Source organism: Clytia hemisphaerica, unplaced genomic scaffold, assembly GCF_902728285.1.
Source record: "Clytia hemisphaerica strain Z4C2 unplaced genomic scaffold, Clytia hemisphaerica genome assembly, whole genome shotgun sequence".
Lineage (NCBI taxonomy): Eukaryota > Metazoa > Cnidaria > Hydrozoa > Leptothecata > Clytiidae > Clytia > Clytia hemisphaerica.
Genome location: NW_027104122.1, coordinates 601,975 through 674,063, shown reverse-complemented (window position 1 = coordinate 674,063; position 72,089 = coordinate 601,975). Strand labels below are relative to the sequence as shown.

Sequence of the window (72,089 nt, the reverse complement as noted above, 5' to 3'; positions counted from 1 at the left end):
ATTAGAGGTTGGCGTTTAGTGTATTCTTCTTGGGAAAAATGTTTCAGTCAAATTCAATAAGGCTTTGGACACCGTTGCGTATGTTATACTAAGTGTTTTTCAAACATTTTATTTTTAAATCCTTTTTTTGTATTTCTAGCTCAAATCTTAATTTTTGTTTATATATTGTTTTTCTCTGAATTAATAAATATAAATCTCTCTCGGTGCACTACAAGTTGTAAATTTGTCCCTTCCTTACCGAAATCCATCTTTTTACAAATAGGATGTTTTATGGAAATAAATTAACAGACTCTAATAGCCAAACAACTCTTACCAACCAACTGTTACTCCTTCTCTCGAACATGAATAGTGTTGGTAGTGGCAAATTTGCAAATAATTTGCCCGATGGACCATTCTAAACAGCCTTGTCGTTAAGGTTTTCAATAATTGTACCGATTTCTTTCACGAACCCGACTGTCTTATTTGACCCTTACGTGACTTAAAGCTTCTGAGTTGTCATAGTGAATTGTTATATTTTATTTTCTCGTTTTAGATGTATACAAGAAAAGCTTATTAACAAGCAAACTAAATATTACGATTTTCTTATTGCATCAATTGGTCGATCACCATGGACAAGCACTTACGTCCAAATCGTTTTGATGCTGAAAACAATGGAAACACTGGTACAGAACATTTGAAAACTTTATAAAGTCTATAACTTTCCCGGACGGAACAACTGATCAAACATGTCAAGAACAAAAACTCAGTACTCTTATCAAATACGTTTCACCATCACTGTATAAATTTATTGCTGAAGCAGAAAACTACACAGAGCGATTCTTCGTCAACTTTACGTTAAGCCGGTCAATGTTATGTATAATCGTCATTACTGTTCTTATCACCCATCGCCAAAATGATACAGAAACAGTCGACCAGTACCTTCCAGAACTGGAGAGACTTAGTAAGAACTGTAAATTTGCTGCTGTAACAGCAGAGAATTACCGTCAAGAATACGTCAGAGACGCCTTCATAAATGGTTCTCATGTTTTTCGGCAGCATTTACTGGAAAGTCCTATAGTAACAACAGCAAGCCTTCCACAAGCACGTACATTAGAGCTCGCACAAAAACATTCTAATAATTTTCAATTTTTACCAAACATTGTTGCTGCTGTCGCTGGCAGCTCAATGGATATTCAACCTGATGCTACAATATGCTGGGAAAGGGAGCACTTCAGGAACTGAGAAACAAAAGTGCTATTTCTGTGGTAATGACCGTTATCCTGGCAGCAAATGCCCTGCAAAAGAAAGTACGTGCAATATGTGTTCGAAAATTGGACATGATTGGGAGAGAGTCTGTTGTTCAACCAAGACTAGTGCCAACCTAGGAGCCGCATCATTGCCATCTTTTGAAAACCCATCACTTTGTGCTACTCAACAAAACAAAGCCTCAAATAGTATTGATTCAACCATGACCATTACCTATGTCAATAATCGATCTTTGAATACGCTTGTTGGTTCAGAAAGCGATCTAACTTTTATCAGTGAAAAAGTGGCAAAGAAGTTGAAACTTTTTATACTTCCAGCACCTGCAAAAACCGATACACTTGCAGACCGTTCTCAGTCATGCCCAGTCATTGGTTATCATTAGTTATTGACGACGTTTTTGTTAATGGGACGCTTTACACCGGACAAGTTTTTTTAGTACTGAAAAACTTGTTCGTCGAAATGGTTATCGGTAAAGCCTTTATGAAAAAGCACAAATCAGTCACTCTGTATTTTTATTTGGAGGTTCTGAATCAGCTCTTCAGCTTCCTTCCAAAGACACGGTCAGTTGTTATGAACATTGAACCACCAACTCTCTTCGCCAACATGCCAGCTAACGCTAAGCCAATCGCATGCAAGTCCAGAAAGTATACAATGCTCAAGAAACCGAACGTTTGCTATAGGAAGGTATAATAGAACCAAGTACTTCACCTTGGAGAGCCCAAAAAGTGGATAAAATCAAAATAACAAACCTGAAATCAAGATCGAAAGAGAAAGAAAAATGGACAATGACGGATACATCTTTTCATCCAAACGCCGAGGTCAAGATGTCCTTATCAGAGGCGTGTACTGAAACGGACGGAGGACAAGTCAAGAGGAGAATGTTCGGAACGGAAATGAAAGTGACATTTCTTATCGACCGAGTAATGATTCTAATTAATTGTTTGGTCAATTTCTTCCTCCTCAGATACCTATGGTTTTTCAGGCTCAAAATCGTAAGGTTTTAAAGAAGTCAGGGAGGCTATATTCACTGTCGCTTGACTCCCCATTTCAATCATTGAAATCATGGTTATTCGAAAACTTACTCGATTCACTTTCATTTTCAGATGATGCGCATGGGCTTGAATAGCTTGAAGGATATTCTAGCTCTTGGGTTAGAAAAACATTTTCAAAAACTTTTTGATTTTCCATTTTTCAAAAAAAATGAAAGGGTCTCGTTGGAGCATCAAAGTAAGTTAGAAAGAGGTTGAGTTCCCCTTGAAACTAAGCACTTTTATGAATAAAAAGAGGGTAATAGAACATTTTAATAACGTCTTTTTAAAGTTCATAACGTCATTTTTGTAATTAGATTTTTAATTACTCTTGACAGAAAAATCTTCAGAGCCATTTGAAATTCTTCAGTATTATCACATCCCTGTCTCATTGTGACCGGCCTGGAGAAAATCTTTTAGCCAATATTTGAATGAAATGTAGATATGTAAATAAGAATTGATAATTAGTGGGTTTACGGTATGTGCAGCAAAAAATCGCTTTTAGAATCGCACTCTTACAGTGCAGAAAAAAATCAGTGAAATTCATACCCTTACAGTTTCTAGATTTGCTGAAATTTCCACCCATACAGTGCATTTATCAAAAGTCCCCCCTTACACTACATTTTTTTCAAATTTTAAACTCTTTTAGAGCAAAAAAATCAAGATTTTTGCGCAAAGATTTGCAATTTTTCCTATATTTGCTGAAATTTCCACCCTTACAGTGCATTTCTGATATAATTCTGAAAAATGTACCCTTAACCGCCGCACATACCCGTCGTTTAATGTGCCTGACTGCCCCCCCCCCTCTCCGGGAGAATGACAATACCGTTTGAGAGTAACATCTTATAAGTGCCTATATTTCAGAACATCAAACATAGAACGACTTAAAAACTCAAAGATTTATTGGTAATTCGTAAAATCACTCGAGAAAATCAATATAATAACAAACCAGTATTTCAGGGGGCCTCTGAGCTGTGATCAAACACGGAAATATTACAGTTTTGAATTAAACTTTCAATTAACTCTTGTCATCATATGTTTCAAACCATCGGCAGAAGCTTTCTTTCCGCATTGTGATCTGAGAACGGAATTACAAATTGTTCTTTGTTTCAAACTGATTTTTTCCTATTTTCCGCTTGGTCTACAGTATCACTTTTACTTTTGTCCTTGCAAAGAAGGAATATTTCATTTTCCTTCCGCTTTCGTTATTTGTTTTCCATTTTATTCCGCTCTTTCTCTTTAACCTTGGAATTGCTTTCTTTTAATCGCTGTAGAATGTTTTTTGCGGTGCATTGATCCATCGACGAATATTATCCTTTGGTTTTCTGACTTTTAGGGTTTATTTTATCGTACGAAAACACGGCTGGAGCTTCATGGGATAAAGTGACGTGCTTTCCAGTTGTTTTCATCGTCTCTTCAGCTTGCTCAAATTTGTATTCATAGTATGCAGTATCTCGAGAGGGGAATTTATAGCTGATGATGAACTGGAGGATGGCCCAGGTATTTAGAGATGTTGATGGTGTGTTTAGGATTGCCTCATCTCGTTTAAGGGCTCTGGTTATAGTGAAAATCAATTTAGGAATTTGAAGATAAAACCTTATGTTTTCGCTTCTTTGACATGTTTAAGAACAAACTGCTTTTGAAAAAAATGAATTTAAGTAATTAATTCATGAGTAATTAAGGCATGAGAACTTAATAAAACGTCAAAACGACGCTATTCATATACTTTTCACAAAAAAGCCTACTCTCTTTGGGGGGAATCTTTTTAGGACATAGGACAGGACATATAAAAAAAGTTGTACATTAATCTTTTTAAAATGCAGAAATTGCCATTTAAGTTGGTGTAAAATCGAAAAATTGGGTATGTCCAGAGCCCTTAAACTTTGTCTGATTCATCCAGTCCACATCCAAGCTATTTTTTGCTATACCAACTTTTTTCCCTACTTTTTTTAATCGACTCTGGTTTTGCCCACTCGTTCCATATTTCTGATAGGAGGTCCATGAAGTCTTCTCGAAAAGGTTTTTGACTTTGTACTTCTCATGAAGCTTTCCATCAAGCTGGTCATGCCTCTGATTAACCCTTTAAGTACCAGGTGGAAGAATATCCTGATTTCCTCATCCTCACTAACAAAGACATGAACTTCTCATCAAAGCAAAACCCGTGACCATAAGTAATGAGTACAATAAACGTTTTTTTAAAAGAACATCCAAAATTTTTGAAACTTTCGGATGTTCTTAACTTTTTCTATTTTCTAAGAAACCGACGGTTTTAGAGTCGACAAAGCACAACTCCGTCCCCGTGTATCCCAGGCTTTATTTACGTTACTTTATGGACGCCAGAGATATTATCTGGTGCTATCAGTAAGCATCAAAAAGCTGATAATACGCAGGAAACGAGGTTGGGCAAAGCCTTAAAATGTTCTTAACGTTTCGGTCATCGAAGCTTTATTCTAATATACCTTGTCAGCCCTTTTTACGCCGGCCCTTATTACGCCACAGTCTAATTTTGGGCTTACGCCAATTAGGGCCATTAATAACGCAAAAATTTGTAAAATGGCTACTTATGTTTCAAATTAGTAATAATAATGTTTAAAATTTACATTGAAATGTCATGTCTTCGGTAGTAAATGATGTCACGCTTTACTAAATGCTTTGGGCAAGTCCTAGCAAATGGAAAAACCCTAACCGCAAATTGCGTTACACGAAATTCTTAAAAACAATACGTGCGAGACAAGGCAACGTCGGAGCAACGTTCTTCATCAAACAAAAGAAACCGTGGGAAAAACAAGAAGAAGGAGTGGCGCTCCACCACCTCAACAACAGTATAAATACAGGAGTCGAAATCAAGGAACTCAGTCAAGGGAAGCGCACGAATAGAGAAGAAATAAAGCGAAAGAAGATAGGCCATCAGCCTAAGAAACAAATAGCGAGGCCATCAGCCTGCACTAAACGTACTCTTTTATTATAATTACGAATTTGAATTTAAAGGAAGAAGAAAAGAATCTAAGGGAAATTAATTAATAGTGAACCCCTTAAATATATCGTGTCAAATCATTATTTGGAAGCATTCGAAAATAAGACTTACGGAAAAAACTTTAGTAACAACAAAAAGGTGATTGTTACAATGATTAAAAATTCCATTCAAAGTGACTGATTTTCCTGAGGTCTTAGATATGGAGTATAATTACTGGAGGATAATTTTTGTTCTTCAAATCATCCTAAAATCCTTTAAATTGAGAAATAATGATCGGAAATTAACGCCACTTTTAGGTAAAGATTACAAAATCTTTGCCCTTTTTACGCCGGCCCTTTTAACGCCAGCCCTTATTACGCCACGTAGCCAAAAATAACGCCAATAAGGGCCGTCGTATAAAGGGCCGATAAGGTAGTTTGTTCTTATAAAAGAAATGTGTAAGGCATTTCTTAATGTCAGGACATCATCCAGGTTTTCTTACGTGCCTGTGTTTAGCTTCGATTCTATCGTCATGAACAGTGGAGTGGCTTGTATTCTGTTTTGTCTTTTTGAACTGAATTTAAAACTCGGTTTCATTTTGAATCTCGATACTGAAATAACGACAACTGTGAAAACTTTTTTTCTGAAGAATTACGCACGTGCAGTACTGAAAAACTGAACAATTTCTAAGCCCGCTCAAATCTTACCTAAGACACAGGTGGAACATATTTGAATAAATAAGAATTTGACATTCTGTATTGGTCAGCCAAAGCTGAGCATTCATTTACGCATTTTCAGGGGAAGACGAAAAAAAGTCTTAACCCTATTTCATTAGCGATTTCTTCCACGGATTATCGTCCGTTTTCCTTGTGGTATACAAAGTTTATTCATTTTCCTTAACAAATACAGAGGTTATCAATTTCCCTTGAGGAAAACAGGGTCCATTCTTTTACCTTGAGGAACACAGGGTTCATCTATTTGCTTCAGGAATACAGGATTAATACATTTTTTTAGGAATACGGGTTCATTTAAAAAAAGAGAGAGAATCTAAGCTATCCAACGAGCTATCAACGAGCTTCTAACTCTTTCTCGATCTGGAGATATTACCCTTTAAAGTTTGAATTAGCGGTTTTCTTAAAACAACTTAGAAAAACAGAACCATGGCACTTAAAGGGCCAAACAGGGAGAAATGAAAAGCTCTAAGGCAGCCCTCTGTTTCATTGGTTTTATTTGAGAAATACATGATTCATTCATTTTCTGGGTACATTCATTTTCCCTAGCAAATACAGAGTTCGTTCATTTTCCTTTATGGATACATGGTTCATCCGTTTTCCTTGAGAAATACAGGGTTCCTCCGTTTTCCTTGAGAAATACAGGGTTCACCCGTTTTCCTTGAGAAATACAGGGTTCGTCCGTTTTCCTTTAGGAATACAGGAGTCATCCGTTTTCTATTAGGAATACAGGGCTCACCCATTTTCCTTTAGGAATACAGGCTTCATCCGTTTTCCTTGAGGAATATGTTAATGTTAATGTTAATGTATATATTCTTTAAAGTCGAAAAAAGTGTACAAATCTGTACTAGCTTTAAAGCTAATAGAGTTCGACTGCCTATTTACAAAATGAATCATCCATCACCATTTGTGGACGAATAGTCTACATCATCTGTTGATGCCCAGTCGCTGATGATTTTTTCTGTAGAGTATTTTGGTTTATAATTTGAAGATATTTTTGTTTGGTTTTGTAATTTTTTTAACGATGCGTGGTTTTGTTCTTGGGCTTCCTCTTACGCGCCAGTTGAATCCTTTATTGTTAATGTCTTTGTTAAGCTTCTTTGTTTGTTCGTGCATCTCCTTTATCTTTTTCCGTTCGTTGATTGTGAAATCTTCCGTGATACTTACCTGAAAGAAACAAGTTTCTTTCAGCATGTGTAAATTCTTCATGATAAGATCTTTGTCATGCAGACTTTGCAGGGTGACTTTAAGAGGACGACCATTCTTTGTTTTTTTTGTTTCGTAATCTGTGGTGTTCAACATTTATTTCTGGAACATTGATGTCCTCCAGGAGTTCTCGGAATCGAAATATATCATATTTTACTCCATTTTCTTTTTCTTCCTTATCTGGGCCTGAGTATTCGAGAAACCCATGAACGATGATATTTAGTTTTCTAGAGTCTATGTCTCTCTTTTCGTTTTCTTCCTTCCGTTTTTGGTTTTCGGCAGATCTTAAGTCTTCTTTGTGCTTCTTAGTAATTTTGGCGTATGTTTTCTTTGATGTTTCCGTTGTTATTTCTGTTGTGTGCTTGATTTCTTCCTTTATCATGCTTCTTGTCTTTTCCATTTCTTGTAGTTTTCCTGCCAGAAAAGTTTTGAGATCATTTTTGATGGAATCACGAGTTTTGGTGTTAGTGTTGACCTCGTTGTTCAGTTTTTGTATGACGACGTCTTTCTTTTTAAGTTCATTTTGCATCATATGTTGAGTGTTTTTTCCCACTTTATTTCTTAGGTTCTTCGTTATTCGGACGCAGTTTGAACATAAATAATGATCGTTATAGGATGTCACGAATATTTGTAGTTGATACAAAGGTAGCTGTGTGCACTCATAATGAACTGATCTTTTACATTTTTTGCATGTTAAGCGATCCAGGTCTTCGTCTTCAGTACATCTTGACGGCGTGCAAGCTTGAGGTGGTGAGGCTGCTTCGAAAGGCTGATCTTTATCCATTTTGATGTTATTTTCATGAATTTTGATGTTTTTCTTTGTTTTCAGCCATTTTTTCGAAGAACGTTGCAAAAGCGTCTTATCTAATTGACGTCAAGTAAAAACTGATACAGGGCGGGCTCGTCCGTTTTTCTTAAGGAATACAGGGTCAATTCGTTTTCCTTGAAAAATACAGGATTCAATCATTTTCCTTAGCAAATACAGAGTTCATCCAGAGAAATGGAAAGGAGTATAATTGTGGTACACGGATGAAATTGTCGATCAGTCTTCCGTGTCCAACCGTTCTTGTACCTTGCCAACCTAAACACGATGATTATTAAAGAAAGAACATGTAAGATTTGAACACTCAAGCGATTTAATCACCTTGGTAATAGTTTCAAAACGAGGCAGCCATTGCACTCAAAATAATTTATGAAAAGGTCTATATTTTCGGTCGATTTTTTAAATACTTCAAGTCATCTCAGGAAAAATCTTGATTGAATGAAATTTTTGGTCCACTTACTCAGCTCAAGTTACGAAAACTGATATTTTTCGAATGTTTTAATTTTCGTATAAGTCTAGCGCAAAACGATTCGTCGACTGGCACAAACATATTTTACCGCCCATGAGAGTTTCCTAAGCTTTTTCCGTTCGACTGGTCCCAAATTTCGACTTTCGATTAAAGAGGTCCGTGGATTACAAGATAAGAACTTCAAAGTTTGACCGACACCCAAGTTCTTGATGTGTTTTCGGTTGAAGTATTAATATTGGCCAGTGTGACTGGGGTAATTTGCGTGGTCAAAATGGAGGCACTATCGAGAAAAAAGTTTGAAGTTGGAGTTACTGTCTATTTTTCAATTGAAACCCCATGAGGAATAATCGAAAACTTTTTTGAGAATGTTTTAAAATCCGGTTTTAACTTATGGAGCGTTCAATAAGTATAGCATATACCTGGGCGGAAGGGATTTGGGTAGGGTATGAAAAAATCTTGAGGGCTTTGGGTCCCGGCTTTGGGTAGGGTACGAAAATAATTTGAGCTAAATTTTATTTTAACAAAAATTTCAATTTTGTCAATTTTAAAACTTCATTATTCTTGCAAACCCTGAAATCTGAGAAATTTTAAAGTGCCATAAAAATGGCTTAAGTATACCATTTACCCTTAAACTTTGCATGGTGATTTATTTTCATGTATAGATCAGAACTCCTTAAAAAGATTTGCAAAAACAATGTTCTTTCTGGAATTCGATTTATCAGATGGGGCCGATAGAGGATAGAGTTTTTATGATTTTAACAATTAAAAATTTTCTTTTACTAGGCCCCACTTTGATTCATGAACAAAGAAAACCTTCTTCAAAAATCTTATGAAGTTTCCATCTTCTCAAAATAATACCAATGGTTAATGATGGTTCCCCGGGGGGTACTACCCTTGTCGACGGACGGGGGTGCTCTGCTGAGGTTCGAAAAATGGACCCTACGTGGGACTCGAAATTTGCAAAAAAAGTGACCCTGAATGAGACTGAAATTCCAAAATGTTCTCAAATTTTCTACTTATCCCCAAATTTTCCAAAAATAGGCACATGACAGGTAGATAGAAATATAATTATCTGTTGGAACATTGTCTCTGATCGTATTACCACATTTAATTTTCTTTGATTTTCAAAATAATTGTATCTAGCATCATTATTGATCAAACTTTTGCTTTTTAGTGATGTATAATAATAGTTTCACATAACCTTTTAGATTCGGAACAAAGCGAAAGTGATAATGACAGTGTTATTGATTTTATAAAGTTATTACTTAAGCTGTCATCTGGTATCCAATTTTTGGTAGGGTATGAAATTTATTTGAGAACTTTTGGTAGGGTATGAAAATAAGAAGTCTGCCAAAAAAATCCCTTCCACTGTATAACCTAGTTAATCCTACCTTATCGTCAGGTCCGAGTTCTTTCAGGATATTTATACCAGTATGAAAAAGACATAGGAAAGTTTGCGAGAGTATCTTCAATTTGGTTCATTTTCCGGGACTTCTCTGATTCCTAAGCTTTCCCGGTTGAGTTTGCTTCAAATCATAAGAAACATGTTATCTTTGCGAAATTCTCAGAACACTTTTAAGATATTCAAAGTTTTTTCAAAAAATACTTTTTAGGGATAAAATCCTCAAGACATTATTGTTAGACCGTTACCTTTTAGAGAAGCCCGAGAGAAACCAACTTTCTTAACAAAAGAAAGGCTAACTCAGACAGGAAAATTAAAGATTTTAGATCAAATTTATTTCTACAAAAACTATCTTCGCTTGTTTGTTGTCCTCTCCGCAATGTCCTTTTATTCGTTATCATTAGTGATTCATCCAATGCTGTTGATTTCCTCCAATCTAAAGCTATGATTTAGACAAAAAAAAATGTTAAAAAATATTTATTGAAATCGTTCAAAGTTAGCATATAAAATTGCTTTTACAGAAAGTGCTTTATGTTGTGCAATCCTATCACAACAAAGATTACTAGCAATATTATTAAAATAAACTCAAAATTTATAAGGTTTAATTAATTTTCATTAATCATTAAACCCCTGTGTCACGGAACCGCTGGGATCCCAGCCCCACTGGAATATTTGGCAAAAATTTCGTCCCCGGTAGAAAAACTACCGGGAATTTCAGCCCCACTGAGAAATTGACTATGATTTCATCCCCATCCGAAAATCAGTGTTTAAAAACTGCACTCCAAAACCACCCCGAATGGAGTTTTTAACCTTGGAACTTCAAACAATAAAATTTTTATTCCCACTTGAATTTCGACAGGAAATTTTATTCCCACTGAGGAAAAAAGTTCCACCGGGGCTGTGAGACAGGGGTGTATTATTTGCAAATTCGAATAGTTAGCAATGTCCTACACCGGTCCCTTATGCAGCAAATGTGAAGGTGAAATATGAATCATAAAATCATAGTGCGTACCATCACATTCCAGGTCATTTGAATACAATTTTGCTGCTTTGCACAAAAAGTAATGTCCCATAAGTCTTTATTAAGCAAATGTAAAATTACAGTAGGAAATCTTTACGACTTTCTCCTCGTTCGAATAATCCCTAAAGAAGAAAAATATGAATACAAGTTGAAAGCTCACCTAATCAATATATCTTCTATTTTCAAGACATTTAAGTAACTTACAAATTCAACTTATCCAAAGATAAAAAAGGGTATATTAAAATTTGAAATAAAACCTCCTTAACCGAGCAATTTTATTAGAACGTGAGGTTTGATTTGAGCCAAAACCTTAGAAATAATTAAAAAACAAACTCGGCCTCAGATTTCAGAAATGTCTAAGAAATCAGCATGAAAATGTTGGCATAAATGAATATACCAAACTAAAAAACAACGCTCCAAACTGTAATAATATTCTGTGAAATGCTCTAAGAGCGAATTCTGAAATCCCTGTCTGTTGTGACTTAAAGATTGGCTCAATTTTAGCTAGAAAGGAATGTAAATTTTTCAAGACTTTTTAAAGATTAATATAGAAGTTTCACTTACTGCTTGTTTAAATGTTCCTTAATACATCAACTGTTTTCTTTCCCCACACTCAAGTCAACAAAAAAATCTATTTAAAAAAATCTCTGATTTCCAAAGCGTGCGCAGCACTTTTGTAATTATTACCTTATATGGTAATGTTTGGATTGGTGTCTTGACGTCTAGTTTTAATAGCCAATCATTGACGCGTATTTCGTCCAATCACAAAAGAGTAATAAAACATATCATTTTTCGCACGTGCAATTCAAATTTCTTTTATTCCATTCAGGACGATTCGACCGAACGCACACGCAGTAAATAAAAGGAAAATAACATACACGTAATGCTTTTTTCAAAACAGAAAGAAAGAGAGATGTGTCAAGATATCAAAGCTGCAGTAAGAAGTCTGGTTGTGTGAGGTTGTTGTTTTTATATTTACGTTTTCTAAAGTCTGGTCAAATCTCTTGCTCAAAACATGACAAAATTCACTTTTTCTGTCATAGGAGTATAGGAGCACAAATTTTTTGGCTGTCTGATTTCTTCTGGTTGAAAGTCTGGTTAAATCTCCTTCTCAAAATATGATAAAATTCACTTTTTTTGTCATTGAGGATTAGGAGACACAAAATTTTTGGTTCTATGATTTCTTCTGGTTAAAAGTCTGGTTAAATCTCCTTCTCAAAATATGATAAAATTCACTTTTTTTGTCATTGAGGATTAGGAGACACAAAATTTCTGGATCTCTGATTTCTTTCTTTCCTGACTTGAAATCTCATTTTATCATATTAAGAATTTCTTAGGGGAAAGTTTAGGGGGAGTCTCTGAAATGAATAACTTTATAACAAAAGGTTTTCAAGCTGGTTTTTTACTTCTGTCTGAAAGTCTGACTGATTCTCCTGCTTAAAATATAATAATTTTAACTTTTGTTGTCATTTAAGAGATAGGAGACACAAAATTTCTAATTCTCTGTTTTCTTATCTAATTTGAAATATTTATATCTCAGAATTATATCAAGAATTTCTAAGGAACAAGTTCTAGTAACCAATGTAATGACATTATATATTACAAATTCCTTAGCTGGCTTTTTACTCTTCTTTTTGTTTTGTTTACTTGTGTTTGGAAGTCTGGTCAGCTCTCCTTCTCAAAATATGACAAGATTTATTTTTCATGTCAACGAAGATTAGGAGACACAAAGTTCTGGCTATCTGGGGCTATTTGTTTTCTTCTTTGATAATGAAATTTTAAATCTCATTCTCAAAAGGAAAAGTCCATAACTTTAACAACAAGTTTCAAATCTGTACCCTCCCTTCTGGTTGAAAGTTCTTCTCAGAAAATGATAAAATAATTCATAAAATTGATAAATTTTCAGTTGTTAACTTGTTATGAATGAAAGTTCTCTTTTTCCTTGCAGTTTTCTAAAAAATAAAATGGATTTATTTCTAATTAACACCTTTATCAAGTTTTTTGTAATTGATGTCAAAAATAATTTTTTGAGTGGTGCATTGGCAAGAAACAAAAATGGATATAATTATAAGTAACACTTTATCAGAGTTCGCAAAATTTGTTTCAAAACTATTTTTTGACGGTTATATTGGCATAAAATGAATTTTAACTTAAAATACATTGGATCAAACACTTGGCAAATTTTATCTGAATCAGCTCATCGTGTACACAAAAATTAATCTCTTATTTCTCATTTCTAGACCAGTAGCATATTGTAATACGTAACTAAACTAAACTCTCTTTACAATATATTTTTCATTTCGAGCAAAATTAATTGAGATTTTCATTTATAGTTCGACTTTTCAGTTGTTAACCTGTTATGAATGAAAGTTCTCTTTTACCTTGAAGTTTTCTTTTAAAAATAGATATTATATTTCAAAATGCATTGGATCAAGCACTGGGCAAAGTTTATGTGATTCAGCTCATCATGTACACAAAAAATAATCTCTTATTTCTCATTTCTAGACCAGTAGCATATTGTAATACGTAACTAAACTAAACTCTCTTTACAATATATTTTTCATTTCGAGCAAAATTAATTGAGATTTTCATTTATAGTTCGACTTTTCAGTTGTTAACCTGTTATGAATGAAAGTTCTCTTTTACCTTGAAGTTTTTCTTTTTAAAATATATATTATATTTCAAAATGCATTGGATCAAGCACTGGGCAAAGTTTATGTGATTCAGCTCATCATGTACACAAAAAATAATCTCTTATTTCTCATTTCTAGACCAGTAGCATATTGTAATACGTAACTAAACTAAACTCTCTTTACAATATATTTTTCATTTCGAGCAAAATTAATTGAGATTTTCATTTATAGTTCGACTTTTCAGTTGTTAACCTGTTATGAATGAAAGTTCTCTTTTACCTTGAAGTTTTTCTTTTAAAAGTATATATTATATTCAAAATGCATTGGATCAAGCACTGGGCAAATTTTATGTGATTCAGCTCATCATGTACACAAAAAATAATCTCTTATTTCTCATTTCTAGACCAGTAGCATATTGTAATACGTAACTAAACTAAACTCTCTTTACAATATATTTTTCATTTCGAGCAAAATTAATTGAGATTTTCATTTATAGTTCGACTTTTCAGTTGTTAACCTGTTATGAATGAAAGTTCTCTTTTACCTTGAAGTTTTTCTTTTAAAAATATATATTATATTCAAAATGCATTGGATCAAGCACTGGGCAAAGTTTATGTGATTCAGCTCATCATGTACACAAAAAATAATCTCTTATTTCTCATTTCTAGACCAGTAGCATATTGTAATACGTAACTAAACTAAACTCTCTTTACAATATATTTTTCATTTCGAGCAAAATTAATTGAGATTTTCATTTATAGTTCGACTTTTCAGTTGTTAACCTGTTATGAATGAAAGTTCTCTTTTACCTTGAAGTTTTTCTTTTAAAAATAGATATTATATTTCAAAATGCATTGGATCAAGCACTGGGCAAAGTTTATGTGATTCAGCTCATCATGTACACAAAAAATAATCTCTTATTTCTCATTTCTAGACCAGTAGCATATTGTAATACGTAACTAAACTAAACTCTCTTTACAATATATTTTTCATTTCGAGCAAAATTAATTGAGATTTTCATTTATAGTTCGACTTTTCAGTTGTTAACCTGTTATGAATGAAAGTTCTCTTTTACCTTGAAGTTTTTCTTTTAAAAGTAGATATTATATTTCAAAATGCATTGGATCAAGCACTGGGCAAAAACTATGTGATTCAGCTCATCATGTACACAAAAAATAATCTCTTATTTCTCATTTCTAGACCAGTAGCATATTGTAATACGTAACTAAACTAAACTCTCTTTACAATATATTTTTCATTTCGAGCAAAATTAATTGAAATTTTCATTTATAGTTCGACTTTTCAGTTGTTAACCTGTTATGAATAAAAGTTCTCTTTTACCTTGAAGTTTTTCTTTTAAAAATAGATATTATATTTCAAAATGCATTGGATCAAGCACTGGGCAAAGTTTATGTGATTCAGCTCATCATGTACACAAAAAATAATCTCTTATTTCTCATTTCTAGACCAGTAGCATATTGTAATACGTAACTAAACTAAACTCTCTTTACAATATATTTTTCATTTCGAGCAAAATTAATTGAGATTTTCATTTATAGTTCGACTTTTCAGTTGTTAACCTGTTATGAATGAAAGTTCTCAATTACCTTGAAGTTTTTCTTTTAAAAGTATATATCATATTCAAAATGCAATGGATCAAGCACTGGGCAAATTTTATGTGATTCAGCTCATCATGTACACAAAAAATAATCTCTTATTTCTCATTTCTAGACCAGTAGCATATTGTAATACGTAACTAAACTAAACTCTCTTTACAATATAGTTTTCATTTCGAGCAAAATTAATTGAGATTTTCATTTATAGTTCCACTTTTCAGTTGTTAACCTCTTATGAATGAAAGTTCTCTTTTACCTTAAAGTTTTTCTTTTTAAAAATAGATATTATATTTCAAAATGCAATGGATCAAGCACTGGGCAAAGTTTACGTGATTCAGCTCATCATGTACACAAAAAATAATCTCTTATTTCTCATTTCTAGACCAGTAGTATATTGTAATAAGTAACTAAACTAAACTCACTTTACAATATATTTTTCATTTCGAGCAAAATTAATTGAGATTTTCATTTATAGTTCGACTTTTCAGTTGTTAACCTGTTATGAATGAAAGTTCTCTTTTACCTTGAAGTTTTCTTTTAAAAGTAGATATTATATTTAAAAATGCATTGGATCAAGCACTGGGCAAAAACTATGTTATTCAGCTCATCATGTACAAAAAAAATAATCTCTTATTTCTCATTACTAGACCAGTAGCATATTGTAATACGTAACTAAACTAAACTCTCTTTACAATATATTTTTCATTTCGAGCAAAATTAATTGAGATTTTCATTTATAGTTCGACTTTTCAGTTGTTAACCTGTTATGAATAAAAGTTCTCGTTTACCTTGAAGTTTTTCTTTTAAAAATAGATATTATATTTCAAAATGCATTGGATCAAGCACTGGGCAAAGTTTATGTGATTTAGCTCATCATGTACACAAAGAATAATCTCTTATTTCTCATTTCTAGACCAGTAGCATATTGTAATACGTAACTAAACTAAATTCTCTTTACAATATATTTTTCATTTCGAGCAAAATTAATTGAGATTTTCATTTATAGTTCGACTTTTCAGTTGTTAACCTGTTATGAATAAAAATTCTCTTTTACCTTGAAGTTTTTCTTTTAAAAGTAGATATTATATTTCAAAATGCATTGGATCAAGCACTGGGCAAAAACTATGTTATTCAGTTCATCATGTACACAAAAAAAATCTCTTATTTCTCATTTCTAGACCAGTAGCATATTGTAATACGTAACTAAACTAAACTCTCTTTACAATATATTTTTCATTTCGATCAAAATTAATTGAGATTTTCATTTATAGTTCCACTTTTCAGTTGTTAACCTGTTATGAATGAAAGTTCCCTTATACCTTGAAGTTTTTCTTTTAAAAGTATATATTATATTCAAAATGCATTGGATCAAGCACTGGGCAAATTTTATGTGATTCAGCTCATCATGTACACAAAAAATAATCTCTTATTTCTCATTTCTAGACTAGTAGCATATTGTAATACGTAACTAAACTAAACTCTCTTTACAATATATTTTTCATTTCGAGCAAAATTAATTGAGATTTTCATTTATAGTTCGACTTTTCAGTTGTTAACCTGTTATGAATGAAAGTTCTCTTTTACCTTGAAGTTTTTCTTTTAAAAGTAGATATTATAATTCAAAATGCATTGGATCAAGCACTGGGCAAAGTTTATGTGATTCAGCTAATCATGTACACAAAAAATAATCTCTTATTTCTCATTTCTAGACCAGTAGCATATTGTAATACGTAACTAAACTAAACTCTCTTTACAATATATTTTTCATTTCGAGCAAAATTAATTGAGATTTTCATTTATAGTTCCACTTTTCAGTTGTTAACCTCTTATGAATGAAAGTTCTTTTTTACCTTGAAGTTTTTCTTTTTGAAAATAGATATTATATTTCAAAATGCAATGGATCAAGCACTGGGCAAAGTTTATGTGATTCAGCTCATCATGTACACAAAAAATAATCTCTTATTTCTCATTTCTAGACCAGTAGCATATTGTAATACGTAACTAAACTAAACTCTCTTTACAATATATTTTTCATTTCGAGCAAAATTAATTGAGATTTTCATTTATAGTTCCACTTTTCAGTTGTTAACCTCTTATGAATGAAAGTTCTCTTTTACCTTGAAGTTTTTCTTTTTAAAAATAGATATTATATTTCAAAATGCAATGGATCAAGCACTGGGCAAAGTTTATGTGATTCAGCTCATCATGTACACAAAAAATAATCTCTTATTTCTCATTTCTAGACCAGTAGCATATTGTAATACGTAACTAAACTAAACTCTCTTTACAATATATTTTTCATTTCGAGCAAAATTAATTGAGATTTTCATTTATAGTTCGACTTTTCAGTTGTTAACCTGTTATGAATGAAAGTTCTCTTTTACCTTGAAGTTTTTCTTTTTAAAAATACATATCATATTTCAAAATGCAATGGATCAAGCACTGGGCAAAGTTTATGTGATTCAGCTCATCATGTACACAAAAAATAATCTCTTACTTCTCATTTCTAGACCAGTAGCATATTGTAATACGTAACTAAATTAAAATCTCTTTACAATATATTTTTCATTTCGAGCAAAATTAAATGAGATTTTCATTTATAGTTCGACTTTTCAGTTGTTAACCTGTTATGAATGAAAATTCTCGTTTACCTTGAAGTTTTTCTTTTAAAAGTAGATATTAAATTTCATAATGCATTGGATCAAGCACTGGGCAAAAACTATGTGATTTAGCTCATCATGTACACAAAAAAAAAATCTCTTATTTCTCATTTCTAGACCAGTAGCATATTGTAATACGTAACTAAACTAAACTCTCTTTACAATATATTTTTCATTTTGCGTATTTTCGCGCAGTCGAAGATAGAGCGAAAATTAGTTTCTCCGCGATCTCGCACTCAAATAGTAGGGCGTCAGGGCGTGATCGTGAATGGGCGGACGGGCGTCCGAGAGACATGGGTTCGAGTACGCATGCTCAGATGAGACATGTATGGGTTTAAAAATGGTAGCCCTTTTTCAAAACAACATCTCGGGTCGAGGGCTCTGGACAGCTCACAGTTGACAATCAGCAGAGACGTACTTCACAAACAAAACACCATGCCAGAAGGAGACGCCCCTCAAGAGGGAAATCAACAAATTACGAAAAATGATCTTCAAAACATGCTTGCAAACCTACTCGAAAAAGCAAACGAGAATACCAAAAGAATGCTGGACGATAGAATCCCAGAAGAAAAATCAGAGAAGCGCAGAAAGCTTGAGAAAGTAAAACTGACCTCAAAAGCAAATCAGCAACAGTTCGACTATCAAGGACAAGTTGTGGACATATTTGAGAAAGCCGAAAACTCCCTCCGAAAGCAAAAATATGACGAAGTATCAGACCTATTGACCAAAGGTAAGGACATTTGTTATGCCAGAATGAAAGTCTTAATGATTGCTGATAGAGACGGGTGGGGCACAGCCAATGCCTACCAAAGTGATGATCTCGCCTCGGACGAGGATGACGAAAAGCGAATTCAAAAAGCCATAAGGGAGGCAGCCCGGAAAAGAAGGCTAAAGGAGAGCAATTCGGCACACAACTCGAATAGTAGCCAGTCCAATTTCAGTAGTCACCATATGGATAGTAGACCAAGACAAAAACCAAAAATCCCCATTGAGGAATTAGAATGTTGGAGGTGTGGAAAGAAAGGACATTTTTTTGCCACATGCACAAACCCACCTAAACCAACGACAATACTTCTAATTAACATTTTTTTTCTTTTTTCAAAAGAAACTTGTCTTTTTATTTTCAAAAATAATTTTTTTTTTTTTTTTGCACACCTGACACAATTTTTTCGCATAAGTTCCTTCTGTAAGCAAAAAAAAAAAAAAAAAAAAACCAATCATTTTTCTTTCCAGCAACAACAAAAACATCAAAAACAGTGGTTGGAAAAATCCTTAAAGCGGCAGAGTTTTGGAAGAATGATTTACAAGCTTCACCTTTCGTTCTTAGCATCATTGAAAATGGATACAGAATACCATTTAAAAACAAGCCCACAAGTTTTTTCTACAAAAACAACTTATCAAGTTTCAAAAACTATTCATTTACAACCAAAGCTATTATTGATTTGATTGATAATGACTGCATTTCAGAAATCCGTGAACCAGCTTATTGTTGCAATCCTTTAACAGTTGCAGAAAAGAATGGGAAATTAAGACTTGTACTTGATTGCAGAGGAATCAATGAACTTTTGATCGAAAGAAAATTCAAATATGAAGGCATTAGCACAGTATCTCAAATAATGGAGCCTGAGTTTTATTTTGCCACTTTCGACCTAAAATCAGGGTATCATCACATTTCTATCGCACCAGAAGATCAAAAATTTCTCGGTTTTTCTTGGGTTTTCCCTAATGGGGTCCAGAGATACTTCAAATTCAAAGTTTTACCATTTGGCTTAGCTTCAGCATGTTATGTTTTTACCAAACTAATGAGACCATTGATCAAAAAATGGAGAGGTTTAGGAATCCGTTCTGTTGTTTACTTAGACGATGGTATATTGGGAGATAAAAACAAAGATTGCTTAGAAAAGAGCATATCAATTGTCAAAAATGATCTAGATCAGGCAGGGCTCACTATAAACGAAGAGAAATCACACTTAAACCCCTCAAAATCTTGTGCATGGCTTGGGTTTATTATCAGTTCTGAAACTTTCAAATTTTTTGTACCTGAGAAGAAAATATCTGCTCTGAAAAAACTGCTATCCAGTTTGATCTTACGTCAAAGAGGCTCTGCTAGGGAAATATCAAGAGTTGCAGGCATGATTATTAGCATGAAACCCGCCATTGGTTCGATATCCCAGATTTTGACGAGGCACTTGTTCTTTTTCATAAACGAAAAACCAACTTGGGATCGCCAGCATTACTTGAATAATGAAGTATGCGAAGAGCTTTTATTTTGGTTCAATAACCTTGATTTTTACAATGGACACAAAATCAGAACAAACAATAGTATTACTAAGGTAGTTTTTTCAGATGCCAGCGAAAAGGGTTATGGCAGTTTCATTATCGAAAAACTCGGCAATATCGTGGCAAGGGACAATTTCAATTATTCTGAAAAAGGAACAAGTTCAACTTACAGAGAGCTGTTGGCAGTCAAATACTCATTAGAAAGCTTTTACTCACTTTTAACCAACCAAAAAATCCTGTGGCATTCAGACAATACAAACGTAGCAAGAATAATTCAAATAGGCAGCAGAAAGCCTCATCTTCAAAACATTGCTTTAGACATTTTTAAACTTTGCTTAAAATTTGACATAGAAATTACAACACAGTGGATATCTAGGGAGTACAATCAAATTGCAGACCAAATTTCCAAATACATAGACTATGATGATTGGAGCATCGATTATGAATCATTTAGTTACATCCAAGAAAAATTTGGAAAATTCACATTTGATCGATTTGCCTCATATACAAACAGAAAGGTTGACTCATTTAATTCAAAATTCTATTGTCCAGGCACCCTAGGAGTAGATAGTTTTACATGTGATTGGAGTAACCATTTCAATTGGCTTTGTCCACCAATATCTTTAATAGGTGACACATTACGACATTTGAAAAGTTGCAAAGGCAAAGGTGTATTGTTTGTTCCGCTCTGGAGATCAGCATATTATTGGCCCTTGATAACTAAAAAGGAGGGGACTTTCGAGAGTTTTGTGTCAGGATATCTAATTTTGCAACCATATTTTCTATCAAATTGTAGTTCATTATTTAAAGGATTCACAAATTTCAATTCGATTGCTTTGTATCTAGATTTTTCATCTCTAGAGAAGACATCCAAATAATTTCATTTTCAAATGATGCTAGAATGATTTTTTTCTATTGCCATATGTGACCAATTTTATGTTAATGATGGGATTGAGACTAAAAATTTGCCATTTATCTTTCCCTGTACCAGCAGTGGCTGGGTAGTACAGAATGGATTTGGATTTTATCTGTACCAGTAGTGGCTGGGTAGTACAGATGGTAGTAACTGTTTTCTCATGTACCAGGAGTGACTGGGTAGTACATGGTTTAAATCTACTGTTCCTGTACCAGCTGTGGCTGGGTAGTACAGGGCTAAATTTTGTTTTTCCTTTACCAGTAGTGGCTGGGTAGTACAGGTGCATTGATTAGTATGCTAGAGAAAAGTCAAGTGAGATTTTACTTTGATTGCTTGTAGGCACAGAAGAACAAAGTCTGGAGGAGAGATTGGAAACTATCCAAAATAAAGAGCTCCGTGAGAAAGGAAATAACTTGTATGAATTAATCGATGCCAACTGGGCAAGGAGCACAGCTAGAAAGTATTCTTATGGATGGAACGCGTGGGTAAAATGGAGTGACCAATATGATGAAGTTTTAGCCATACCTGCAGATCCTTTTCACATTTGTTTGTATTTGAACGATCTATCAAAAGAGAAAAAACAGCCAGGCACAATAACTAACGCCTTAACAGGAATACGGTGGGGTCACTTGAGAAAAGGGTACCAGTCTCCTACAGATGATTGTCTTGTACAGTTAACTTTTAAAGGTGCATTACGTATAGCTTCAGAGCATAAAGTGTCAAATCAAAAAGAGCCATTACCACCTGAATTAGTAAAAAAGGTCTGTGAAGAGTATGGGCACAGTGACAACCTTATGCATAAACGTTTTTTGTTAACAGTTTTAATCGGCTACTTCGGTTTTCTTCGCATAGACGAAATCTTAGGGTTACAAGTTAAACATTTTGTTTTCAGCACAGATCACATTGACATTATGTTAGAAAAATCAAAAACTGATCAAAACAGACATGGTAATAAAGTTACTATTTCAGACATAGACAGCAATTGTTCGGTCAAAGAAGTTCTTGATGATTACCTCACAAAGGCTAAACTGAAAGACGATTCAGAAGCATACATCTTATGTAAAATGGTCAAGACGAAGGAAGGACATAAGGCAATAGGACATCATAAAATCAGTTATACCACGGCAAGGAAAGAGTTCCTTAGTTTGTTAAGTTCAGTCATGCCAATAACAGAAGATGTTAGGCAATTTTGTACACATTCCATGAGGTCAGGTGGAGCTACAGCAGCGATTAATAACGGAGTGTCTGAAAGAGAGATTGATTTGCACGGGCGTTGGAAATCGGAAAAATCACGAAATAAATACTTAAAGGACAGTTTGAAGAGAAGACTTAAAATTACCCGTTCTTTGGGAATTTAGACTCAATTTCATATCAACTGTACAATCCTTTGCTCTTTGTATTCTCAGTGCTTGCAAAGACCCGTCCACCAAATTATAAAGAAAACACTGTGTCTTTTCTTCTGTGGGTATGGGAGTCGGGAGTTTAGGGTGTGGGAAGTTACTATGGTTTAGAGTTAGAGGAGAAGCGTATTTTCGCGCAGTCGAAGATAGAGCGAAAATTAGTTTCTCCGCGATCTCGCACTCAAATAGTAGGGCGTCAGGGCGTGATCGTGAATGGGCGGACGGGCGTCCGAGAGACATGGGTTCGAGTACGCATGCTCAGATGAGACATGTATGGGTTTAAAAATGGTAGCCCTTTTTCAAAACAACATCTCGGGTCGAGGGCTCTGGACATTAACCTTACTTACATAAATCTTATATTTTATTTTCATGTGATGCATCGACGATGACCGGAGACAACGAACCGAACTCGAAAGACGAAACGATATGATACGATATCCTAACATTGGTCGATGTTATCATATATTTCCATCGAAAGAACTGACGAAATATACGTAATTACAAACGAATTAACGAGAGGCGGTAATTATGAACGATTTAATGAGAGATCGTATTTGCGAGAGACTCAAGAGTAGTGCCTTAACCCTCGAGGACGCGACCGTGCATTGGGACGAGGAATATGTATTTTCCTCTCACGAAGGGGTTTGTGGCGCATCCGGCCGGTTCGCAATCACTACTTTCTACGAAATATTACCACGTTCAAATTTACAACAATGACACTCGAGCCAAGAATTTATTATACAGTACTCAACGAATAAACTTCTTGTATTTATCCACTGTCCAGAGTATCCTCAGTGCTTGCAAAGACCCGTCCACCAAATTATAAAGAAAGCACTGTGTCTTTTCTTCTGTGGGTATGGGAGTCGGGAGTTTAGGGTGTGGGAAGTTACTATGGTTTAGAGTTAGAGGAGAAGAGCAAAATTAATTGAGATTTTCATTTATAGTTCCACTTTTCAGTTGTTAACCTGTTATGAATGAAAGTTCTCTTTTACCTTGAAGTTTTTCTTTTAAAAATAGATATTATATTTCAAAATGCATTGGATCAAGCACTTGGCAAAGTTTATGTGATTTAGTTCATCATCTACACAAAAAATAATCTCTTATTTCTCAGTTCTAGACCAGTAGCATATTGTAATACGTAACTAAACTAAACTCTCTTTACAATATATTTGTCATTTCGAGCAAAATTAATTGAGATTTTCATTTATAGTTCGACTTTTCAGTTGTTAACCTGTTATGAAGGAAAGTTCTCTTTTACCTTGAAGTTTTTCTTTTAAAAATAGATATTATATTTCAAAATGCATTGGATCAAGCACTGGGCAAAGTTTATGTGATTTAGCTCATCATGTACACAAAAAATAATCTCTTATTTCTCATTTCTAGACCAGTATCATATTGTAATACGTAACTAAACTAAACTCTCTTTACAATATATTTTTCATTTCGAGCAAAATTGATTGAGATTTTCATTTATAGTTCGACTTTTCAGTTGTTAACCTGTTATGAATGAAAGTTATTTTTTAGTAGCTCATCATGTACACAAAAAATAATCTCTTATTTCTCATTTCTAGACCAGTAGCATATTGTAATACGTAACTAAACTAAACTTTCTTTACAATATATTTTTCATTTTGAGCAAAATTAATTGAGGATTTCATTTATAGTTCGACTTTTCAGTTGTTAACCTGTTATGAATGAAAGTTCTCTTTTAGTAGCTCATCATGTACACAAAAAATAATATGGATATAATATTTCAAAATGCATTGGATCAAAATCTATGTGATTCAGCTCATCATGTACACAAAATCTAATCTCTTATTTCTCATTTCTAGACCAGTAGCCTATCTTTTTCATTTCGAACAAAATTAATTGATTTTCATTTAAAGTTCGACTTTTCAGTTATTAACCTGTTATGAATGAAAGTTCCCTTTTACATTGAAGTTTTTTTTTTAAAAATAGATATCATATTTCAAAATGCGTTGGATCAAGCACTGGGCAAAGTTTATGTGATTCAGCTCATCATGTACACAAAAAATAATCTCTTATTTCTCATTTCTAGACCAGTAGCCTATCTTTTTAATTTCGAACAAAATTAATTGAGATTTTCATTTAAAGTTCGACTTTTCAGTTCGACTTTTCAGTTCCCTTTTACCTTGAAGTTTTTCTTTTAAAAATAGATATCATATTTCAAAATTCATTGGATCAAGCACTGGACAAAGTTTATGTGATTCAGCTCATCATGTACACAAAAAATAATCTCTTATTTCTCATTTCTAGATCAGTATTATATTGTAATACGTAACTAAACTAAACTCTCTTTACAATATGTTTTTCATTTCGAGCAATAAATTAATTGAGATTTTCATTTATAGTTCGACTTTTCAGTTGTTAACCTGTTATGAATGAAAAATCTCTTTTACCTTGAAGTTTTTCTTTTAAAAATAGATATTATATTTCAAAATGCATTGGATCAAGCACTGGGCAAATTTTATGTGATTCAGCTCATCATGTAAACAAATAATAATCTCTTATTTCTCATTTTAAGACCAGTAGTATATTGTAATACGTAACTAAACTAAACTCTCTTTACAATACATTTTTCATTTTGAGCAAAATTAATTGAGATTTTTCATTTATAGTTCGAATTTTCAGTTGTTAACCTGTTATGAATGAAAGTTCTCTTTTACCTTAAAGTTTTTCTTTTAAAAATAGATATTATATTTCAAAATGCATTGGATCAAGCACTGGGCAAAGTTTATGTGATTCAGCTCATCATGTACACAAAAAATAATCTCTTATTTCTCATTTCTAGACCAGTAGCATATTGTAATACGTAACTAAAATAAACTCTCTTTACAATATAATTTTCATTTCGAGCAAAATTAATTGAGATTTTCATTTATAGTTCGACTTTTCAGTTGTTAACCTGTTATGAAGGAAAGTTCTCTTTTACCTTGAAGTTTTTTCTTTTAAAAATAGATATTATATTTCAAAATGCATTGGATCAAGCACTGGGCAAAGTTTATGTGATTTAGCTCATTATGTACACAAAAAATAATCTCTTATTTCTCATTTCTAGACCAGTAGCATATTGTAATACGTAACTAAACTAAACTCTCTTTACAATACATTTTTCATTTCGAGCAAAATTAAATGAGATTTTCATTTATAGTTCGACTTTTCAGTTGTTAACCTGTTATGAAGGAAAGTTCTCTTTTACCTTGAAGTTTTTCTTTTAAAAATAGATATTATATTTCAAAATGCATTGGATCAAGCACTGGGCAAAGTTTACGTGATTCAGCTCATCATGTAAACAAATAATAATCTCTTATTTCTCATTTCAAGACCAGTAGTATATTGTAATACGTAACTAAACTGAACTCTCTTTACAATACATTTTTCATTTTGAGCAAAATTAATTGAGATTTTTCATTTATAGTTCGAATTTTCAGTTGTTAACCTGTTATGAATGAAAGTTCTCTTTTACCTTAAAGTTTTTCTTTTAAAAATAGATATCATATTTCAAAATGCATTGGATCAAGCACTGGGGAAAGTTTATGTGATTCAGCTCATCATGTACACAAGAAATAATCTCTTATTTCTCATTTCTAGACCAGTAGCACATTGTAATACGTAACTAAAATAAACTCTCTTTACAATATATTTTTCATTTCGAGCAAAATTAATTGAGATTTTCATTTATAGTTCGACTTTTCAGTTGTTAACCTGTTATGAAGGAAAATTCTCTTTTACCTTGAAGTTTTTCTTTTAAAAATAGATATTATATTTCAAAATGCATTGGATCAAGCACTGGGCAAAGTTTATGTGATTTAGCTCATTATGTACACAAAAAATAATCTCTTATTTCTCATTTCTAGACCAGTAGCATATTGTAATACGTAACTAAACTAAACTCTCTTTACAATATTTTTTTCATTTCGAGCAAAATTAAATGAGATTTTCATTTATAGTTCGACTTTTCAGTTGTTAACCTGTTATGAAGGAAAGTTCTCTTTTACCTTGAAGTTTTTCTTTTAAAAATAGATATTATATTTCAAAATGCATTGGATCAAGCACTGGGCAAAGTTTACGTGATTCAGCTCATCATGTAAACAAATAATAATCTCTTATTTCTCATTTCAAGACCAGTAGTATATTGTAATACGTAACTAAACTAAACTCTCTTTACAATACATTTTTCATTTTGAGCAAAATTAATTGAGATTTTTCATTTATAGTTCGAATTTTCAGTTGTTAACCTGTTATGAATGAAAGTTCTCTTTTACCTTAAAGTTTTTCTTTTAAAAATAGATATTATATTTCAAAATGCATTGGATCAAGCACTGGGCAAAGTTTATGTGATTCAGCTCATCATGTATACAAGAAATAATCTCTTATTTCTCATTTCTAGACCAGTAGCATATTGTAATACGTAACTAAAATAAACTCTCTTTACAATATATTTTTCATTTCGAGCAAAATTAATTGAGATTTTCATTTATAGTTCGACTTTTCAGTTGTTAACCTGTTATGAAGGAAAGTTCTCTTTTACCTTGAAGTTTTTCTTTTAAAAATAGATATTATATTTCAAAATGCATTGGATCAAGCACTGGGCAAAGTTTATGTGATTTAGCTCATTATGTACACAAAAAATAATCTCTTGTTTCTCATTTCTAGACCAGTAGCATATTGTAATACGTAACTAAACTAAACTCTCTTTACAATATATTTTTCATTTCGAGCAAAATTAAATGAGATTTTCATTTATAGTTCGACTTTTCAGTTGTTAACCTGTTATGAAGGAAAGTTCTCTTTTACCTTGAAGTTTTTCTTTGAAAAATAGATATTATATTTCAAAATGCATTCGATCAAGCACTGGGCAAAGTTTATGTGATTCAGCTCATCATGTACACAAAAATTAGTCAATATTTTTATTTGTCATTATAGGTAAATGATAGAATAGATGTAATATTTTCTAGAAACTTTTTTAATTTTCTTTGTTATTTTGTTTATTGCCACCGCAGGGAGCCTAAAGCTCCCGAGGATCACATTCATAGCTTCATGCATAAGGAAAGTTGGGCAAACATCTCATAATTTTGCGTTTGGGTTTGTCCATGCGTTTTTCAGTATTTTAGTTTCGCTTAACGGAATATTATCAATTAACTGTTATTTGATTTCCCGGAATGACGGGGGCGCTTCATTTTTGTTTTAAATATTCAGAATGCTCCGTTCAAAGTTCTAATCGTGTTGCACGTAATTTTGCCGTGGTGGAGCATTCCTATGATTTAGTTCAATACAGTAAAAAAGATGGCGGCTGATGGCATGACCTTCTTGAAAACCTTTTTAACTGTTCTTGTTCATTTCAAGGTAAAATTGGATATATTCTGTTATGTTTCTTTAGCTTGATCTGTTTTATTTTTGCAGCTACTAAACTTTTGATAAAAAGATGACAGGATGATCTCACAGTTTTATAATTTGCAGATTTGGACATTAAACAATTTTAAAAAAAGGTTCTTTTTTTTCAGGGGAATTTTCAAGGGGAAATTAAGCAGCTCATTAGTTTTGTCTCTCGCCTCTCCAGGATCAAGAAGTTGGATGGGAAACTTGTGGAGAACATATGTCTTCAGTATACGCGGAGACCACGAAATGGAAGATTCCGATGTTACGAATTGATATTTCACACAACGATCAACGTCTTGTTATAATTTTGAGATTATGACTTGGGATATTTCACATGACGTTTTGGTATCATTTTGAGCTAACTTGTTGAGATATTTCACACGACGTGTCCTGCCTGGTATGATATTGAGGATTGAGATTGTGTCCTTGGGATATTTCACCACGCGACGTCCTGGTATAATTTTGAGATTATGACTTTGGATATTTCACGCGACGTCCTGGTATAATTTTGACATTATGACTTGGGATATTTCACACGACGTCATGGTATGATTTTGAGATTATGACTTATCTAACGTTCACAACGTCCATTTAATGTTAGATGAACGTTGAAACAACGTTGTGTGCCAGCTGGATATTTCACACGGCGTCCTGGTATGATTTTGATATTATGACTTGGGATATTTCACACGGCGTCCTGGTAGGATTTTTAGATTATATTTTACACAATGTCCTGGTATAATTTGAGATTATAACTTGGAATATTTTACACCACCGTCACCTCTTGTTATTGAATAATTCAACTCAAGATTGCGTATATACCGTCAACAGCTCTAACTTGTGAAAGCCTACCTGGTGAGGGTAGCGTATTTACATTATTTTCTATCTATGATTTGCGACTATGTTAATTAAATGACTTTGGAGGCTCAGTAGAATAATGGCCGTATTGCTGTCCCATGTTTTGTCAGACTGTCCCAAGTTAGAGCCGTTATCGGTACCTGGGAAATTTTATGTCACCTCCTGGCTAGAATAATATGAGATTTGTTGGAGAATAGCTTGCGATCACTTGTGACCATGATGATATAATTTTTTAGAAAATTTGATAACAAATGTAGAGGAGGATATAAACAAATGCATTTAGAATCTTTTTAGATTCTTTTCTTTAGTTTTAGTGTCTTTTTAACCTAGCTGAAGTTAATAGCCTTTTATCGTCAACTTGAAAAACATAAAAAAGGTTACTATATACTTTAAAAACTATTGTTTTCTGTAGTGTTGGCTTTACTGTTGATTTTACAATTTTTGGTTTTGAGAGACTTTGACCCTTTTTTGAGAGACCTATCATTAGGGAAGTCAATTGGCTATATTTTTTTTGCAGTTCATAATTTCTTTGTTTTTGTGAGAGGTCACTTCTAGCAAAAATTACTTAGGGCTAATAATACATTCCTTTTGAAAGCAAATTCGTGGCACCTTTAACGGCAGTTATGGTTAGTTAAAATGCAGTGCAGTATCTTTTACTCGAACCTCTATAACTCAGAAATGATATCTTCAGTTAACCTCACCAAAAACTTACTTCATAGCTGTCCTTAACTTGAACAAATTTGTGTTCCCCTAGCTGCTTGCTTGAGTTATGGAGTTTTAACAAGTTAATGATAAAATTGGATTGATAGCATTTTACGGAAAAAGACCACAAACATTTTTTGGAAGGTCTTTTTTGATTATGAATTTATTTTGCAATTTATTATTGTCGAAATTACTGTCTTATCACAAAAGATTAACGATCTTTTTCCATCACTAATTCTTTACCTACCTTGGCTAATATTTCACCGACCCAAGTCGACCCGGTATATTGTTCTCAGGCCATTGATGTGATGCACAGACCCTCAAGAATTAATTCCAAATAAAATGGAAGAAGGTATTGTAAGTAAAGAGAAGGCAAAAGTTGTGTTTCATGGTAGGATATTTTGAGATGTATCTTATTCGAACTTTCAATGCTTATTTTTCTGTTGGACTTTGAAAATCAGCTTTTTCTATGAAGAGTGCCTAAGGTTTTCACGTTTTTATTTTCGAAAATTTTAGCTTCTTTTTTTACATCAGAATTTAGTTTCTTCATTCTCAACACTATCGAGCATTCCCAATCAAAACAAAAAAGTTTCTCTTTGGTACTTAAGCTTCAAGCTTTGGTGCTCCTGGGATTTTTTCGTCTTGATGAGGTGGGACATATGCTCGGTTGCACTAATTGCTGCTATGCAAAGGGAAAAATTAATGACAAAAAAACCTTGAACTGTCAGTAACATTCGCTTTTGTTTCCTTTTAAAGTAAAGGATTTACCAAAACAATTGAATAATCGAAGAAACAGAAAATCTTTTACCAATATCTTAAAGTGGCATTTGAAGAGCTCAATGACATGCTTTTTGAAGATTTGCGAAGAATTAACCAATTGAAAAAATGGGTTTTGATCAACTCCTGTATATGTATTAGAAATAAACTACTTATGTCCATGATTTTTTTGTTTGTCATTTTTCAACCCATGCTTTAATTCAAACATTGCATATTGTACCATTAAAAATATAATTCAGATTACTTTAATTTCAAAGGCGTCCAAACACTTACTATAATCAGGGTGAAAGATAAATAAAAAAATCAACTTTTTATCTTTTAGGTGCTAGAAACTTTATTTTTGGTACAGAGGTAATTTTAGTTCTTCTGCTTTCAGCTATAATTGTTATTTTTCACATAAAATTCTCCCAGGTACCTCCGTCTTTCTACTTTATTTTTTTTTTCATTTCCATTTTATGTTTATAAAATTATAGATTTGAATTATTTTTTCCCCAGAAATCATGGTGTTCTGAATTATCTTTTCAACGGTATTATGAACTGTTACATACTTGAAAAATTGAAAGAAAAAATAATGCATACTTCAAACAAATGGAATTTAGGTATATTATATCTATATTTTAATTTCAAATCTAAAAATAGGATTTTTGTATTAAATAGCCTTTAAAAACTATTGGATTTTTGTATTAAATAGCCTTTAAAAACTATTATTGAGATGGTTCTCCCGCGTAACTGTTCCGAAAAAAGTCAACCTTCAGTTGGCTCTGTCTTATTCGATCTTTTAAGGACCAAGAATTTTCTTTGAATTAGAGAAAGATTCGAATTGCAGAGAGGATTTAACGCTACATTCTAGCTGAGCGGGAAAATTCTTCTGTTCGAATTGCGGAAACATTCGAATCATAGTGGTTCGAAATAGAGAGGATTGATTACATTACTCTGGAAGGATAAATATAATTAAAAGTACTCACACCCCTGTCTCTTAGCCCCGGTGGAACTACTTCTTCCCAGTGGGGATAAAATCTCTATTGAAATCCCAATTTTCCAATGATGGGTAGTCTTACCTGTTCTGTGTTGTTTGAATTTTGACTCGATGAATTTAAGGGAAGTTTAAATTGTACTGAAATGTATGATTTTAATCCTCAATTTGTTCAAATATTTGAAAACTGAAAATTCAACTATCTTACTTAATTATCTGTTAAACAACTACTCTGGATTTATGTACTGTCCCAGTTTTCTTTTACAAACTTTTATTGTCTGTTTTGAGATTTTGAGAAAAGACTAGTCTTTGACGTCATTAAATGAAGTACATAATTTGACAGAAATTCTAAATTGAATCACAAAACACCAGAACGCAAATGGCATCCTTTCCGAGCTTTTTCTTTTTGGGGGTGGGGTTTGAAACCGAATTCGAGCAACTAACATTGTCCATGCTATAGCACGTATAACTTGCCCCTCGTATAACTTACAATCAAGTTCATAAAAATTTGAGAAAAAAGGGAAATTCCCCAGGAAGTTTTGAAACCATAATCGATTTGTAAGTGCTCTAAAGTAGGTTCGAAGGGTAGAATCTTAACTCTGAGTTTTAATGCTAGACTTAGGACTTTAAAGTCCAATAAGGCTTACAATATAGCCTGGAAGTCTGCCAACGCATCACAAAATCGAAATATTCGATTAAATTAAAGAGATATAGCCCAAAATTGACTTTCTCGCCAGAACTTTAAATCTTGGAAAACGTTAAAATAACCAGAATTCTCAATATATTTCGAACATACTTACTTTTTTGAAGGCTTCTTTGTTCGTCTCAACAATCATCCAATTTGAGAAATCCGATGATGGACCATGACTTTGATGCTATTTGAATCAGCTCTCCTAAGAGGAAAGTAATTCGGCAGCAGTGGCTCGTCCGGTAGTGAATTGAGAAAATGGTCCAATTGATGTTTAAAATTAGTTTTGGAGCAGTTTTTGAGGTTACGGATGGATTGTGGGAGGGCATTAAATAGTCTGGGACCTTCTTCTGACAGGGAGTCTCTCCATATGTTTTTTTGCCTTATGTTCACCTCTTTTAGATAACATTTTCTACCCAGTCTCTGGTTATCGTAACTGAAGATGCCACTTTTGTTTTCAGCATAGTTAGAATTTGGTACAAGCTGTTCTAGGATGCTCCAGGTGTAGATAATCCTGTATTTTTCTCTGCGCCGCTCCAGGCTGTATAGTTTAAGTTCTTTGAGCTTCTCCCAATAGTTGAGATGTTGAAGTGTAGGGATTTCATTCAGGTGAGATTTTTGAAGTGATTCCAGTTGTTGGATCAGATATCTTTTTGAAGGTTACCACAACTGGGAGCAATAGTCAATGTGTGGTAGTACCAGTGACTTCCAAAGAGTTAGCATTACTTGACAATTTCTTGTTTTGAACGTTCGATGGATCCAAGCAATGATACTTTTGACTTTCTCGATCTGGTTTGTGATGTGATGGTGTATGTCATGTTCACATCCAGAGTGACTCCTAAATCCTTCACGTCCATCTTGGTTTCGATAGGAGAGCCAGTGTCTGAGAGGTAACTTGAGTGCTCTTTTATTTCTTCATTTTTTCCGTATTTAAGATGTTCAAACTTCAATCCATTGAGCTGCCTGTTGTTTAATGATGTCCATTGATATACCACATCAAGGTCGTTTTGTAGATATTGAACATCAGTGTTATTAGAGATCTCCTTCATTAAACGTGTATCGTCAGCAAATGAAGATAGAAATGAATGTAGGATGTTAGTGTCAATATCTTGGATCATTATCAGGAAGAGAAGTGGACCAAGAACTGATCCTTGGGGGACGCCAGAAATGACTTCTGCTTTTTTGGAGAGGATGTAGTCAACAGATACTTGTTGGGTCCTACCGGTAAGGAAGGATCTGATCCATTGCAGTAATTTGCCAGTTATACCATTTCTCTCGATTTTATGGAGTAAGATTGTATGATCTACACGGTCAAATGCCTTGCTGAAGTCAAGGTAAATAACGTCAACGTTACGTCCTTTTTCTATGTGATGGATGAGTCGTTCTGTGTGCGAAAGAAGTTGGCTAAGACATGATCTTCCAGACCTGAATCCATGTTGAGGTCGTTTTTTTCTAGATGATTTTGTAGCCGTTTTCTGACAATCTTCTCGAAGATCTTAGTTACATGCGAAGTTAATGCTACAGGTCGATAGTTTTCAGGTAAGCCTTGGTTGCCTTTTTTAAAGATGGGTGTGATGAAACTGGTTTTCAAAAGTTGAGGTGTGTAGCCTTTGTCAAGTATATTTCTCCAGATTAGAGAGAGAGGGGCTGCAATCTGTGACTTGACTTGATTTAAGAAAATTGCAGGGAAGCCGTCTGGTCCTGCTGCTGCATTGGAGGATAAAGTGTCGATCTCCTCTATAATATCTTGTTCTGAGAAGTTGATATCACTTAGATTTGGCTGATTTTCGGTGATTTCTGGCAAGTTATAGTTGGGTAGTGGTTCCATAAAAACAGAGGTATATTGATCTTGTAGAATGTTTGCCATTTTTTGACTGTCATTTGTCAGTTGATTGGTTTTTGGATCCTTCAATGGTCCAACCTTCGGTTTGTGTTTTGAAAAGCGTTTCGCGTACGAATAAAAATATTTTGGATTGGATTTTATTTTCGAAGTAGCATTTGTTTCTTGGTTCTTTCTTTCATTGGAGTATGATTCTTGAAGTTTAAGTTCAATATCGATAAGTTTTTGGTGAATCTTTTGAGTTGGTTTCATTTTCTTAAGCTTTAGGCGTTTTCGCATCAGCACTCTTCTATTTCTGGGTATAATGGTTTTTGACCATGATTGTAGTGGCATGTTAAAAAATACTACAAGTTTGGCATAAAAAAACTGGGAGCCTTAGGCATTATCATCATTTATCTGTCAAATGAAGGCAGGGGTGAAACTATAAAAAGTCATTTGACCGTAAATGTACACTGCTGATGTAGAACTGACAAACTGACAAAGTGAGCAAAGAATACCCAGTGTGGTAAAAAATCATACAATCATGCAAGTCGAAATTCAAGCATCAAAATGTAGTTTTATGAAACAAAATTTTGTTGGTGCACACATAAGATGCATCATCAGGGCACTTTTAAATTCAATAAATCTAATTTCTAATTTTTTACAAAATCTCCACTCCACCTTAAACAAGAAAAACAAGCAAACTTCCTTCCGCCTACTTCCTTTTCGAAATTTTTAGGATTTTTCTACCAGGGGGGGATGGCGTACGGGGTTTCCGATTTCCGAAATACCGAATAATTCTGCCAAAAATTCCGAAATTCCGTAAAAAAATTAATACCGATACCGATTTTTTGGGTATTTTTCCTCGTTTTAACTAATTTTTCATCAAATTTGATTTTTAATGTATGAATTCCGAAAAAAGGGGATAGAAACTTTATAATACCGAAATTTCAAAGCAAAAATTCATGGATTTCCGATACCGAGAATTTCACAATTACGAAATACCGTAGGAATTTGACCTGATTTCCGAAATTCTGAAGAAAAAAGGGTCAGTTTCCGCAATTCCGAAAAACCGTACGCCCCCACTCTACCAAGCATACAAAAAAATCCAAGAAAGCTAACTCGAATACTTGTGAACGAAAAATAAATTCCGAGTTAGCTAACTCGAAAAAAGGTTTTGTGAAAAAGAAATTCGAGTTAGCTAACTCGAAAAGGTTTTTTGGAAAAATAAAATTCGAGTTAATCCTAACTCGAAAATCCTTTTTTGAAAATGAATCGAATAACGTCATAATTTGCCTAACTCGAAAATTGCTAACTCGAAAATTGCTAATTCGAAGTTTTCTAACTCGAAGATTCCGGGCCTCTTCGAAATTCGCGGAAATTTTGACAAACATCTTGAATTTCAATTCAAGGGGATTTATGGTGGCGGAATTTCGGTCCTTTTTTAGACGGTTTGACGGAAATTTGGAAACAAATTAGGAATCAGGTACCCCCTGAACCACTGAACTGGCAACATCATCTTCACAAGATCAAGATGGCGCTTTTGCACGTGTGCAACTTTATGTCGTGTGCACGTGTGAGCCTGCTGGCTGGAAGATCATCAAGAGATCATCACTCCAATTTTAGTAGGTACTATAATGTGAAACAAAATTTCCTTTTTTTTATTTCGTGATTGCCCATTTTTACCCTGAAATACTGAAATAATATGACATTTTGACGTAATAATGAAAATTTTAAGAACTTATGCTTATGTGATTGGGCTCTTCCAGAAAAAAATTGATATAGGGGGTGGATGACTGGAATTTTCAGATAAAAAGAGCACTCGGAAATCCGGTCAATTTTTCAAAGTGCTTCGGAAATTCTGCTCAATTTTTTATTTCCACCCTTGGAAATTCCACATAATTTGTCAAAGTTTTGAAAAAGGAGGATAGCGACCCTGCCGACGCACCGGACTTAACAAACACCGGACACGCGAAAGTCCGGTGTAAAATGAGAATTTTAACCATCTCTACACCAGACTAAAGGAAGTCGGTTGTCCGGTGTCGAAGAAGGATCCTTTTTCCACCGGACAATCAAAACATAAATGTCCGGCGGCCAGAATTCCCTGTATGCAACACCGGATTGACGCCGGACTTATAGCGTCCGGTGTAGCGAAAGGATACTTTCTGCCACTGGACAAATACACCGGACAGTCCGCTGCGTCGGCAGGGTCCTGAAAAAGGTATCGAAAATTCCAGATTTTTCCACCAAAAAATTGATTTTGTATCGGAAATCCAGGACGCAGGAGTTTCAATTGCTTTTATATTGGGAATCCAGGAATTTCAAAAAAACATTTTGCCTCAGAATTCCGCTGTCGTGCACCCCCCTATAACGGACTTTAACTGGAAGAGCCCATTGGAGTGATCCAATTTAATTTACTGTAATCGCAATGAAACTCATCAAACATAATCGTAATCGAACGGTCGAAATCAAAGATTAAGCAATTGTAATTGACATTCAATCGAACCAATTGAACATAGTCAACTATCAATAGAACCAATTTAAGGACATGTTCATAAATGGTGAGTAGATTTATCCCCTTTGGAGACATTTGAAATGAGGGTTACAAATTTACCTATGATAAAAATGTAACAAAACCTAAGAGGCCAGAAACAATTCAGTCGTTAAGCCAGATAGCTCAGAATTCCTATGATAATAATGTATCAATGATTGAGTAATCAAAACTAAAGATATAAGGTTTTCTTTCAGGGCAGAGAAAATGATAAAAAAGTAACAGTCCACAAATCCTCAAAATGATAATAAGTTTTAGAACTCTCTGAAAACTTATAATAAGGTCACCAAATTTTTACACATAATAATATAGACCTCAAGTGACGTTAGTTTTGAATTTTATTCATCAATGGCAACAATTTGATAAAATAGTAACACTTTAAGTTTTGAAAATTGTTACTTTTTGGGACCTCCAAGTCAAAGAAACTATAAAAACTGAAATTGTTCATTGTCATATTATGATTTGAAATGTGTTAAAGATTTGATTGTTTCAGAATTTAACTTGAAAAAAGGTTCAAATAAGGTAATTTTGTAACACTCAAGTAAACATTCACTATAATAGCCTAAATATCATAGCTGTTACATTTTTAATCCAGAAAACCTTTAAATGCTATAAGAAATCACATTTGATCACTTTAGACAAATAATGATACCACAAGCAACCAAGTTCATAGGTTTTTATGTTAATTTTTTGTTATTAAGAGGTTGTATATTGGTAAAAAAGTAACACTTTTTCATTTTTTTCTATTTTTGTCATTGTCATAAAACTTCGTAAGCTCTAGATTAAGATACATTTTTACCAAATTTCTGGCCTTTTTAGGATTAGAAACATCCCCTATGTACAAATAAGTAGTGGTAATGAATAAAGTCCAAAAGAAAATGCCATTGGCTTACATTTATTACCTAGACCTTAAATGACTAGTTTTGTTAACTTTGTATAACTTCTTCATATCAAATTTACTATAACGTAATATTATGTTGTTTGTTACTTTTTTACCACTAAAAGCATATTCTAATTTTAAAACATTTTAAAACTAATTCACTTTCAGTGTCAGCTTGAGTGTCCTCATTTCCTTTTAAAATAATTTGAATTATATAAAAGCTATGTGTTAATTATAGTCTGAAACTTTGCAAGTTCACGTAATTGTTACTTTTTTACCAAAATCTTGGCCTTTTTGAGGTAAAAAACAATGTCCGATGAACAAGTAATGACTGGTACAAGCCCAAATCCAAATAAGAGAAAGTCATTTGTTCTTAGCTTGAATTATTTTATACTTAAAGAGATTTTTTATATTTTTTAACGATGTTACTATTTTACCTTTTTCTCGGCCGGGAAGTATGTTACATTATTGCCCTTTATTATTTTTTGGTTCGAAAACAGATTAACCTAGCCAATCCAGCTAGTTTAAACTATTTAAATAACATCATTTTTATTCTATGATAAAAAAGTTACAATTGTTACATTTTTACCAATAACTGGCCTTAGAATGTATAATAAGTCCCCAAACCACTTTCACACTGTGGATAATGGTAATGGTCAGCTTCTGTGAAATTTTGGTTAATAAAAATTGATCTGTTACAAAATTATCCTAAATTTTCTATTTTTTGCAATTTTTCAAATGTCTCCATTTTACTCACCATTTATGAACATGTCCTTAACCTTCAATTAGCGGTCATCAAAAAAATGCTCTGTTCGCGTCGCAGCGAGTGTAAAAAATGCATGCGGGCGGACGGGCGGTCAAAAACATTCCCAGGTTTTTTTTAATCGCGCCAGTAACTCAGGGGCGGGTGGTAACGCTAGCAAAACAATTTTTCGATGGTCGTCAGAGCAATTGAGAAAAAAGCTATGCTTTAAATGACAATGAAGTCAAGTTTGAAGATATTCTTTATTAGAAAAACAGTTAAAAGCTACCGTGAGTATCACGGCGCGAATAAATTCGAGCTGTGAAGACAAAGTTTTTTTTTAATACAAGATCTTGTAGAAAAACGCTCGCAAAGTGGATATATTTCACAGTTTGGATTTGTTTGGCTTAGAGGAGGTTGCGGATCATGTCTCATTTGCTTTTTCAGAAAAATTGTGAGAAATAAAAGGCGGAACGATTATGTCAGTAGGGAACTTTGCGATGTCTTGCTAACTCAACTAGATTTTCCTTGCAACTGTACCTAACTGATGTACGGGTCAGATCAGTGAGGGCAATTTTTCAGTCCCTTTTGATAACATTTTCATACTTTATGATGAAGACAAAAGACCCCGAGATACCAGGCTCTTTTAAACCACAATGAGAAAATCTTTTTATCGTTTTATACTCCTTCTCTTCATAAAAAATATCTCCAGATTATCTTTCAAGGATGAAGAGTGAACCGTCCCTATTTTTCATTTTTTTAAATGAACAGCAAAAGTTTAAAGAAACAATTTTATTATGAAGCAAGATGGAACACACTCATTGGATTTTAAATTTAGCATGAGTTGTTGCAATAAACAGATTGAAACAACTATTGCAAAACAAACTCTCTGGTAGTTTTTCTTAACTTCAGAAAAGAAAATACCCTATTATGGCACACAAATTGAGTGTTTTATTCCCTAGGAATAAAGCCCATAGAAATTCTTCAAACAGAGAAAAGTTTCATTCCATTTGTGATAAAAAAAGCTAGGCGATTTTATTCATTCATGCCAGCTGTAATTCTAAAAAATTAAACGACTTACCCTTTTTTACAAGACTTCATTGTTCCTGACACACACAGTAAACAATCCAAGAATGGATCACTATTACTGGAAGTAAATATTCTAACTTCTTTATCGCAAACTGTACTGTAGTGTCGAGTGTAATAAGTTTGGAATCGAATCTAAAACATTTCCTCTCCAACTCCTCCAGGTCCAAAGCAAATTTTGAGTATTTGGATCGAGTGAAACATTTGCATCAGGGCTATGGGTGTCATTAGAAGTATTCACCCTCCTCAAAGATTTAGACTTTCTCAAAGTCCTTGCCTTAATTTATTCTCCAATCCACAACAAAATATCCAGCTAAATATTTTTGTCTAGCACTAGCAGCACAGCAGAACTTCTGAATTTCAGCAATTGACTGCACTCGAAAAAAAGACAGCTTTACAGTAGCTATTCTTCTATTGATAGATCCCATATTTCGGATCAGCCAGGATAGATATATAATAAGAAAACTTTTTTAATCAGTTTGATCATCACGTCCCTATCTCACTTTATTTTTTTCACTCAAAATTCTTTTTGATTTGATTCGATTTTTGTGTTATTTTTCCTTCTTGAGTGACGTAATTGTGTTCTGCATTTTAAAAACAAAATTTGATTGACAATTTTCGAACGTTTTGCAATGCAGCGCCTTCCGATTGGAAACCCCAACCTCGTCCTCAGAGGTTAATATTTTCTCTTTGAAAACTTGACCTCTGATATATACTCAGGGTAGTTAAAAGCAGTCAAAACGCAATTTACCTTACCTCCTGAATTTGTCTTTGTTATTCTAAAATATAACAAACCTTTGTCATGCTGTCTAATTACAAAACCTCCAATCACTACTTCTCGGCCATCTTGCTTCACTTTAAATGTTGTGTTTTAAAATTCCTTAGCTACATTATATGTACGGAAAAGGTTTTCTCCAGGTTTTTTTCAATCCCGGGATTAAACTACGAGGGCGGTTCCGCCCGCTTGTTTTTCTTTCGGCGTTGAGCCCTAGGGATACTTAACAATAAAAGAGATTTTAAGATTAATGTTGAAAAGCATATTTTTTCGATAAATTTAGGCGATACTCAACAAAAAATAAGGTGGTTTTAAACAAATCTTTGACAAATTGGCGTTTCTTTTTGTTCTAATATATGCTAATCACGTCTAAAAAAGAATATGTTTCCGCCTTTACTTTCACTTTCGCTTTCGTGTTACGCGATTCCAATCGGATGAATACCGCTAGCTAACAAATTCTGATTGGCTGTAAGTCTTTAGCTTCGGGATTCTGATTGGATCATTTCCTTCGTCCCGCGTCACGGTTGAATTTTGATTGGTTGAAAGTTTCTGAGCGTGAATTCTGAGTGGATAAATACCTGAAAAGTAAACAATAATAGTATGTAAGTATTTTGCTTATCAAAACCTACAGAATTCCAGGGGGTTTTATTTAATCTGCATGACGACAATTAAGCCTACAAAACACCAAGAAAAAAACCCAACATAGAACAGGTGTATTTTGTAATTAATGTAGAATATGATAGCGTGAATATTTTTGAAATGTCAGGATTTTTTCTCAATGCTCCGTTACTATGCCCGGGGTACTACTTGCTAAGACCTTATGTTAAAAACGAAAGCGATTACGGCAAAAAGTAGCGATTTTCATAATACCTCAAATATTGATACTTGACTGTACTGAAAGAACACATTGCTTTTCCCAGATTTTTTTCCGCATCTCCGCACCGGAAAATCAGCGAAAAATTTGATAAGGGCGGTGACGCGAATAGAACAATTTTTCGATGACCACCTTACTCAAACGCAATCAAATATTTCCCAGGAATTGGCCATTATTTGGTTGCGTTCGATTAGGTTCAATTGGTTCGATTGCGATTTTCTTTGGAGTTGTTCGATTGACACCGTTTGGTTATGTAAACCAGACGGTAATAATCGAACGTTCGATTGTGATCGAAGTAATCAATAATGATCGATAATAATCGAAGGTGGTCAGTGACCACCTAATGATTTTATCGGTGATTTGAATACTCACTCGACTCCTGATTATGGCATTTTCTTCGACCATTTTTTATTTGTTCAATCATTTCGATTACTTTTCGATTATATACCTTGGATCATAATGAATACCTTTGATTGTATTTAGTACTTTCCAGCCTTTGATTTTATCAAATATGTTTCCAGTAGCAGCGCGTCAAAATAATCTGAAACCAAGTTTACTTCGGCCAATTAAAACCTGCGATTCATGCGCGAAAACTACTTTCGTTTTCTCCGACCAATCAACTTGAGGAAACCCAGGGCGAAGGCTCACAAAATTGCGGGGAAAATCACTGGGAAATAAGGGGTTAATCCTATGGCGGGGCTTCTTTTTGTGCTTTCGTTCTAGGTCAGTTTTTTTGGTTTTTCTAAAAGATATATCTTAGTAATTTGTTATTGAAGTAATCAAATGGTTATCGAAGTTGTCAAAGTTATCGCAAGCAATCAATAACAATCAAAGTACTCGAACGGTTATCGACTCATCAAAGGGTTGCTTAGAAAGTGATCGAAAATACTCACAATTTTTTGAATTTTTGGTATCAACATTTGATTCTTAATCGATAAGTGGTTGTTCAATTACTTCGATCATTATCGATTACTTTGACAATCGAACTTATCGATTAGTACCGTCAGGTGTAAACAAAAAAATAGCAAAGTTGATTCGAGCCAATTTATAATTGAAATTTATAAGATAAAAACATTCTATTTATTTTAAAGATAAAACATTCAAAAGGGTATCAGTAAAAGTCCCTTTGTTTGAGGAATGTTTTTTTATTCAATGTATTTTTATTTTTTTTAAACCTTTTTCTAATCTTGTTGCACTTGTTTTTTACTACATCAGCATCATCAGACCTTTCAATCAAAACAAAACCTTTAATTTGTGTTATTGTTTTGATGCTGGAGCCTTATATTTTTATTACAATTTGATTGAGTTATTGTTCAGTTCAGTTATTGTTGTCCGGGGGGGGGAGACTTGGGCAAGAAAGGCAAATAAAGGTCAGTGATAGGTAATCACCAGACACTTTTTGGTTTCCATCTGCTATTTTGAAGGATAAATTATACTTTTGTCCGATGAAAACTTGAGATTGCTTATTTGTTGAAAAAATGTAACAAAGCACTTTTTGTCCCTGCTCTGTATATACAAAATTTTGTCGCCCCAAATTTTTTTTGAAAAATCACTGGTTAAGTCACAATTCCCTATTTGCAACATTGCGGGGGATGTGTTGCCGTCCAGGGTACCTACAACCATAAGTCCAAGGTAGGGCCGCAAAAACACCCAAATAGAAAAATCAGTCCCATTATGGGAGACAGATTTTTTTATTTGAAAGTAGGATAGCATCATTGGTAAAAGATGACTCAAGCAGATTTTTGCAAAAATTTTTTTTTGGCTAAAAAGCACATCTTTATCTATAAAAATCACTATTTATAAGCATACATCGATGTTCTTAGCCAAATTACTCAATTTTTTGATGAGATAGATATTTTTTTGCTCATGAAGGCTTAATTTTGAAGAATATTTGTGTTTAGACATGAAATTTTGGCTGCTGCACGTCTTTTTTTAGAAAAATTAGCCAAATTCAATATTTTTTTATAAGCACATTATTACCAATTACTTAGTTATTAGCTTTTCTCGTGATTGGCTCATTCATTCTTTCTGATTTTCTGCACAAAGATGCATAACTATAAACCCTTGAATGTGAAGGAGCCCGATTTCGGAAAAGATTTATTAAGGGGCAAATTCCAACCAAAAAACGGCTAAAAAAAGTGCTTTTTGGATTTTGTGAAATATTTTATCATTAATAATTTTACCAAAAGTTTGAATCAATAAACTGTTTAAGGTATGTGTACACCTTTTTTCCGATTTTTTGTCAAAGAAAATTTTTTCAGTCAAAGGGGAAGAAAAGTTACTGGATTTCATTTTGGTAAAATCGCGATCTTAACATCTTTTTTTGATCCAGAGTTATAACCATTTAAATTTCAAAACAAAGTTCGTCTTACGACTGCTTACGATGGATTATTTACTCAAATAATCGTCTCTTTTGGAAACAACAAAGACAAAAGAGAGAATTCAGCTGATGTTTATTCTCACCTCTATTGAATAGTAATATTTTTGACACATTTCACTGATTACTCAAATAAACAGCAATCAACCTGTTAAAAATTTCAAATTGATGTAGAAAAAAAAGAAATTTTACCACACCATACTACTTTTAACGAAGTTAAAGTCACCCATAGCATTTAGATATCGACTTCATTCTTTTTTTATGAGATTCCCAAAAGATCAAACTTAAAAATTGTCTTAGGATTTTATTTCTAACTGAGTTGTTTTTCCTCAATTTACAGATAACTGAAAAAATCACATTTAAATTTACTTTTTTATCGATATTTTTACAGAATTTAGGATTAAAAGAGTTAAAGTCAATTCCAAAAAAAATCTTAAGACCCTTTTTTAGTTCAATCTATTGGGAACATAATATCGAAATTATTTTTTCAAAATTCAAAAGCTACGGGTGACTTTAACTTCTTTGAAGTAGGTAAGGTTAAAATTCTTAAGATTTTAATTATATCCTGCCCAGTTTTTTAAATTCGGCTGAAACTTTTACCATTAGAAAGAGAATATTATTGGCTTTCAGAAAATACTTTTGGTATATAAAAATTTGTTGTTCTAAAGATATGATCAATTAAAGAGAATGTGTCAAGAAAGGTGAACACATACCTTAAGTTCAAAGAAATTTTTTTTAAATTTATTATATGAAATTGTTTATTGGGCAATTACTTTTTTATTTTCTGGTTTACGGAATCGCCGACGTTTTTTTTGCAAAAATAAAATAAAAATAAAGTTGGGTTTTACAAATATTTTATTTATTTATGCTCTTCCAACCTTGTACTGAACAGCCATGAAAAGGAAACTTTATAGAAAATTACATTTTATAAAAGCGAGAAGGGCAAGTGTCCAGGTCTTTTAATAACTTAAAACACAATTTCCCTACTAAAAACGTTCTTTAATGTATATATGTAAGTTTTCTCAAAACATATTTTTTTAATTTTCTCCAACATTAAAGTTTGAAAAGAGCAATTTTATTTTTATTTTTTTCCATCCTCCGGTCCAAAAAATCATCTTTGAATGTCCGTAAACCAGAAAATAAAAAAGTAATTGCCTTGATACTATTTTTCGGTGAAAATTTGAAGTGATTTTGGGGTCAAGTTGAACATTTTACAAGAATTTTTGTCATTGGATTGGTCGTTAACTATTCAAACAAAAACTTTTATTATATTTTTCTAAAGAACGCGTCATCTCTATTGTTTTGAATAACCAATTATGTGAGCATCTTATAAAAACTTCAACACAACTGTGATTTTGATGAGTATTTCTCGAGATATTCAATTTTTAATTTTTATGAAGTCATCGTTATGACGTCAAAAACCATGTTTTTGGGTAATAACTTTTTTTGTTGCAAAAATTAATTCCAACACAGCAATTTTGTTAATGTACGTTGGAATACGCTTCTTTTGATGTATGAATGAGTACCCTAAAATGAGTGCTATTGGTTTGTATTGGAGTTGGACACATTGTAACTCGCCTGAGTAGTAGAGAAATTATTTTCCTTATTCAACAAATATACGAACAATATGAAAAAAAAACAAGAGTGATCAAATCACCATCAAATCAAAATTAAAACATTTTAAAGTGCTTTACTCGCAACAATAGAATGTCAACAAAGCAAAACATGGAATCGCTTCGCAACAATGGAATGTTTTCTTTTTGTGGTGTGTGTACCACCCCCTCTCGCACGCAGATAAAAATAAAACGGTAGAATATTTAAAAACAGAACATTAAAACCAAACCTGAACTTTAGTGCAGCCCTTCAGGTCTCCCCACTTTTTTAGGCCCCCCCTGAGTTTAAAAAATGAGTCCAGCTCCCACCCACTTTTAGGCCGATTTTAGATTTACACCCCCCTACACCCCCAAATAAGTGGGGGGGAGCAGAGCCATGGTGACAGAAATAAAAATTTTACCCAAGTTGGATTGAACCAGCAAGCGTTGAAACCCTTGATTTGACTATTGCTTTAATCCTGACATGAGTTACCACAACAGCTTGCTACGAGAAAATCTCCCAATTCTGTCTGAATTGCACTGATACAAAAGCTTCAAAGAATTCTGCTAAAACAGCTGGAGCTGGCTAACCTGATAACAGCTGTTCATAATTTTCTTACGTGCACGGTAAACCTCTGAAGGCACTTGAAAATCATACATCTGAGGAAAATAGTCCTCCCGCGGAAAATTTTACAACAAGAATCTCTTGTTGTGCGCCAGAAAGTCAAAAACTGATATGGCGCCCATTTTGTAAACACAATCACGCAACTTTGTTGTCATCCCCAGTCCTTTTAGACGAACGCGGTCCATACCGATTTTATGATAGCATATTCGTCAGATTGTATGTTTTCACCCATCCCTTTAGAGCTTCAGCGTGGTGGACAACCACAATCTGATCTCAGGTTAGAGCTGGCTCGATCTGAATCTGATCCAATTTAATAGGCAATATAAAAGAAAAAGAAAGGGCAGTTTCATAGACAGTAACGTTTAAAGCTTGTGCAGCGCTGGAAGGAACTTTCTTATTTTGTTGAAAATGCTCTGTAAGAAAATGATATTTAATAACAAGTTAAATTATATCTTTCAACTTTAATTTCAAGGCTTGAGACTCGAACATGGATAGAGATTCACCAGTTGGTGCCAAACAATCTACTGTTTCTTTAAAGACGACCGATATTATTCCAATCAAATACTTTGTCAATTTCTCTGACTACCAGACAGAAAGCTTCTTCCCACTTGACGAGTTTGGTATAATTGGTTGGCCCATTAAGGGAGTTGTCCCTGGTCTGAGTGCGTTTGTTTACGCCCACTTTGATTATGGTTTTCATTATCGAAGCAAAGTCGATGACAGCGAATTTCAAATCCGCATGCGATTGGATAAGATCAGTGGGAAAATTGAGCACGACATTGACGATCCGTCAGCGGTCTTTTTTAAACTGACACCTCAGTCTCTGTAAAGTGAAAAAGTATTTCAGAGTCATCATGTCTAAAGGAAAAACAACTAAAGGATATCCCTCGGGAAAAGTGACCAATATCCATGCGAAGGCAATAACTGATTGTACTCAATTTGCTTTGAAGACGGTACAATTAATCAAGTACATCATGGAATTGATTTTGATGCCAAGGAAGAGTACCTTATAATGGTAAGATAATTACCTGTGTTGTTATTTCAAATCAATAATCTGCTTACTCTCCAGGTGATTTTTTAAAGGCAGGTTCTTTCCGGTCAAAATTCTTTCAACGTTACAAATCATTTTCGTAAGCTCATTTTGGGCTCAAAAAAAAGGGTATAACTAAGTAGAATATGATTCAGTCAAGGCAGATGTTTTATGATTTAGAAATTTTGCGTAATTTGCTAAAAACCTCAATTTTGCGCTATTTTGATGAAAAAACTCTTTACAATCATGATGACATCAGCATTTTTTAAGTGATTCAGCTGAAAAGTGATGACATGATCAAATTAAAAAAAAAATTGTATTCTGATGGTCAAAATTTCAATTTATTTCATTAATTATATCAAAATTTAGTTTCAATTTTTATGATCATCAAAATAGCAAAAATCTATGCAAAATCAGATTTTCATTTCAACCGTAATATTTCGAGATGAATAGAAAATACCACCTCTCGGGTAAGTTATGGCATGTCTGAAAATTACCATAATTTTTAGATCGCATTAGCCGACAGAAAGTGACCAAACAAATGACTGAACATGATGGGTACTATGATGTAGTTTCCAACCTGATGTGTAACCTAATTGTTTTTTCACTGATTTTTGCGAAAAACCGCAAAAACTGATTATTACGTCATAATCGATGACGTCATCAAAACTAAAAATTGAATTTCTCAAGAATGGTTCATCCAATTGTCTTCAAACTTTTATCAAACATTTTCTTTTGGTGTTTACAATTGGGCCTACAAATAATTTAAAAGATACTGAAGTTGAGCAAGTGCGGTTAGCACGTAGGACGTTTTTATACTCAGAATTCAACTCAGCTCACTTTACTTTATTTTTTAAAAAGAAAATCATGTGATTAGTTGGTTCATCTGCTTTGGGCTTTTTATAAAAATTTAAATGGAATGGGTGTTTTCAGTGTAGCTGACAGAGTGACCAATCTTCTACAATGTATAATTGAAATTACGAACCTCTTGGTATGTTTTTATTACAGGACACAAGGCGAGCAGATATCTAGTGGAGTTTACGGACAGATCCAAGAGGAGGTTGGCATCCAGCTGTTTCCATATCCTTTCATAATGCGAAAGTTCAGAAGTGAGTGAAAAAATGCTGTTGTCATGAAAACAAGACAGGAGGAGCTGGTTCTCAATGTGCAAGGTCAGTTCTTGGTTCATAAATTGCATTCTCTTTCGAAATTTCCTATACAGTAGGATCTCAATAACTTGAATCGTGTTGTGCGCAGTTGTGTAATTTTTGCGCAGATATGTAATTATTTTGCGCAGTTATGTAAATTCTGCGCAGATAGTATGTAATCATTTTGCGCAGATATGTAATTTCCAAGCTGCGCAGTTATGTAATTATTTTCTGCGCAGTTATGTAATTAGAACAGTTTTATGATTACATTTTTGTGAATTTCAGTCATGATAATATGTGAAAAAAAATTTATCTTGTGGATGAAACTTAGCACAGTAGGGCTTTGGTACATACCACACCCTTTACAACGTACATTTAACATCCATTTAACGTCCTTTTCGTGATAATTACTGATAACGATGGAATTTTAAAATGAAATTTAGCATGATAGGGCTTTGGTACATACCACATCCTTTACAAATGATAACATCCATTTAACATCCATTTAACATCTTTTTCATGATAAGTACTGATTGGGATTGAATTTTTAAATGAAGCTTAGCATAGTAGGGCTTTGATACATACTACACCCTTTACAAATGATAACGCCCATTTAACATCCATTTAAAGTATATTTTCATAATAATTACTAATATACGATTGAATTTTGAAATGGAATCTAACTTAATCCATTTAACCTCTTTTTTCATGATAACAAGCATTGAATTTTCAAATTTCTATGGTTTATACCACACCCTTTGATATTGGAAAAAATATTCAACGTCCATTTAGCATGTATTCATTTCTAGGTTATTTAGGTGTATTTTCAAATAAGGTTTCACACAAGAGATTTAGAGTATATACATATAACTTTTTTAACACGTTACATTGACTTTTAAGATTGTTTTACCTACCTTTTTTAGAAAAATATACAGAAAATTATTTTCAATATCAACAGAATGAACCCTGATAATATCAATCCAATATACCCCTGTGTCACGTCTCAGCTGGAAGAAAACGCTTTAAATTCCATCCCCATTGGAAAAAATGAAATATTATATACTATCCCCACACTACTAGGTCAAAAAACATTGACTAAGCCCATGTTCAATGTATTTCATCGACTGTCATCAAGTTTTATTTACTGTCAATTGTAAATTATTGACAACAAATTGTTTGCATCGACCATCAATATTTCCTTTCTTACAGTCAATGATTTGTTTAGACTGTCAATTATTTTGTTGGCAGCTGTCATTGTAAGTAATGAGCGGTCAATGCAAAAAACTGTCAATATATTCTTTTAATTTTCAAGAAAATTGATTGACAGTCAGTGTTAAGTATTTTTTGTCAATAATTTGATTTTGACAGTCAATAAAACTTGCTGACAGTCAATGGAAAACATTGAACATGGGCCTAATCAATGTTTTTTGACCTACCTTAAGGGAATTAATTATCGCGGCAACTAATTTTCGCGAGACAGCTTCCCACGCGAAATAATTTAATTTTTCGCAGGACTTATTTTCGACTGTAAATTTTAACGAGGATTTAATTTCGCGAATTGGCAAATTTTTTCAGATTTTTAGATCGTTCGTTAGTTTGCTTACGTGATTTTGTCTGTACAGTAGAGTTTCCATAACTCGAACGGCTACGAGGAATGAAAATTGTTCAAATTATAGAGACATTTGAGTAATGGAGACTCATTCAAGAGAGTTTCTTAGCTGAAAGAATTTTTAATTTCTTAATTTCGCGAGGGATTATTTTTCGCGAAAAAGGCAAAATTCGCGAAAACTCGCGAAATATAATCCCCGCAAAAATTTATACCCTTAAGGTAGTAGTGTCCATTGTAATAATAAATCTTAATTGCCCATCCCCATTGGGTACTTGTGATTGAAAACACTAAAAATCAATATCCCAATCATAAAATGAAAGGGATTTTCCATCCCCACTGGGATGTTTTTCCTCAATTTATCCCCCTTGGCGTTAATAAAAAATTATAACAAAAAAGATGTTGGATGGATACTAAATGGAAGTTACATACCAGGAGTCTCTCATAGTTTCATTTAAAAACTTTCTTAGAAACTATCATAAATGGATGTTAAATGGGCATTGCCAAATTCAAAGAGTGTGGTATATACCAAAGTCCTATCATGCCAAGTTTCGTTTAAAAATTTAAACCCAATCATTAATCATCGTGAAAAAGACGTTAAATGGTGGTGAAATGGATGTTGTCATTTTCAAACAGTGTGGTATGTACCTAAGTCCTACCTACCATGCCAAGTTTTATTTAGAAATTCAATCCCAATCATTAATTATCATGAAAAAGACGTTAAATGGATGTGAAATGGACGTTATCATTTTCAAACGGTGTGGTATGTACTTAAGCCTTATCGTGCTAAATTTCATTTAAAATAAACTAAGTCCATAAGATGAAAGTTATTTTACATGCTGACTGAAATTCGCAAAAATAATATCATAAAACCGTTCGCTTATTACATAACTGCACAGAAAATAATTACATAGCTGCGCAGCTCGAAAATTACATATCTGCGCAAAATAATTACATATCTGTGCAAGATAATTACATATCTGTGCAGAAATTACATATCTGTGCAAAAATTACATAACTGTGCACAACAAATCTCTATATATCTCAAATTTTTCCCTAACTTGTACAGATTTAACACCCCTTGTTTATTTGATGGAGTAATTTTTTGTTAAAAGATGAATTCTCATCTTATTTTCAAAGTAATAACATGAGATACACAGGTTTGGTTAAATTTTAGTAATTCCCAAAAATGTGACAGAGCACAATTTTTGAAGAAAAGTATTTTTTGTTTTCAGGATTTTCTTATTAGAATTTTCTGATTTCTTTTATTTTTTAATTTAAGACCAATTAAATAATCCATCATGACACATGAATTTTCAGCTGGTATTTGAAAATCTATTTATATGTCCCTAACTAAAGTTTCAGCCTTTTTAAAGGCTTTTTTTAAAAGGAATTCCAATCAAATTTTAGATTTTGAAGCATTTTATTCTTGTTTTGGCATTTTCTATATATTTTAGTGCTTATTTAAATTTAATGACCATCATCTGTTCTGATGGATTCGTAGTTTCAATCTTATGTTCAATAATGTTGAGCATAACTTGTTTCTTCTTAATTCATAGCTATTATGTTTATCAAGATATGAGATTGATGTTATAAACCAATTTTGGAGTGAGATTGGAATACAATGATTATTTTCTACCAAAATGTGGTTATGTGAATGTTTTGGTAAGCATATCTTCCAAAATGTAATTTCATACTCTTGTTCCAACCAAAACTTTTGATGAAACACTGGGGTGTGCTTATTATGCCTATTAATTTCAAATTTTGGTAAATCATTTTGATCAGAAATTGCAGATTATTTGATTTGATTTTTTCAGCAAAATGCATGCGCTTCGGTCAAATATCAACCTTGTAATATAAAAAAGATTTAACATTTTCACGTATTTACATTTTATTGATGGGCTTTTATAGAAATTGTCTGTACCCCCTGTTGAAGCTATCCATTTTTGAGCTCCACAGCCCCCTGGATGTATGGCTTTAAAATAAAGATTCCCTGATGGATATCCCCTTACTCTGCTCTAGACCCCCTGGATATCCAAGCATTCTGTCTAGACTCCCTGGATAAATTTTGCATTATACTCTAGGCCAACTTGATATCCTTAAAAAAGTTCTCTTGAATACCAATGAACTCTTTTAAACAGTCATCGACATTAATTGTAATTCTTGTATTGAGCCAAATGGATACTTCTCAATAGTTCTAGCATCACAATAAAACAAATGAATGATATGAAATAATAGAAATAACTGATTTCTTTTTTCCTGCTACAGATAAAGTTTCTTTAATATCAATAATTCAATCAGTATACAAAAGATTGTAAGAACATCAAGAAACATTGAATACTTTTAGAATAGTTATTTTCCTTCAAAAATACATGAAAAATCAATGCCATTTTCCTTCATACAAAGAACGTCGAAATCATTTTCCTTCAAAAGCGGTCAAAAGTACAAAGAAGTTTCTTTAATGTCAATTCAATCAGTATACAAAAGATTGTAAGAACATCAAGAAACATTGAATACTTTTAGAATAGTTACTTTCCTTCAAAAATACATGAAAAATCAATGTCATTTTCCTTCATACAGAGAACGTCGATATAATTTTCCTTCAAAAGTACAAAGAATATAGGGTTTATTCTTCTTATAAAGATCTTAGAATGTTGGATTTGTTTTCCTTCGGAAAATAAAAATAATATCAGGCTCATTCTCCTTGTAAAGTACAGATGCTCTATTATAGTCATAACAATTTCAAAGAGTGGTCAAAGCAATCTTTTCACAAATTGTGCTAGAATGCCTAAAAGCAACCCCAGGCCTTACCCGAAACTTCGAATTTCTCATAAAAAATATTTAATTCATGCTCAAATATTGAAAGTTTTTTTCTGATCCTCAGTAAAATATTTGAATTCATAAAAATCGATTCGAAAAACAGAAAAAAACTTTCACTAAAAGTATCTTAATGTACTCTTTCAAGTTCCAACTACAAGCAGCTGAACTCGAAAAGATACATAAGAGTCTTATGTATCGTTCTATTAATGTACAGTATTATGTTTAATTTTGATAGGGTTACCCACACATCTTATGATTTTTTATGTTTCGCTCACTTTACTGTATATGTCTTTCTTTCATCAGGTTGCCCGGTACTGTTGATTTCGGGAACATTCAAAGTGGTATTTTGCTGAAAATGTGATTGGTTGTGATTTTCTATTTGGTTAAACTGTTACGTTGGAAAGCTGTGGTATGTATGGTTTGATTAATTGTACGGCAATACCAAAATGTGATAAATCGTGCTTGAGTCAAAGAAATGTAAACTAGAAGGTGACCTAATGAATAATGGTTGGTGAGTTTTGCTTACTTTATCCATGATTGTTTTTTTTTAGATCTTATTGTCTGGTGCTTGTGAATTTATTTGATTGACTTCTTGAATAATTTCTTGACCTCTGTAAAGCATAGCTGGTTTAAAGTAAAGCGGATTCTGGCTAAAAGAAATTAACGAAGAATAATTATCTTGAATATTGTCTTTGAACATTAAAATCTTAACTTTCTAGGTCTTAATTGAAGTTTTGTGTGCGAGTTCTGGGCGTGTCTTGCACATAGCAAGCTAATCTCTTGCGCCATGAATCTCCTCTCTCTGAACGTTAGATGAACGTACGACAGACAGTGAAATCCTTACCAACACATAGAGGGGAATTATATTTTCCTTTCCAAATACACTCTTCATCCCTTCATCATCCTAAACTTTGTCGTCATTAGTTACTACATTGTGTGATTATTTTTCAATTTTAACTTCCATTGGGCGTTTTTCAACTTAATCTAGCTTTTTGGACAAGTTGCGGGACATGATTGAACAGAATTTGAACGAATTTCTTGAAAGAGACGTTTCGTTCTTCGCACGACGATGGGTACTTTTTGTCTAATTATTTTTCCCACCAGTATTTCCAAACATCGATGAATACCACGACCAAAGTGCTCGCCATTCATTCCAATACAATGTTAATCTTGTAGGGTATTCGTTCCAAATTTATGAGAGTGTTGTTGTCGCGGTTCATGTTGCTAAGTTAGTCGAGAGCTCACCCTTTTACAATGTTTTGCATTTGGTTCACTTCTACAATAAAGGAATCATTTTGTTTCTTTCCGAGAGATTTGAAACCTTATGATCAAAACGGGGGATTTATTTCGGTCAGTTCATATCTGTTTACTGGTCATAAACACTTTGAACAGGGAGCTGGGGTCATACTAAATGACATAACGCCATAATAAGTAGTAGCTGTTTCTTTAAAGCCAACAGTTTTATACCACACCACCATCTCTTTGCAGCTTTCCTGAAGTAAATCTAGGGTATCACACCCTAGCCTGGATATCTAGACCGTAAACTTTCACTATCTAGTTTTTTATAATCTTGTCTCTGGTTTACTGTCTCTGGTTCAACTAACTCGTCTGCAGGGATATTCGTCTGTCCATCCCCTGTTTGTGAATACGTTTGTTGGGTCTACATTCATTTGTACCTTTTCTTTGCTTCAATAGGTGGTACTACCCAGCTAACTGCTGGTACAAGCAAATATGAAAAAATACTTGTACTACCCAGCTCACTGCTGGTACAATCAAATGTGAGAAAGTACTTGTATTACCCAGCTCACTGCTGGTACAATCAAAAGAATGCTGGAAGAAAACATACGGACGTTAGTACGGTCAAGACAAAGATTTGACGTCAAATCACAGTAGAGCTGACAGTTAGTTGATCTTAAAGCGGTTGTATTTCTTTGTGTGTTTTAGTCAGAGAGTTGTTGTAATACAATTTTTGCTCAGAACTTCATGCTCTATCAGATGGTACCAACCATTTTCGTTTGTTTTGACTTTTGAAAATAAGCTATTTTCCTACCCCTTATTTTCCCTTGCAGTTTTGCCAATGGCGTCACTATTTTGGTCATAAAAAGTTTACCGGGCCTAATCCGCGTCCTCCCTCTCAAAAATATCTTGTAATATACTGTTATTTGGAATAGACTAAAAATGGTTAGGTCGTAGAAAAAATGTCACGGAACCCCAGGCTTGGCCTCCTACTAAGTAGGAAACAGAAAGTGCATTAGACTACTATAAAATAACCGATTTTGCTCGATTATTCAAGCTTTCTTGTCAAAAAAAAAGTGGAGGCAAGGATGTATTGGTCGCCAATAACAACATGAATTCTAGCTTGAAGTCATGTCTGCATAAATTTTCAAATTTAATCTTTCAGGCTTGAGGTCGGGCGTATCCGCCATTTTGTAAAAAGGCGGGCGACAGAGATAGAACCGCGATTGTTCCGCGAAAACGATAGAAATACAATAGAAATGACCCAACCCAGTCGTCCTCTATCCAGCTACGCTTTATCATTTCCCTGATGATAGTACCTAAAAAGTGACTCGATTTTCGAAAAAAGAATATTTTGGGCTAATTTATGAAATTGTTTGCATTAATTTTTTCAATTTTTTTGCATAAAGATGAAGGGAAAGGTTCTCTAAAAAGTAGCTGCAGCCGTTTTTTTCCGAAAAATTTCTTTTGGCCGTAAAAAACGGATTTATTTATTTGGGGAAATTCCCTTTTGTCATTTTTATGGAAAATATGGATTTCTTGCGATTGACTTGGTATTTTTTTCTTATTTTTTGCACAATGATGTAAAATGGTAATGTTTAAAACCTGATGGAGCCTGATAATCGAAAAAACAAATTTTGCGCAAATTTGGGCCAAAAAGTGCCTAAAAATGTGGCTTCCAGAGCCGCATGGGCTTACGCTATAAGCTTACAGCGCTTTACTGGAGCCTTAGTTGGTAGGACTTTAAAATTTAAAGAATCAATGTTTTTTTTTGTGTGAAATTGCTTCATTTGCTTTTTCTTATTTTTTTGCATGGTGTAAAAGGGCAAGGTTTTCTAAAAAGTGGCTGAATCTGTTTTTTTGGAAATGCTTTTTGGATTCTAAAAATAGGATTTTCTTATTTGGGGAAATTTCCTTTTGTCATATTTAAGGAAAATAACAAAGCGTTCTTCCTCACGATTTATCTGACTATCGACTTTTGGACAGCAGTTCTCTTGTTTTGGTCAACATTCATTCAGCATTCACTCTTTCTATAAACAGCTCAATTTACGCTCAATTACTTCCTTTCCAGATCTTCGTCAACTCTCTTTTCGAGGTTAACTACGGGGTCTGGTTACTCGTACTTATATTTCAGTCCGCGCGCTCAAAGTTGGGCGGATGACGGGTGTTTCAACACCCTTGACAGAATCATTTTGGATTTTGTCCTCATCTAGTTCAGTTTCATAACGTAACGGGGAGCCAGCCCTACTAGTAGAGCCAGGCGAAGGAAGGTTCAGGGCCGAAATTGAAAAGTCTCCAACTGTCTCCAGCTTTTCTTTTCTTGGCTTGGCTTTTTCGATCCACCATTTTTTGCCCTCGCTCTTAACTTCTTTGCCAATCATGCCTAATACAAAAATAAAACAAGAGATGAGAATTGAAAATTGAGTGAATTGAGATAAGTGGGAAGTGAATTTGATGCACACCAGATAAAAATTTTATCAGAAACTCAATATGGCAAACATTCCTATTAGGAATTTTGGGAAATTATTATAGTGCAATTTTGTTACATTACTCTTCCACAGCTAAGAGCCTCATTCAAATCATTTGTTACATGGAAACCAAAGGAAAGAACAGATAACCAATAAAAAAGTTTTGAAAAGGGACATTTTGGGGATATCCAGACTATATTAAAGGTAGAAAAAGGTGTTTTTAAGTGTACCTAGAGCGCAGAATTTTAGGTGTTTAATTTCATAACTAGATGATTTTTCATATTTAGCCTACAGACTCCCTCTATAGACCTGAGAAAAAGCTCCAAATCTTTTGACATAATTTTTGAAAGCCAAGATACATGGCAATGCAAGAAAATTATCCTTATTGTGAGAGCTCTACTTACATATTCATAGAGATCATCCTTTCCATAATTTAAGTTTGGAAACTTCGACACTAAAGATTGCGCAACTTTTTGGTTTTCGATTTTTTTTGTCTGTATGCTTCATTTTTCATCATGGTTATTTAGTCTCTGACATGGCATTCATTGTCAGTGGCATTCAATGGTGGTTCATCAACAGGGCCAATTTCAACAGCACGAATAAACTCTTCATCTTGGTTAATTGAATACTTAGGGCCAATCATACTGGACATACAGAATTTCATCATTTTCAGTGCTAATCTTGTCAGTGTTATGACGAAATCCAACTTTAGGTCTCTTTGGTTCTTCTTCCTCATCACTGGAAGCTTGCACTTGTATTTTTCTTTTTTCTTTTTCTTTTCTTATATGTCTCATTTGGAACTTAAAGGCGCTCTTGGGATTGTATAAAAGACAGGGGAACCTCTTTTCGAAAATTATTTCGCTGTTCTTTTTGGAATGTATGTGTCGGTATTGGGGAGTTGTTAAACTACAAAAAAAATTGAATAACTTTAATGGCCGATGTTACCTAATTACAAGGGCCAAAAGTACAGGTATTAGATATAGTTACAAAGCTTCACTCTTCTAGTTTTCAAAAAGCTAAAGTGAAACCGTTTAGAGCAGCGCAAAGAAAGATAATGACGCTCTATCAAAAAACGACCATACACGTCTGCCTGAACGTATATGCATGACGTGTATACGCACGTCTACCCGGCCGAATAGATTAAAAGAAGGGGGCGTTTATTCAAAATAACACTGCGGTGCAGGGGGGGGGCACGCAGTTACTACAAGACAGTATGACACTACCGTGGTGGTACTGTATTCAGAAGTTATGAAAACAGTTACTACACAGTGTAGTAACTGCTGTTTGGGGGTGGTGCCAAACACTAAAACTAGCACTTTTGGTGTAGTAAGTGCTTATATTTTAATTAAATATTTCCTATCTATATAGGAAATATTTGTTAAAACGGTAATTTTTCTCCTTCTCCTCCTTCTTCAAGTCTAACGCTCGGTTTTGGTCAATTTCGTGAGTTTGTACATAAGTCTCTTTTTAAATCAAGCTCCGGCGGTAAAAACAGTAGAATGCTCTTTTTTCGAGGCGGAAGACGTCATTTCTTCGAGAAACGTCTGTGTTAAATATCCGTACGGCGCTCTATTCTCGTTGTCGATCGGGCAACGTCGGCCGTTTTAGAAGCGTATTGTTGATCGGACTGTCAAAACAAAGATGGCAGAAAATAGACAACAACTTTTGCTATTTCGCTACTTTTCTTTGCTTTGGTTTATATGCTTTGATGAGTTGAATTGGATCATGATTTTTGTACGATTGTCACAAGGAATGGTCGATAGTGAACTTTTCTTAATATTCCTTTCTCGATTTAATGTTGCGTTTACATTCTGTTGGTTTGGAATGAGCTGGAATGAGAGATGATACAATCTCTTGGTCTTGGTCTTGGAAAAACAGGACATTTTATCAACTTTCACAACAAACTAACTTCAATTTTGTTTGTATATTTACATAAATCATACGAAGGCAAGTGACTGTGAATAAATCTGACCATGTTATACCTGAAAAATTACATACTTGCAATATGAAAAAAGTTTGCACCCAACGAATGCAATGCCGACAATGCAAGTTTTTTATCTACAACAATGAATTAGCTGCTGAGGTTAGTGACAGTTAAGGAAAACTTGTTGCAGTAAATAAATTTCAAATTTTAAAGCTGATAACCGGATCCAGAACACCACGGCCCCAATATGAAGAATGTCATTGAATATGGATGTTAATAATTTGAAAACAATTCACATGTACAATTAAAATTGTTCTTGAACTTGGAGATTTTCTTCCCCGCGTGCATTTTAAAACGTGGAAAACTATAGTTGTGAATTTAGAGATCTTTTGCAACGTGTGTTTTAAACGTGGAAACTTTTGTCGTGAATTTGGAGATTTTCTTACCGTCAACTGCTCCAATTTGGGACTATCTGACAAAATATGGGACGGCCACCATTTCACCGAACCTCCAAAGTCATTTGATTTGAGTTAATGAACGGCGTATTAAAAAATGGCAAAACGATGGAGCGTTTGACGTCACTCGCGCAGCAAGTTACACACGCGTTATTTGTTAATCCCATCGGGTGATAGGCGGTTAGGCAGCGGGCGTTATCTAATTCTACAATCGGCGCTATCAGTGAAAGTTATCGTGAAATGTTATGAAAGGAAGTATGATTGATAAACTTGGTGGAGTTATCAAAACAAATTTGTTGTCAAAGAGATTTAACAAGTTAGTAGTGAAAATACAGACCAGATATCAAACAGTCCCATGTTTCGACCAATCGTCCCAAGTTAAAGCAGTTGACGGTATGTACATTTAAAATGTGGAAACTTTTGTGATAGATTTGGAGATTTTCTTACACGTGCATTCAAAACCTAGAAAACTTTTGTCGTGAACTTGACATTTTCTTCCACATGCATTTAAAAAATGAAGAAAACCCAAGTGATTTCCTGGCATGACAATTTATTTATTTTTTGACATTTTGGGAAATTTTGATTGTTTCCAAGTATGTGACAGTTTTTGCTCTTGCAGCATACTTTTGGAAATCATAAAATGGCTTCTGTTAGGGGAATTCTTTCCTATCGACATTCTTTCAGATTATGAAATGTTTCCCAGTATATAAAAATGAGATTTTTTTTTTTTGCATTCTGTCGGAAAATATGAAATTGTTTCCCTGTTTTGAAAGATTTTTACTTTTTAGCACGTACATTATTTCAAAAAACTCCAAAAGTTACTTTAAATCTTTACATTTTTTACAATATTTTATATATGAAAGTATAATGCAAAATATTTCATCTCATTTTGAAAATATATAAAATTTTCTTTGGTTTTCTTACAGTGAAATATTCTCCTTTTTGTCATTCTTTCATTTTAAATATTTGCCCTTTTTGGCTATATAATATTTCTGGAAATCACCGCTTAAAATAATAATTATATAATCAGGTCTTTTGATGTGTTCAACAACACTCTACTTGGCGATGCGACGCCGGGTGACCGCTAGTATAATACTAAAATCCATTTAAAGTCCACCTAACGAAAATTAAAGTTCCAGCCAATTTGATTACTGCATTGTTGTTCTCAGTCGGGTTCAGCTTGAATATATTCCGTGATCCGTAGCTTTGAACCTACAGTCATCTTATGAATAATCCTGTAAATACTGGCAATAACATAAATGGAATTTTGAAATTCTTAGGGACTTGTGTTGCTTAATGTTATCTGAGAGTTAAAGCACTTTGAAATCTTTTGAGGACATCAATTATTATTTTAACATTGTATAGGAAATATTTATCCGCATCTTTGCGGCTCTTGTTCTTTTTAAAGAACTTTCAAAATCTTTCACAAAAAATGAATTTTTTTGTGAAAAAATTCTTTGTTAAAAAAAACTTTTTGTTATAAATGGACGAAAAAAAATGGAAATTTTTCTCAGACCCAACTTTGAAATTATGCTTTCCCTAATTATCATTAAAAGGTTCTCGACAGCTTTTAACCAAGTAAATTAAACAAAAATCTAGCACAAAAATGGCTTTAGGTTGAAAATTAATCGCAATTTAGGGTAATTTCGAGCATGTTTTTGATGATATCACTCAAAAACAGGGGTGGTGCCTGGAAATCCTTTCTGAAAACAGTTACTACCAAGGTGTAGTAACTGCAAAGGGTGGTGGTTCTGAAAAAAAGTGTTGAAAAAGCACTTACTACACATCATGTCTTGTAGTAACTGCGTGCCCCCCCCCCTGTGCGGTGCTCTAATTTATTTAGTGCCTTTTCCCGTGTTCGATTCTCAACTTTGTACTTTTCTAAGACTTTTTGACGTTTCGAGATTTTGTGTTTTCCCTTGTTAAGTTTTCCACTGAAGCCGCATCTTCATCACTGATGCTTTAGGGTCATAAATTGCTTTCTGTTTATGTCCATGGTACTGTAAAACTTGAAGATGATATTTTGTAATTTTCTTTTTTCACTGGGCGTCACTGTATGGAAATAATTAATTAATCTAAATATTACAGCACCCGTGTTTTGCTTTGGAAATCCTTTCAAAAAAGTTGTTTTTCTCCTCTTTGATAGGCCTCAATTTTGAGTCGATTCTAGCTCTCCTGTCAGGCTTTTTGATTTTCTTACCAGACTCCTCCATTTTCGAAAACTTCTTTTTGGGATCTTCAAACTAAATATCTGCTTCTCAAGCTGATGACAGGGAATGGAGGTACATGCTTTTTTATTTCTGATGTTCTATTCCCCTCCATTACCCATTGTCGTTTGTTGTATACGGTATTCCGAGGTCACAACTCCTTCGGTTCGTGGAATAAATTGAAACGGTAGATACTCCCAGACGCAGTGGAAATAATCACCAAATAGCCGCCAGATACTGGACAGGCGCATCAATGGGTTGTGAATTTTTCGAGCATTTTTCCTCTAGCCAGGTTATCTGCAAAGATTAACGAGTCCTGTCTTCCCGATTGACTGCATTCGTGACTCGATATCCGGTACAACGGGTTAAGCCAGTCATGCAAGTGAAACAGTTGATTATTTATACAGGGCGCCGAACACTCGCCCTGTCGTGAGAGCCCTCGATTTGCGTTATCCAGTGAGCACCTACGAGGAGGGAGAGGGTTGACTTCTGAGTTGAGAGGCTTTTTGAGACGCCGGACCTCTACCTACACCTCTATTCACTCAGCTCGATAGTTAAATGTATGGAAAAGGAAAAAGTAGGAAAAAAGTATTTGCATGGAAAAATGATAAATTATCGATCACATGACACATAACACGAGACCAAAACAAATCAAGACACTAAAAAACGAGTAGAAAAAAAACGATATTCCGCATCCAAACTCGTTGTCGTACGTTTAATTTTGGTTCAATGAGAATTAGGCGTTGCCTAAATTCGCTGTCTAAATAAAAATTAAAATGGTGTGACTCTACGATGACGCTTGGTTTTCTTTAAAAAAGTAATGATAAAAACCTATATAGTTATAATCAAAGAGTGGGTAAAGCGAAGAACACAGAGCTGATACGTTAGAGTCTACATAATGAGTTGTGGAGACAATAATGAAATTCCATGTATTTGTACATAACATTTGTACATGTTCGTTACGTTCGTTTCGCAATTGTTTTGAAAAAAAAAGCCCTAATTGTGGTCCTAAACCTAGGATGGGCATTATTGCTCTTTAGGTTTGAGTGGTCATGGCTTCGACAAAAATGCCAAAAAACTTTTGGGGGGTCCTTTTTCAACCGGAAAAGGACCAAACTGACTCTTATGATGCCTGGAATGTGATTATGTAGTCAAATTATAAAAAATATCAAAATGATTTATTTTAATTAAAAATGAAGTTTTTCATCTGCCTAGAGTGGTCACTTATTCGAAATTTGGTGGTCATTAATTCGATCACTTCCGACCCTAGGTTTGGACTTCCGGTTTGGGTTAAAAACTTCCAAATTCGAACCGGAAGTATACTTTTGGACCTTATGACAATCGAAATTTTTATAATCGGTCAATTTTTGTTTTAATTTCTCCTAAACCTAACAGTGGTCATTGCTTCGAAGTTGATTGGGTATTTCTAATGCTTATATTGATCCTTAGTTTTGTTTTTCAAAGGTCTAATTCAGGCAGAAGATTGATTTTGGATAGTATAATGTGAATTCAAAATGCTTTAAATCATCAAAAATGGTTTCAAAAGAATTTTTTACATGTCCAACTTTCCCATTTTTAGTGGTCATTAATGCGATAATGTAGGTTTGTGAAGAATTATCAATTTTTGCTTTCAATCTAAGAATTTGAGGATAATTCCTTTAACCCTTCCTGTAAATTCATTATTAGGTAATTATGAGGTTTTGAGTTTTGAGTCAATGGCGAATTAGAGCTAATTTTGTATATACTTGGTTTTGATCCTAAAGTAGTCATGAGTTCGAGATTGTTTTGGACTTGTAAATTTTTAAAAAATTATACCCTGTTCTGGCGAAAAACACAATTAGGGAATTAATGACCACTTTAGGTTTTACTAAGTATTTGATCCTAAAGTAGTCATAACTTCGATAAGTCGAATAGAAATGCTAATCTTAGCACAAAGACCATTGTTTTTGTAGACATTAGCGTAGACTAAGCTCTTTTACAACCTACATCAAAATGACTAACCTAAAGTAGTCATAAGTTCGATGAGGGAATTGATGACCAATTTAGGTTTTACTAAGTATTTGATCCTAAAGTAGTCATAACTTCGATAAGTCGAATAGAAATGCTAATCTTAGCACAAAGACCATTGTTTTTGTAGACATTAGTGTAGACTAAGCTCTTTTACAACTTACATCAAAATGACTACTTTAGGTTTTTACCTAAAGTAGTCATAAGTTCGATGAGCGATTATATGACCACTTTAGGTTTGACTTAATACTTGATCCTAAAGTAGTCATAAGTTCGAGAATGTTTTGGACTTGTAAATTTTTCAAAAATTATACCCTGTTCTGGCGAAAAATCACAAAGTCCCAATTATTCTCGCACTTATGACTACTTTAGGACTGAAACCTAAAGTGGCTATGGCAATCATTTTTCCAAAACTCGATCCAGGCGTCTGTTTGAGCTCAAACTTAGACCAAAGGTGCCTTTTAGAGTACTTAGTCGGTTCCAAGTTTCAAAAACGGTGAGCGAAAACGTCCCGAAATTTTAGACCGTTATTTCAACATTTCCGAATTTCGTTACCGGGCACCGTGCAAAACTGATTGCCAAGCCTGCAGAGGTTTTCGGAAGCTGAAATTTGGGACAGAGGCGGTACTAGGGTGGATTTAGTTTGACTAAAAATCGGAGTTGTCTTAGACCCCCCCCGTAGAATCCTGCCGTCCGCGCGCAAGATTGCAAAGTTAACAAACTTTTTGCAATAGCATATCTGCGATGGCATAAATGCCGTAATTATGAATTTTTCATTACTTGTTAAAATATTGTAGATAAGGTCTGAGAAAATTTTTAAGGTCAAGGAACAACTATTGGTTCAGTTATAAATGCTCAAAATGAGCTCCCGGAATAGTTTTGGACCTTCATGGGGAACCAAAAAACAAAATTTGCGATTTGAAATTTTAAAGGTCAATTCCAACAATTATGAGAAATGTTTACTAAAAAATCAGTTTCATAGTATGAAGGGGTCAAAAATTGGTTTTTTTTTGCCTCGTGGTTGGAGTTGCGGCAAAGAATCAGGTCCGAGTTTGATCATACTTGGCAAATCGTGAATGAATAGCCAATTCCTAAGAAGAGTATTTGTGGTCTTATGAAAAGATAGCTCAGAATCCTGCTTCACTTACGAGAAAATGCAATTGACAAACCCTTTTTAAAAATCACTAAGTATATTTTGAAAAACAATAATAAAAATACAAAAATCTTGTCTCTCACACCATATCTTCCTCTTCATTTGGCACCACGGCTTCATTGGATTCCTGGAATGTGTTAGTGATAAAAATAATAGGCCTCTTGCAGAAAATACTTCACACAAGGCTTGGAAGGTATATTTGCAGGTTTATCAAGAAATTCTGAAAAACGGTTGTATCTATTTGGTGAATTTGTAATATCCAAGGATAAATTTTTGTATCCATGGGGTCGATTTAATGTTCTTCCAGGGAAAAAACACATGTCAAGGGGTGAAAATGTAAATGTCAAGGGCTTGTGTCAGTGAATTTACTTACTTCCTCAATCTGTGGTGGACGGTAACTTCGGCGGTAACATCGGGTGTAAATCACCAAACATGACAGAACAATAACATACAGGAAGACCAAAGTAACGATCCATATATTGTACAATCTGTTGTAGGCATCCTTGCTCGCGTCGAGTTTCTCCTTATAAGATTCGCACTTATCAAATTGATAGGTCGAGTTTTCATGTCGAAAAGTAGCAGACACCATTTTCATCCCTTTAATATTCATCTTTTTTTTTTCTAAAAATGAAATATAATTAATATAAGAAACTCATTCATCGCGTCTTACTTTCAAAAAGGGTTCTTTAGCTCCCATAATTCTTATACAAATGATACCTTACTAGGGGATGTGGTAATCGGGATAAGACAAATTACGGCTAATTTCCCCAAACTAACGAGAAAGATGATACACGTAAAAGATAAGAGAATGAAGTAATTTTTGTCAATTTCGGCCTCGTTTCATTGATAAATGATTCGATTTAGCATTACCCAGACTAAGAATTGAATTTAGTTTAAACTACAAAACTAGGGCGATATGTTTTTTTTTCTTTCGAATGAAAGATGTAGAACTTAAAAAGATGAAGAGAAACACAGTGTTAAAAAGTACCATTTTTTTCTTTTTACAATGAAAAAAAAAAAAATTACAAAAGCAAGAACAATATACATTAAAGCTTCCACTCTCCAGAATTGCAGTTTGCTTAAACTCCTTCAACTATCAATTTTAAAAGTAATTTTTTTCTTTTGGATTATCACAAATAGCATATGCCACAATCAAGTCAATCCAAAAACTGAATCTAAGACAGGCTTGGAATAGATTGCCAAATGAAAGTAAAACATCTTAATCATTAGAATTCTTTGAAACCAAAATCTTGAAAAACAAAACTATATTGTTCGTGCAAACTGTGTTCAATTTTCTAAGGATTTCAAAATTCTATTCCATATTATTTACTGTTTAGTAATGTTGCTTTTAATTAGTCTTCTGCTTTATTTTGTTTTCTACCAACGTTAACCAAAGAAAAAGTAAAATATATGAAAACGACAGTTAGTAAAAATACTCAAAACAACAAAAGAAATCTATGTACACGTTACTAATTTCGCTCTTTCGCTCTTCCCTCCCTCGCATCCCGAATCTCACAGCAGTAGCTGCGGGCTTCCTTCAGCTGTTTATTGTACTTTTTGTGATGGCGATCCTTCCCAGAATCTGGATCGCCCTCTTTCTGGTACTTCTTGAACATGTTCCTCACGATTTGGTAAACGTTTTGTGTGGACATGTCCACAACGTACACGTCGGAGTGGGAACGTTCAGCATCTTCCCATTTTCTGGAGCTAAACGATTTATCACTCTCAAACATATTTCTACACATGTAGAGAAGCTTCAATGTGACGATCCTGGGCTGCTTCGTCACGTGCCAGTCGTTTGTGGTTAGTTTTTCGTTATACTTTTGATCGATTATATGTATGCGTTGGTCTGTGAATAAAGAACAGTAGAGCCTTTAATTAAGAAATCTTTAAGATGAACGCTTTTGTTCACAAGCATAAATTCTTTTCTTGTCATTATTCATGACTCATCGAAGATTCCAAAGTCCTTAACAAACAGCAAAATCAAAATTTGATGGGGAAATCTTACCCAATGACTCATCAACTTCCTCTTCATCACTGATGTCATTTTCGTTGGAAGAGTCAAAGTCGATTTTGTTCCAAAAGCCAACTGAAATAAGCAGAGATTTTGAATGATGATTAGCTTTAACATGACAACAATAATTAGTTCTGTCGCGCAAAATTTCAAAATATCTAGAACTATTTTCATGTCAAGATTACAATTCAATACCTATTTTATGCTCATGTCATTGTTGAGCCTAAAGTAGTCATAAGCTCGATGATTTAGAGGTACTTATCTAGCCAAATAGACCTTTTTTCACATGTTTGACATCAGCGTAGACTATTCTCTTTGATTACATCACAAAATCGGAAGAACAGTTCTCTTCAAATAAAACATTAAATCTTCTTTTAATGAAAATATGTACATACCTATGTGTCTATGGAAGTATTCAAAGTGGTTTGACGAGATGTGACAATGTGACATGACCATGAATTTGTAGGCCAGTGGCTCCATTACGTCCATTTTATATTGGAAGTCAATGGCCGGAAAATGGTCCTTCACTTTGGCATGCATGTGTGTCACGACCATTGAGTTTCAAGCCGAAGGCTAGAGGTCAATCTCTAACCTTTCTCAGGCAAGAAAAATTGAAGCCTTAAAATATGCGCCGTATTTGTGATGACGGATTGAATCTAGCAATTCCTTTGTTTTCGAGTGATATATTTTTCAAAATGAAGCGGTAAATTTTAGTTTCAATCTGTCATTTGTGTAAAAACCAGGCGGGTCGCTCAAGGCCGCGCAACTTTGGTAGGATTTGTTGGCTTCAAATCCTACCAAGGAGATTGACCTCTAGCCTTCGGCTTGAAACTCAATGGTCACGACACTTTCAGACAAAGAATCTGAATAAAAGAAAACAAAAGAAAAATTGATTGCTAAATCTTACATTGTTACATCGTTTGGAATTAGATAACTTAAAAACAATTACTTGGTAAAGTAAACGAATGTAAATAAAATACTTTTGAGTGCTGATACAAAAAGACATGTACCCTAAATATCATAGAAATCAATTTTGAACCCAACGAAATTTGTTTGAAATTTTAATGACATAACAAAACAAAAAAGAAACGTACAATTTGTGTGATAGCCGAGGTCTAGTTTTGTAAGAACTTTTTCCTTGATTTTGTATTCTTGACTTGCTTTTCGATGAAAAAGTTCGTGTCTCCACGAGACTGTCCTGTTTTCCATGACCTTCACCATAGCTCGTTTTATGAGAGGCCAGTTCTCGTCAAAGTTTGTGTTCACAGCTTCTCTCATCATGGAGTCAATTCGTTTCATCTCCTCTTCGGAAAGTTCAGATTCTATGAAAGATTGATTCGAAATAATCAACGGTTCAAAATTTAGCTTAAACTGTTCTAAAAGACTAGAAATTAAGAGACCGGATTAGTTTAATGGAAACTATGAAGACTACTTAGGCTATGATCGTGTATACAACGAGGTTTTATTCCTGCTTTGAAAATTTGTTGTCGATTTTAAAGTAACATCACTTACCCTCGAACTTATCAGACAGGGCGTAAACATTTTCCAAATCAAGACCAGAGCTAGATGGTAACGTAGTGACCTCTATAAGTAAAGAAAAATAAAAAAAAATTCTGAATACTTTATCAATTCTATACAGTGACAAATCTTAATCGGAATTTTTGGAAATTTTAGGACACTACTACCTACACTACTACCACTACTTTCCTTCCGATTCTTAACCGTTATTGCTTTCAATGGGTGAATTGACACAAAATATGACCACTTCAGGTTGATTAAACATTCCATCCTAAAGTAGTCATGGAGGCGATTTCGATCCATTGACTACTTTCGGTTTGAGTAAAAGATGGATCCTAAAGTAGTTATTGAAGCGATTTTGAACCCGATTTCGATCCCATGGCTACTTTAGGTTCGACGAATAAATGACCCTAAAGTAGTCAATGAAGCGATTCCGATCCCATGGCCACTTAAAGTCTGACTACATATTCGATGGGAAGCAGCCTAATCTCTTACCAGTAGTTACAGATTGCGATGTTGTTGAATCGGTGGTTTCGGCAGCAGCGGAAACGTGGAAATCTACACCCTCACAATCGTCAGCTGAAATTAAAACATAGTTTTATATTTTTCTACATTATCAACTAATGACCATAAAGGCCTAACCGTAAGCTATAGTAAAGTCACAAAGCCATTTTATATTTCAGAGAGTATATATTATACCTGGCTCCTCTAACAGGGAGGTAAACAGCTCCTTGTCCGCAAATTTCTCTCCTCGTTCTTCTTCTAACTGTTTGCATCTTTCTTTGTACCAAGTTAAACTCTGTTGACTTGTGACTAGTAAATAAACAAGAATTAAGTAAGTAGTGATCTATATTTTAGAAATCATATGTGCGAGGAGAGGAGGTATAATTTACTCAAATCTTTGAAGACAATGTTATTAACATATTATCGAGAGTAACGAAATCTCAAAGTTCATTTCAATTCAAGTTAGATCGGTATTAAATTGAATAGTTACCATATCAATTACCTGTTTCAGGTTGCGGTACGTCTTGGACCTTCAAGTCCCCGCGTGTTTTTTCGTAAATTTTCATTGAAGTCGTAGCAAAATCTGTAAATAATTCACAAATAATTTGAAATATTGAGGAATTATTGATTTGAGCCATCAGATCTTATGGAGGCTCTTTTATTTTTGAGTGGAAAAATACCAAATCAAAACTCTAGTCGCGGACCTGGATTGACAAAAGCTATACATTGTTTGTTATTATAACATCAATGGTAAATTTACATCTTTAAAGTACAAAAATGACGACCTTGTATTGTTTCTCACCACAATTTGTGCATTTATGACTAGTTTACAAAGCGTCAGCCTGGGTTTAGGTCCCAGTCAAAAATTACGTCCCCCTGAGTTTTAAGTCCCCCCAAAGATTTATGAATTTTTTGTTAGCTCCCAGGACTTTTGACCCTAGACACTTTCCAAAAATTGATCCAGTAAAAATGTAAATTGTGTTCAGTTCTAAGTTTAAGATAAAATATTTTGCAAACTTTCTGAAAGATTGCTTTGATTGCGATGCTTTAGTTGCCTAATGGCTTTTACTTTGGTGGGCTTTTTCGTAAAAGTCTTTATTATTCTCATAGCATGGAAGGTTCCTTTTCCAGTGAGTGTATGAATGTTGTGATCAGCGTTATCTGCCGAAAATTGTTCCAAATTGGGTTTGTCACTAACTTGGTTTGTTGTAAAGTTTGTTGTAATTTCATCGGGTAATGATTTCGTTTCCGATGTCGCTCGGTAGGATGACAGAAGCGTATTGGGCGTCGTTTGGTTGACTGACTGAATTTTCACGGTTGTCGTTTGATCAGTCGACGGAATTTTTTCGATTGTCGTTTGGTTACTTGATGGATTCGTTTCCGTTGTCGTTTGGTTGTTTAACGGATTTGCCTCTGATGATATGGATGCAATATAGCCACATTCTTTGAACAATTTAAAACTTAATAAATCTAAATAATTGAACTAGCAAAAATGAACAAAATGACGAGATTAAAGCGGGCCTAGGAAAAACCGAGGCTCAGATTACGCGTCCTTTACTATTTTGCACCAAGTATATCAAAATTCCTATGTAATTACTTAATTAATCAAGTCTTTAAAGAATTACATCCAAAAATTAAACTTACACTGGAGGGTTAAGTCCTTTTCTTCCAATCGTTAACTTTGTTGACTTCACTAAAGTCTTGCTTACATATAATATAATAACAACAACGGCATTTTCTCGAGATTTTATTTTATTTTTTCTGTTTTTTTGCACAAAGATGCGTCAAGTTGGAAATTTTCATTTGTGATTCCAACAATTTGATCTTTCATTCATAAGTCAGTTTTTGAATTTCTTTTTAATGTTCTTCTTTGAGCTTTATAATTTTTTGATCGTCAGCAGCATTTCTCCCGCTCGCACTGTGAGTTAGATTTCTTTCGTCCCCGTGTGCAGAATCCATATTGATTTTTGATGTTATAAGGTTTTTCAGTTCAGTTGCAATATTAGCAAGCGCTCTTCTCAAAAACAATGATATATAAGATAGAAACACACACAGAATATAAAGAAGAGAGCTCTCTTCAAGAAAAATTTAATTCCGTACTTCTGTATTTATTGCAGGACGATTTTGTTATTTTTTAGTAGACTAAACTTTTATTATAAGCACTACTGGGTCAGAAACCGTTCGATTCGGACACACGAACGCTTTTCCATGCGCGGCGAACGGGTTACCCGTTCGTGACGAATGTCTTTTAATGGAACCGTTCGTACCAAATATAAGATCATTGCACGAGTCCCATCTTGCACCAGGATTATTAGCGAGGTGTTAACGAAATGCCTGGTCATAGCTGTACCATGAATTAAAGTTATAAGTATAGGCCAGGTTACTAATAAACATCTGATATATTTCAACAATTGGGCCATCATGTGAGGTCGATAAAAAATGAAAATCTGATAAAACAAGGTCCATGCCATAAGCCACGTATAAATGTCTGTAATCTTATGTTTGTACGTATTGGAGTCTTTCGCCCCCTCCCCATATTCTCACGAGAAAGGCTTAGCTGATCTCCGTCGGTGGTAAAGTGAGGCCCTATCTCTGTCGTTAATGTTCTGAGGAAGGAGCGAATTAAAATTGATGAAATCACCCCGTTGTATCCTTTGGATAATGCGGGCTGGGGCTGGTGGTAAGGCCGGGTTGTTGTTGTTGTTGTTGTTCGTCTGTTGCTGAAAGGACTGCTCTTGGGTTGCCAATTTTCCTATATCAGACATAGGAAATATTTACAAGAAACGATAGAAAAATAGAAATATGTTAAACAGGAAATGTAAAAGGCAAACCAATTCTTGAACTTAAGGTGGTCGTTAACACTTTTTGGCAGAAAAAATTTATTGTGTTATTTTTAGTCGTTATTTCATGAGATGAAAGGCGCGTAGAAACCAATCCACGTAACTGGCGTCCTTTAATATGTTTCGAGGTCTCCAGTAACATTAAATATTGCAAAGAAAGGACTTACTAATTTGGTTTTTTGTCCCTTTCCGATGGACAAACCGGCTAAGCTTTAAATCGAATAGTTACCAAAATACACGCACCGATGCCGGGCCATAAAAATGTGGCCTTGTGTTTTTGGGACACATTTCTTTCAGCAGCTCTTCCGTCCCCAGGTTCAGAACGTCCTTAACATTTTTTTCTTCTGGGGAATTTTTCGCAGAATTTCATCCTTATTCACCGGTGCGATCCCGCATGTTCGAAACCCTGAGAATAACAAAGAATACCTAAACTATTAGTTAAAAATTAAAGACATAAAACACATTTTCTTTGAATGATATTTCGATCTTTACAGATCTTTATCAAGTTTCTGTTAAGTATTAGTTAAATGTTTTGGTAAACAGCCAAGCTATCAACTCCTGTGTTGAAAAACATAGCTTTCTTCTCTCTTTTGTTTCTTCAAATTTTGGAAACTATTCTTAAAAGTATTCTTTTTTATTTTGGGGGAGGAGGTCTTATATCCCGGGAAAATGTCATACTCATTATGCTCCGCACACTGATGACAACACACTCCACATAGTCTCCCTCTTTATGGCATAAAAGGTCAGTGGTGGTGAAGATGTGCTAAAAAGATGTACCGGACTTCAAGTTCTTTGGTTTGAGATTTATGCACGTCCGCCTTAACAGTAAGAGAAACGATGTTTTGGGGATTTCTTTCTTCATGCCTGTCTCCGAGCGCCACTTTCGTAGAATAGAACACTACTCCAAACTTGCTTCAGGGGCTTGAATACTGCCACATCTAACGGCTGACAAAGATGGGTTGAATTTGGCACAAGAGGTAGGAAGCTGATCAAATTTTCCTTACATAGCGAAATGACTAGTCTGAATTGCCGACCTCTATAGATATACTTCCTATATAGGTCTGCCTAATACTTTACGGCCTGCCTTCCCGCTATGGCCGATTTTACCTTTTTTGGCGAGTTACGGAAAGGGACGAGTTTTATATATGACGAGTTAGAAAATAATAAAAATAAAAAGCGATACGCGGATGTTCCGCTGGACAGGTTTTTTTTCATTCATCGCCAGGGGTCCCGGTAGGGTTGAGAAAATACCAAATTAGAAAATTTTGGCAAGATTTTCCAAACAATGAGTCGCAAGTCGGATCCATTTTCATCAATCATAGTTACGCAGGTATGAATTGAATGGTTCAACTACTCAGCTAGGGCGGTCAATTGAAATGCTATTAGAAACGCTATAGAATTTTACATCAATTCGTAGTGCAAAGGTTTATCAAGATTTAATTATGAAATTCCAAGTTTACATCCGAAAATAGAAGATACTAGACGTCCCCTTCGTCGCAAACGTCGGGTAAGTGTGTTGCCGGAAAATCATTTACTTTAATCGGATTAAATCTTGCGCGAAATTTTTTGGATTTAATTTTGTGAGTCAGAGTTTTGAAAAAATTTACGTGGATTTAACTTCGCAAAGAGGAGCTGCAGAGCAGCTGAAAATGGCCATTTTTACCACAATAGAGAGTTTTGTCTGATTTCTCTGCCGAAAATTTGTTTTTAAAAATTTCGTGATGGATTTAATTTCACGACTCAGCAATCTCACGCGTTTTCGCGTGTTTTAGTTTCGCGATAAATGGCAAAATGAAAAATTCGCGAGATCGCGAAATTTAATCTCGCGAAAATCAAATCCGATTAAAGTATCATAAAGTAGTCTCGATTTCCAAACCACTATTCTTTTAACGCAAAACATAAGAGCAATTTTGCCTTAAAGTGGAAAAGAAGTGAAAAGCCGCGTACGGGAATTTGGTGGGAACAATCAAACACCCGCAAAGTAAACAAACTTCTATGAAGGTTTTTTAATTATTTGTTACAAAAAACAGAAATTTTCAAATTAGACTCTCTTACCC

At 34.0% G+C, this 72,089-nt stretch overlaps 1 protein-coding gene and 1 long non-coding RNA gene across 2 annotated transcripts; both read left to right on the top strand.

Moving 5' to 3' along the window:
- Window positions 1–21,078: 21,078 nt before the first annotated feature.
- On the top strand, window positions 21,079–22,341 carry LOC136813569 (integrase/recombinase xerD homolog). The gene is made up of 2 exons (XM_067070074.1): window positions 21,079–21,097; window positions 21,323–22,341. Exons 1-2 carry the CDS (start codon window positions 21,079–21,081, stop codon window positions 22,339–22,341), a joined length of 1,038 nt encoding a protein of 345 aa, XP_066926175.1.
- Window positions 22,342–35,159: 12,818 nt separating this feature from the next.
- LOC136813551 (uncharacterized) lies at window positions 35,160–54,672 on the top strand. Its single transcript, XR_010847497.1, has 6 exons — window positions 35,160–35,229; window positions 45,575–46,117; window positions 47,141–47,304; window positions 50,446–50,551; window positions 52,010–52,217; window positions 53,402–54,672. It is a non-coding gene; the product is annotated as an uncharacterized lncRNA (long non-coding RNA).
- The last annotated feature ends 17,417 nt before the right edge of the window (window positions 54,673–72,089 follow it).